General features: G+C 51.3%; 3 protein-coding genes across 8 annotated transcripts in view; 2 read left to right on the forward strand and 1 right to left on the reverse strand.

Moving 5' to 3' along the window:
- The first annotated feature begins 2,234 nt into the window (after positions 1–2,234).
- On the forward strand, positions 2,235–31,753 carry Amacr (Alpha-methylacyl-CoA racemase). 6 transcript variants are annotated; one of them, XM_037224180.1, is made up of 7 exons: positions 2,235–2,255; positions 20,123–20,248; positions 21,426–21,561; positions 23,122–23,265; positions 26,577–26,703; positions 27,144–27,263; positions 30,355–31,753. In XM_037224180.1, the coding sequence occupies exons 2-7, from the start codon at positions 20,141–20,143 to the stop codon at positions 30,851–30,853; spliced, it is 1,134 nt and encodes a 377-aa protein (XP_037080075.1). In that variant the 5' UTR covers positions 2,235–2,255; positions 20,123–20,140; the 3' UTR covers positions 30,854–31,753. The 6 variants fall into 6 exon arrangements, with proteins under 6 accessions (XP_037080075.1, XP_037080073.1, XP_037080071.1 ...); XM_037224178.1 differs by lacking the exon at positions 2,235–2,255 and adding an exon at positions 11,399–11,407; XM_037224176.1 differs by lacking the exon at positions 2,235–2,255 and adding an exon at positions 11,429–11,584.
- Positions 31,754–43,491: 11,738 nt separating this feature from the next.
- On the reverse strand, positions 43,492–51,699 carry LOC119100303 (acetylcholine receptor subunit alpha-like 1). The gene is made up of 6 exons (XM_037223409.1): positions 51,568–51,699; positions 48,488–48,532; positions 48,084–48,193; positions 47,597–47,777; positions 45,807–46,679; positions 43,492–43,689 (listed from the first exon to the last, which is right to left on the reverse strand). Exons 1-6 carry the CDS (start codon positions 51,598–51,600, stop codon positions 43,492–43,494), a joined length of 1,440 nt encoding a protein of 479 aa, XP_037079304.1. The 5' UTR covers positions 51,601–51,699.
- Positions 51,700–68,326: 16,627 nt separating this feature from the next.
- LOC119100304 (uncharacterized) overlaps positions 68,327–70,997 on the forward strand; it is a gene marked incomplete at its 5' end in the record, with an annotated part of 121,517 nt that continues 118,846 nt past the window's right edge. The window contains 1 exon segment of the mRNA XM_037223410.1: positions 68,327–68,509. Coding sequence (XP_037079305.1) covers positions 68,327–68,509 — 183 coding nt within the window.

Consider the following 70,997-nt stretch of genomic DNA (forward strand, 5'->3'; position numbering starts at 1 on the left):
TATACACGCCAGATACCGGAGCGGAGGCTACGGTGGTGAGCGCTGAGATGCAGGCGTCCGTGGGCATCATGGAGTGCTGGATGAACTCTGACAGCGACGGGACTGGGTTTTCGTCCGCTCGACGCGCACCCTGAACTGTACCGGTCAGTTCAACGCCACGGTCACTGAGTGATCGCGAGGCTGTCAGGACTGTCTGCATGCCACGACAGGTCACTGGGTTTCCGCTAAGCCGGTGTGACGCCGTGCGTCTACGGATTCCACCTGCCGACTCTCCGGCCCAGATTTCTGCCAGGATGGCGCAGTGCCATTCCGGTACAGACCGTGCACGCGCGGACCGGAGCAGTGACCGCCAGATCTGCTCACAGTCCGCCCGCGGCTCACTAGCGACACCTGTTGACTGACAACCAGCGCCGTCTGCAGGCTGTACCCTGGAGCACGGACAGTCGTCGCCGCCTACCTACAGCGCGGCCCGGGTGGCCGGGCAGCTGGGTGCCGCTCGGGAGCCGCGGAGCGCGGTGCACCGCGTGGCCCGGAGGCCTCTGAATCGCCGTCCCCGGTGGGACGGCGACAGAGCTCCACACATCACCCAGCTCCCTGCCTGCATGCGAACAAGACCACGGCCCCCAGGCGCCGTCATCGGAGAACATTAACCGCCCTCAGACGCTGCCGGGAGAGAGGAATTATGATGAACTCGTGAAATTTCCAGTTCGCTCGGCAGTCTGTAGACTGCTGCGGCTGTTGGATCTCCGACCAGGGCTACACAATCGACGACGGCAAGTTGCAGGCGATCTCGAGCTACTGCAGGCGATCTCGGAGTTCCCACGCCCAGAGAACTTAACTGACTTGAGGTCGTTCTTGGGACTCTCCAGTCAACTGGCGGGCTTCTCGGCAGACATCACCAGCGCGGCCCAGCCTCTCCGAAACTTTGGGCTGTCCACCATGCTCCAGACGGACTCTGCAGCAAGCCGCGGCCTGGGTTTCGTCCTGTAACAGCGCCGCGGAGATACGTGGAAGTTTTCCCAGTGTGGCTCCCGCTTTCTTGCAGACAACGAATCACGTCATGCAGTGGTGCAGCTGGAAGGTCTGGCCCGTTGGTGGGCCTTCCGCAAGTGCGACATCTTTTTGGCCGGCCCGCGACACTTCAACCCGTCGTGGATCATCGGCCACCCGTCCCGATCCTGAAGTCGGGAAGGTTGTCTGCGATCGACAGCCCTCTATTCCAGCGGATGCGGGAGAAGACATTCCGGACGCCCTGCCGCGCTCTCCGTCTGTGATCCGGAGCCGGGAGATTACGATGACAGACGGATGACAGGTAGGAAATGAATGCGGGCATAGCTTGCAAAGCTGATCAAACATCTGCTACTGGCGATGCAAAAGGCAGACGCATTTCCAGTGGCGCCGCTTATGATGTTGATATCGCCGCCTGTGCCTCATGGCTTATGGTGGTGGCGCCGCCTACAACCCACCCCGAAAACTTGATGTCTCTCCAGATTTCGGCCACTTGAGTTGATCTCGGTTTTCAACTGAACACAAACATTTAAATCATTTTGTAGAGTTCAAATTGTTTTGTTGCGGAAGAATGACCTCCCATTTCAAGTGATTGGAAGCCGCTTTTTGTGGAAAGCCCACACTGGGGTGTAGGTCACAGACAATTATATCAGTTATTGATAACCAACGATTACTGCTGTCGCTGACCAAGTGGTATAACCACCAGAGCCATGATGATGCAACCAATGCACTTGCCACTGTTGGGAAAACATGCGTTAACCTTTATCGCCCCCCCCCCCTTCCCCCACTGTTTTTTTTAATGCAACCGGATATTGCAGCCAACTGTTCTATATGCCAGTCCAGGCGTTTTCATTTGAGAGGCTTGCCGAACATTTGCGGACTGGGTTAACATATGCAGGAGTTGTTTTGACAAGAATATAAGTTTTCTATAGGTTACCAGTTGGAACAAAAGTAACATGATATCAAAATCGATGTGTGACGACATTTACTGCTCATTATACGTTAACTTGTCTGGATTTATTTGGTGCAGTAATCTCTGTTTGTTAGTTAACATTGAAGGGCTCAGAAAAGCCACCGAGTATGAGACTGCTTCGGTTGTACGAGAGATATGCTCTATAAGCCAGGTGTGGCTTTCTGAAGATGTTTTTTTGCAGATATAATATTCAGCTGCCTGCTCGACTTTCGACCCAACTCACCATTAAGAATGTTGCTGGTGTTCGCACAAAAATAGGGATAAAGGAAATAGAGTAAGTATATCACGTTGACTGATGACCACGAGCCACAGTCTACAAGTGATCACAATATTCCATTCCACACAATATCATATGATCTGAAAATGAAATATATTTACCAAACTAATTGCAATTTGGATGCAAATCCCACCGTCAAAATCTGCATCTGTCTTACCGATCCCAGTTCAAAGACTTTGCACCATTGGCAGGAAACTTTAGGAAGCTGTTTCCACGCCCGCAGGAAACAGGGCATATCCACAAAATGTTATTCAATCATGTTGTCTTCTTCGACGTGGGACAGCATGCGAAGAGTTATGTGTGTACCAACTTCCAACATTCCGGTTTCCGAACACAGGCATGGAAATCAGATGTCTGAAACAAGCATGCATGTGATGTAATCAACAGGGGTGAAAAAAGCTTTTCATTTACGGGATATGGTAGGTGACTTGAACTAAGGCTTTGCGAGCAAACTGGTGACAATATTTCGTTAATGGAAACGAATTTCAGCAGACTAGAACATATAACAACAGACAACCTCAGCTCCATGAAACTCAAAGCTGCACATCACCCTATTCACCTGCCTTCTCCTCATAGCCTAGACATATGTGTGCTTTATATTCGCACCCACTGCCGTGCCACGCTGCCCGCCCTTATCCGATGTTCGGACTGCATGCCCTTCCCGGTTCCACCCCGTCCGCAGGGGGCCTCCTTTGTACTGACCGCGCGACTGAAAACGACCAACTCTGACAGCCAACACTTTGCATCTCGAGCGACTAGAACGACTAAATCGACAGCGAATTGGACGAGTATTGCTGGAACCAGACCGAGTCATGAAGGCATGGGTCACCCCTCCCGCCCCCCCCCCCCCTTTCCCTTATGTCCCGGACGGGGTCGGAACAGACGATTAGGGACCAGATTCGAGGACCGGCTGGGCTGAGATTCGATTCGAGGACCGGAGATTTGATCAAAGCCGTGAAGTGCTGGACAGTGTGCGTCAGGGTTTACGGCACCTAAAAGTGGATGCTTCGTCGGCAACGGCCCTCGCACTTGCCCGAGAGACATTTTCTGAACAGCTGGATATGGCAGGAATGACAGGGATGTACTCCGATTGCCAAAGTATCTCTTACATTGGTTGAGGGCCCTCTAATGATGAAGGTAGAGGGAGGAGGCGTTATGATGAGGCTTCAGAGTTAGCCAGTGAAAGGGGAACGACGTGAAGCAGACACAGGGGAACAGTGCGATGCCGAGCGGCTGACAATCCGACCCACTTGCACGGCCTGTATGGCAAAATGGTCTCGTCGCGTGGATGCGGTCGCTTGCGTGAGTTCGGGACCAACTGCCAGTAATGGACACACTTGGATCTGGTATTTACTTTTTTAGTCCCAACATAAGATTCAGCACCAACATGCGTCGCTGTAAATACTCACCTGCTGTTGTTATTGATAAAAACAGGTGAATTGCTAAAATAATTAGAAAAGCATATATTTGTTTATAGTATATAAAAGTATATAAAGTATATAAAGAAAAGAAAGACTAAAAAAGATACTTTCTGCATACATAAGGCTACAAGAAAATGAGAGCCCACATGCAACCTACATGGACGCGATGCCAGCTGGCCCATGCTCAGCCCATATGGACCCCAGTCTAACCAGCGGTCCCATGTTTTATAGCAATTATAGTCGATACAGTGAAACCAAAACAATAAAAGCATTGCTTTCAACATGAGTTTTGTGAGTGGCAACTTGATTGCGCATGCAACAAAAGGGTCAGGCCATCTGCGCCCCAGATTAAGCCTGAATACCTGCCAATCTGCAGCCATGTTGACATGAGGCCAACTGGCCCACATATGGCCCATATGGATCACACCGAAGCAAACATTGCCTCATCGTGAGTTATCTCTTCTCGACATGATTAATTGCGACGGGAGAGTACAAGACACAACTAGTTGTGGTACATGCAGAACAATGCAATGATGTGATCGCCCCATGTGAGACAAGGCTGGAGACCAGCTAAAAGCCCACTTCTAGCCAATGCTCACCTTACCCAGTTGACCGACTTTGAGCTAATGTGGGTGCCATTTGGAAACGCTCGCGGGGACAACAGATTTCAATGAAAGATGCTGTGTAGACGATCGTTTGTCGTTGCGAATTTCTGAACTGCTTCTTCTTTGCGGAAGATGTGGCCGTTTCCAATCAATAAAAGGCCACATATAGCAATGTTGGAAGATGTTGCCCGTTTTTCTTATAGTACCATCAAGATGGCAGAGCAAAACCCAGGAAGCTAGCCCACCCGACTACGACGCGGCCCGTGTGTCGGCGGCAAGCAGCGGTACTCGGATGACCGCCGGCACACCTAGCGGAAGCAAATCGATACACAGGTATAATGTTAAACAACAGATGGCAGGAAGAACAAACAACTATACCGTTAAGACAAACTTAATAGCGTGGAACATTCCGTCCAGTACGTCAAGACTGAAGCTCAGACATCCAAAGGGAAATAAATAATTGATGTGATGCGTACCAAAGCAAGGTTATTACCTACCAAATGTACTCGTATAGCAGTGGGAAGAGCCGCGTGTCGGTCCAATGTTGTTGGAAAGTTTTGATAAGAGGCGAAAGAACCGAGTGGGATGGGGCGCTTGTGGGTGGGCTACCGTCATTAAGTGGAGACGTTCGCCCTTGTTCACCCGCTTCACTGCTCGCGACGTGGCGAGTGCATCTTACGTGCCTTCTGCCAGCGGGAGCCCGAGTAGGGTTGGCCGCCCGCTGAGGCCGGCCTACGACCCAGACGGAGGAAGGGGAGATTCGCCCTCTTTTGCGCGGAGTTGCGGTTGCTGTGTGGTTAGGTCAGTGCGTCTACGGATCGGATAAATGCACGGTGTTAGCGAGGCCGGTCCCATTTTCGCACTTTTTACCGAGCGGTGCCCGACGGGAATTGTATTATGCATTTCCCATGGAATTCCTAGGGCTCAGAATGCGTCCTTGACCTAAAGCGACCCAGGTAGAAATTTTACCCTTAGGACGATATTACGTCATTTAGTCACCATGACCTGCTAAACGTTACACAAGGTCACTGAACTTAAATAAGCACCAGCGTCCTTTTGCTTCGAGCATGTATCTAGGTTCGCAGTGGTTGCGTGAGAAGGTCTAGGTGCACTTCGAGCACCAATCTGGTTTGAACATGCTTGACCTGCTTGGGCCCGAAGATCATCACCCAGGAACCTCAAACTCTTACACAAGTAAGATGACGTACAGGTCAACGCACCCAGTGAATTTGGTATTTTTAGCTCTCTTAGTCTCTGAGACCTCACGGGGTCGAATTGACCCCCACCTGGGCGAAAGGTATTCAACGCGTGTGACCCCCACCCCGTGGGCGTGTTAACACGCGCTCGGCGGTCAAATTGACTCCTTCCGGAAAACTTTGTCGGAATGGTTTCCGAACGGCGCGCTGTAGCGGCACCAAATTTTGCATAGCTGTAAGCAATCGAGTAGCGGATCGTATGGCATACAAATTTAAATGTACCTCGTAACGTCGCTGACCTATGGTAGGTCAAAGTCAGGCCATGGTTTTAGCCAAGGCGATTTCTAGGAAATAGTTCAATCTGATCCAACAACGGAGCGTTAGACGAAGCCATGCGTCTCTTAGATACTTTCTGAGGCAACTCAACAATTGAATGAACAAATTGCATTGACCTAAGATCAGGTATGAAGGTCAAACCAAGGTCAAAATAAACCTGTTTTATTACCCTAAGGTCTGTTGTATGGGGTAGTTTCTCGTGTACATTTCGAACTTATTGACAACAAGAACCGCAAAATACAGCCTCCATGGAGTTGTTTAAGGTCAGAATAGGCCACTGACCCAGAATGACCCAGGCCAACATTTTGTTTTTGGGAACATGCTGCCTGGCGTAATCTTTGTCGCTTATCCAAACACAAAACCCGAAGAGGTCTTGTGTGATTTTTGTCACCATGACATTCGAAAGGTCAAAAGAGGTCACTGACCTGAGGACAAGCATGCGACTTTTCGCTTAGAGCAGTTATCTAGGTTCCGGGGGTCCTTTGGAGACCAGCCTGGAATTTGACCGTGTTTGACCTATTTGATCCGAAGGTCATAGCCCAGGAACCTTAAACCTTGACCTACGTGAGTTCAAGTACAGGTCAACAGATTTTGTGAATTTGGTGTCTCTAGCTCTTTTAGTTCCTGAGACCTCGCGGGGGCGGTCAAATTGACCCCTCACCCGAGCGAAGGGTACCCAACCGGCCACCCGGGCGCGTGTTAAGTTAGAATTTTGTATCACATTTAAAGTATGCTCTCAATCATTTAACCTCTTTATCCTCACTTTCCTTTCGCGGGATGAATATTTCATAGTCTGTCCCCGGAGTACACACAATACCGCCTGCAGTAGCAAACCGAGTTATCCTGCCGAGTTTCTGCCGAGTTTTCCTGCATAATTTCAGCCATTTTTAGCCTTGCCGACCGCAAGTAAACATCGTTGAGCAACAGCAAAGTATTAGATTTCCAACATGATTTGCCCAGTTCAGTTCTGTTAATGCTCAGCTCAGCAATGACCATCCTATAGTCGGACCGGAGTCCGTTCACAATTTCTTCTTTGAGTGCTTTAAGCTGGTAAATAAGGGAATCACTAATCAGAAAAAGTAAATCCTAGATGTACCTAACTGCTTTCTTCGCTCACACGCGTATATGTGAGCGTCATAATTTAAATATCCCCAAATGTTGATCGGTAATTACGTAAGTTGCTCAGTTCATTTGCGAGGAACATCATTCGCATACCTAAAACAGTGGTCATAGCCTTATCTTTCGGAGAAAAAACAGGAGAATGCAGATATAGATGGGTTGATGTGTCGATAAAGGCAAGTCACCGAAAAATCAACCCATCTAGGTCTCCATTCTTTTGGTTTTTCTCCGAGGAAAAAGTCTATCACTAATGTCTCATGTATGTGTAATAGGAAGTTTGCTCGCATGAATTCTTGGACTGTCCGTTTTGATTCGTCATTGTTGCAACATCTGGCTGCAGATGTAAACCTACTGATCTTCACGTCTAAACAGAAGATGAAATCCCCGCCTCATATGTTATCACCAGCTCGCACTTCTTCGCACTTGTCAAGCGAGGTGCAAAAGGGGCTCGGGCTGTGTGTATTCGGACCGTATGTGTTTACTAACGTAACTGTGTTCCCGTTGATGTCGGCAACGGGAAGGACGAAACGACCTGATGACCACGATTGTTTGGTGGAAATGTCCGTGTCTGGATTGAATAGAATGGTAACCCCTCTGGTCCTGCTGTCGCCGTGAGCGAAGGCATCCCGTCCTCCTCATTCGTTCGGCCATATGTTATCAGCTGTGATATCTGAATTTGTCTCCTGTACAGACACGATATCCAATCTCCGTCTCTTAAATCAGAAAAAAATTGCATGCGTTTGCTCGCGTGCTCAGTGGATCGGAGTCCATCGACATTTTTAGACGCGATCTTAACAAGCCTCATGACTTAAGTAGAGACCTGTCATTGAGTGGACAAGAGAAACCTCCAATCAACCAGGCCTCCGCTCAGGGCGCGGGTGAATCAGAGACCCAGATAAATTCGCTCTCCCTCCTATTTCGGCCCCTACCCTGCTGACCAGCTAGGTCCTCTGGTTTCCTACCCACGCCCTCTCCCCACCTCAATCCCACCGCTGCGTTTGAGCCGGCCCTGGCCGTGACGCGATTGGAGCGGCCAGGAGCGCGCGGCAGCGTGCCAAGCCAGACGGCGGCCAGTTCCATTCACATCGGGAGTCCGTGGGTCAACAAGTCCCCATTGAGGCACGTGCCTGTCACTCGGGACCAGTGCCACCACTCAACCCTTTTCTATTTGGCCCCGACCACACAAGCACAGTGCTACAGCCTTCGTATCAAATGGTGAGTGTATGTAGCGCTGTGTCATATAATCCGGCATGCTACAGTGACCCACAAGACGCCCAAAATTTCGAACGTCCCGGAACAGGAAAGAAATAAAAACACGCATAGAAGGCACACACAAAAAGGCACGCGAGTGGCAAGACGTGTGCACGTCCAATTAACTGGATAACGGAACCGAATGTAATTGTGTGCTCTTTCACGACGTTTACCAAATCTGACGACCGGTCATTCGTGACGCAAGTATCTCCCCCCCCCCCCCTTCAGGCAGACCGCGACCAAAGCGCCTCCAGGCCAAGCGTCCTACCTCAGAGTCTGCCCCTCGGCGCAGCATGGACGCCGCTGACGTTTACCGTGGCCTAGTGCTCGCGTGGCCGCCCGGCACGCCAGCCAGGTTTAACGCGGAGGAGCGGCCACACCGACCGCCCGGCGCACGGTCTCGGTCACTGTAGCCTGGACGCACACCGTGCGGGATATCGGCGACGACGGATGCTTCGCAGCCCGCCGGCGGGAGCGGCGGCACACCCATAGGCACATTACTTGCGTAAGGTCTGTCTTTTTACAGCAAACTTCTGCAACGTTTTGGACCTAGTCTGAGACTTGTAAAAGGAAAGTATCAGACAACATATGTGCTGATACTAGTTCTATCGGCACAATGCAAGCTGGCTCTTGGTTCTTGCAGGACCCTCTACATACCTAAGGCCATATATTGGATTCATGTCGAGCTATATTCAAGCTTAATCCTATTTTTGGCTGAGCCCGAGCTCAATTCAGTGCTAGGTGCTGGTTCTTGCCGGATCTCCGAATTGATTCCAAACTGGTTCCTATGATTTCCTGGTTCATGTGCCAGGAACGAGGAACTGGCTAGAATGAAATCCCGGAAAGAAATCTCGGGAACCAGGTAAATGGCTGTTCGGTGATATGCGTATTTATCTTATGCTTATGCTTATGTTATCTCATGCTTATATGAAGATATATGCTTACATATCTTCGGTGTAATAATGTTGGCCAGCATCGCCGCACGTCAATGCGTGTCCATACATCACGGTGGCTCGGTGGTGTAATAATGCCGGCCAGCAACCCCGCACGTCAATGCGTCTCCGTACACCAGGGTGGCTCGGTGGTGTAATAATGTCGGTCAACATCGCCGCACGGCAATGCGTCTCCGCACATCACGGTGGCTCGGTGGTGTAATAATGCCGGCCAGCATCGCCGCACGTCAATGCGTCTCCACACACCAGGGTGCATCGGTCCGTTAGGATTGCCAGTTTGCCACCCCATTATTAAAGAAACAAGCATCAAGCTGGCAATATTGAGTGCCTGGTAACTCGGAAGTGAACTCGCTGGAGTGGCTTTCGGTGGGCTGATAGGCTCAACTGCTCGCTCCCTCGACCGAACGCAGCATCCTTGCTATGAAAGAATGTGGCGGCTGCGCTCTACTCACTGAGACGTGTGAATTCTTCGTTGTCGCTACCGTCTGTTGCTGGTGCGGATCCCCTCTATTGCACTGGGTGCGGCTGGTGCTGACGGACCAGCATCGCGCGACTATGACCGTGCGATGCCACCAGCGCAATTTGCAAGATGACGCGGCGCAACTGGCATCACACCACGCACGGCGCCGGTGGCGTGGTCGCGCTGACGTTTGGTAAACTGCTGAAGCTGCCTCTGCGCCCACCTTATGTTTGCGATGTGATGCATTTGAAAGTCCAGAGTCTACGCATAGTGTTCTTGTGACAGGAGTGAGGAGACGTGGTAGTGCGTAGTGGGGCGTGAGCTATCTTGCATTTCGTTCATAGCTGTGCTGAACACGGCACCAGTGCCCTCCCCCCCCCCCCCCTTGGGTGTCGACTTGAGGACTGGCCGCTGTTTAGCCAGGTGCACTTGGGTGCCCCAGCGTCGGCATGAAGCTGTTTGAGAATTACGTCGGGAGTCTGGGACTGAAGAGGAATGAGAGTCAGTGACCTCTGTTCACTCTGTTTTAGACACATGACAGAGGGGCTGGCCTCCGGTCGCTTTATGGTACAGGAACAGACCCACCTATGTTGGACCCGCCGTGATGGCAACGGCCTTTTTAAAACGCGTGGACCGGACTGTGTGTTTAACCTATAGTCCTTCATCATTTTGGAGCGCGTGAGATGAACTGTGTAAGGAGTCTGCTGAGGGCACAGCGGTCGCCTTTGGACACGTGGCCTGGAATCTTTGTGGGGCCCGCTGAAGTCACAGCGGGTCACTTCGACTGTGTGTTTGCATGCTGAAGCTCGCCGAGGCTTTAGCGGCCACCTGGGGGCGCACGACCTAACTGTGTGTTGATCTTGCTGAAGCCACAGGGGTCATCTTGGAATGTGCTGAGGCCACAGGGGTCATCTTGGAATGTGTGGTCCGGGCACCGTATGGAGGCTGCTGAGGTAACAGCGGGAGTCGTCTCGCAACTGTGCTCTTGAGGACTGCTCTGAAAACATCGCGCCAACCACCGCGGTTCATAACTGGTATATCACAGGCTATCCGTTCAAGCACAGCCGGGACAACCAGATCAGAGAGATGGTACGGTTCGACCTTCAGGCTGACCCGACTCGGCACCCGTAAGCACCCGCTGGTAAGGACAGAGAAACCGACGACGGTAAAGGCGCGAGAACGGTGAGCGTGCCATGACATGACCTGAGGAAGGTAACATTTGTCGACAAAATCCGCATCGCCCGCAGGGGCACCGGTTTCGACCAGTTTAGGGGACTAGCGTCCCCTAGGGTCCCAGCTCCTGTAACGGGTGGACAGCACAAGCTGTTCCTCTCAGGGCGTAGCGAACTTGCCGGTACATGAGCTCCCGCTCCTTGTCCCGCCCGCTCCCTTCCCACTACCCGCTTTCCCGCACCCGGCCCACTCATCACTCCTAATCCTCGTTTTATCGGGGTCGCTGTGCCCCCTCGCCCGCGTCCCCGGGTTGATCGGATCCTGGTGGCCAAGGGGCGCGTCGTGCGGGTCGGTAGTCGGCGCACACTAAATCTCCAATCAACAACAACAAAATCCGCATCAATACAAAAAGCGAATAGAAATTAACTTTAAGTTTGCATGCAATAGCCGACGTGACTGGAACCGACAGGTGAACAACGATACCGTTCGGAAGTTCGGAAGGATACGCAGCGCGCGTGACCACGCCCAGCGCCTGCTGAGTGGAATGAGCCAGTGACGTCACACTAACGTTGAGCGCGTGGGGCGCTAAAATTGCCGGATGATACCCCCCCCCCCCCCCCCATAGACGTCCTTGGGTAATGTGTTGTCATGGGAATGTGTACGGATGTAGAATGTGCTGTTGCAATGATTATTTACCTTGCGACGTAAATTTACCTGGCGTACTTTATTCTGACGACAGACTAGGGTTTTACCATTTTTTGCCCTCGCTCTTCAAGAGCCAAAACTACCTTTTAGATACTGGATGTGTACAGGTTTGCTCTGCTCCTTGGCCTGGGTTGTTTTCAAGTTCCATGCCATTGCCATAAGCGATGTAATTTTTGTTGCCAAAATTCTCAAGCCTTTATTGTTATCCATGCTGGCTTATGTGGAAAGACTGACATAAATGACAACAGTATTATGGTATAAAAGGTATTTTCAGCTTAAAAAAGCAGGTCTGTTATGGGCTAGATGGAATGAAAGTGTGACCTCTAAACTGTCAGTTTCACAAATGCTGTCATTTCTTTTGCTTCATTTTCTTTGAATATAGCACCTTAACTTAATGTTTGAGTCTTATGCATCTGTGAAGTTTGAAAGCCAGCCAGGTCTGAGCTGAGTCAAATCATTTGTATTACATTATTGTTTTTTTCATTTTTTGTTGCATACATGGCTGCTTGCAGGGTGTTAATAAGAGGGTGTACATGTAAATGGGATATTATGCTAATGAGGATTTGTATGGTATGCATTGTTGGTATTGAGAATGCTGTTTATAATATTTTGCATTGCAATGCAGGCAATGGACTGTGCTTCAATTTGCTTAAGTTCACTTAAGTTCACTTAAGTTCACATTTGCTTAAGTTCACTTAAGTTCCATAATGAACCTGATCAAGTGCTCAAGTTCCCTGTCAGGAACAGCTGTAAGCACTGAAGGACTCAAACAATATAATGGCACCTTGAGAGTTGAAACTCTGAACAAAATTTATCTCATGCATGGTCTGACAAGTTTACTGGTATGTTTGCCATGGCTATGGTGCACTAAAATCTAAGAGCTCAGGTTTACAAACTGCCTGCTCTGAAATAATTATGATGGTGCTGCTGCTATAACCTGTGCCTTTAGTGTAATGTGTATCTTTTGCTGTCTGGGGTTTTGGCAGCCTCTGGGATCACCAGCCCACCTGATCACATTGATGGACTTTCATTGAACAGTTCACAAACTAATTAACAGAATATATATATATATATATTTATATTCAATATAGGACTAATTATGTCACAAGCCTTTCTTGAAATATGAGATGCTTTTAAAGTTGGGACCCCCACCTAGCCTGTCATGGTCATCATGCTTTTAAGATTTGAGGAGCAGCCTGCAGGACAGCTGATACCATCATTATGCAGCTTCGAGGGATGGCTGTGCCTTGTGCATCCTCCAAAACAGAAGGTGGTCATGCACCTTCAAAATACACTTAACATAATAATATCCACCATAATACACCCTAAAAAATTTGACAGATGATTGTATGCACCAGCCTTACACAAAGTACCACTCCTAGAGGGCAACAAATGCAAGCATGCAAAATTCTGTGTGAAAACCTGGCTCAGTGCAGGTTACATCATGTAACTTACATGGACTATAAGCATGAGGCAATCATGAAATCTGTCAGTACACTGCCAGTTCCTCTGTGTCTCGAGTCGTAGAACCAGTCTGTGCTCACAGTGGCTGGATGGTTAGCTTATTGGTCTCCCTCAGGGCAGACCCAGGTTCGAGTGGTGATGATGGCTGGTCCATGGTGATAATATGCATTTGTGATGTAATATGCATTGGTGATCATAAGTTTGTTGTGGATAGTGCTCTGCACCGCAATTCGGACCGTGAGGTGAGCTTCAATTTGACTTGGACTCCTAACCTAACCAATCACCGAAATTGGGCTAAAATTTCAAGGTGGACACTTACTAAGAAATTTAATGATTTAAAGGGAGTGTCCCACATTTCTTTGAAGCTTTGAATTGAAATGGCCAGCTTGAAATCATTCGGTGCAGTGCATAGCCATCCTTCTTAAAACCTCAACCTTCAAGTTTCTGAGGACCACACTCGCGAAGATGGGAAAACTATTTTGGGGAGAGTATTTCAAGGTCACCTTGGCATTGATAGGACGCCATAAGAACGTCATCTAGGTCCTGCCGCTCCTTAAGCCATGCGGTGATCAAGGCCAAGAATACAATGGTCAAGTCTTTCATATCTGACATTCGTGAACATGATTTCCAGATGTAACGGCCGTCCATCGGCTCTCATTCAGTATTGTGGAGGGTACGGTAACGTTATCAAACAATGACGTATCGAGGAGCATATGTACCAAATTGAGCAGTTGTGTTGCCTTGAGCAGTATTTCCACTTGGAGGTAATCCAGTAGTTATGAGTGAGCTTATTTCATCATATCTGATGCTTTCTTAAATATCCTCAAATGTGAAACGTTCGCTTTGATGAAGTTGTTCACCGTAATGCGTGCCTTATTTCCCAAGTACACTAAGAAAATATCTATAAAAAAAACGCTATCGAGTAGATTGGCTGAGTTTTTAACAGAGAAGTGAAGCAAATCACCAATATGTAGTAGGAAATCGATAATTTGTACCAGAATATAGGATATTCAGCCCACTAGTGAAAACGAACATTCATTAATCCAAACTGGCTTAAACTGCGAATGTTTTGGGGCGCAGACGCCACTTTTTAGAATGGAGTTGCGTTCTGAGAGCGAATCGCCGACTTGCATTGCGTTTCGTACGTGTCTACACATCCAGGGGCGCAGGTCAGGGATATATTTCCCGCTAGGCCCCAAGTGGCTCTCGGGACCCTGGGAACAGACCATCAAGAGTCCGATTAGAAGGCCCGTAGTGCTGGCTGGGGGCGGCCCTGGGTCGAAGGCCCGGGCCTTGAAAGTCGTCAGCCGAAAGGACTTGTTGCACCTATGGGGGTCTTACGGACGACGAATGCGTCAATGTATGTCCGAGGCTACCAATGCTGAGCAGTTGGTAGTCGTTATACTTACAGTCTGGGGGTCTTATGGGCGACGAATGCGTCAATGTATGTCCGAGATTACCAATGCCGAGCAGTTGGCTCTGAGTCTGCTTGGGTCCTGGGAGCCGATTTACGGAGCGGGGACGAGGCCGGCGTCCGCGACTGTTACTGAAGGCCTCCAGTGTTGGCTAGGGCCCCTGAAGCAAGATGGCTCCCTGCATCGACGCACAGAGTGCTTAACAACGGGGCCTGTGTCGGGAAGAGGATCCTAGTCTATAGAGGCACATTTTGCTGAAGAATAGGATTGGACCCGGAATGTTAAAGAACCACTTGCGTTGGTCCAGGGTCCTCTTGCCTGATATCGAGTGGAAATGCGAAAAATGAAAATGAAGTGGTCCACAATGCAACAATACAAGGGTCCCACCTGTCATGCGCCCATAACTGAACAGTTCGGGGGCGGGGGGGGGGGGGGGGATTTAGGGTTCCTGGGCCCGGGCCCTAAAGCCGATCCGGGACCCGCCGTCGTATAACCCTAACTGTGGCCGACACGGTGGTTCATGTACGTAGTTGGGTGTTGTGTTGCCATAATTGTCTTAAAACCATTCTGACTCGATGATTTTGAGATCAGACCTCACGCAAAGCAGGATTGCTCTGTGTGCTCTATGGCTGCACCTTCCTATTGTGGAATTGCAGTTGTACGGCAGAACGTTATGGAAAATGTTGGATGTGCCATAATGCGTGGCATGGTTCCCACCATTGACCTCGCTGATACTGAGCAACCGATGCCACCGGCCGCGGACCATCTAAGTCAGATGCCAAATAGCGAGCGCATAGAGACGCAGCCAAATGGAGGATGCAGAGGCCCTGCCCCACCCGATGAGTTCTCACTGGGCCCCCCCCCCCCCCCCCGCCCCATGTGCTATCATCATGGCTGTGACCCTGCGGGCGCGTAAATGACTACTTGAACCCACATACCGCAGCGGATGGGACAGGATCGCAAGGAGCTGATATCGATTGAGCTACGGAGGGCGAAAAGCTGTGCTCTGGGTTATGATTTAATTCATTTTGATGATCGTTTCTGCCCTTCCACCGGGGCAATTGGATGCCTCAGTCGTGATGTTTGGTTGGTTTGGTATACCAGATTTTAACTGGCACCATTGGTGATACATCAGCCTTTCTGGTAATAAACGGCCTAGTGAGTGCACGTTTCGGCCTAATGATTCAGTTGGTAATCAGGGTGTGTATTTTGATGATGTGTGTGCCCATTTTCGCTGTACAATTAACTTTGACCCGATTGATAATATAGAAACGGATAAGCAGTTGCACCATCGCGGACCGTTGCGGGAATTGGGTTGTGGAGCTGAAAGCATAACGATACGATCTCTATTAGGCAGAGATCGTATCGTTGTTAGGTTACTGTAGCTTTTAATCTGCATCAGGGACAACCTCAAAATTTTAAACGTGAAGCATGCGCCCGAATCTAATCTTTGAATAGTGCGAATTTATTTTGGAAGACTTTCGGAAGCGTTATTTCATGACAGTCGTTTCCGCGCGCCTGGCCCCGCCGTTTGGTGTTACTGCAGCGACCAACGCCTTTGATTCAACGGAAACTGCAATCCGGTCATAGCGTTTCCTGCGTCTAAGATTGCTAGCGCTTATGCACACAATTTTGTATTTAATTTGTTTCGCAAATCGGTGCTGCAAGAGGATGGGCATTCTCGGGTAAAAATGGGATGGGGCCATACCATGAAGACGGTATGTTACCCTCCCATGCCACCCCCCTTCCATAAACCGCATAAACCATATAACCCTTCTTTCCAAGGGGCATCAAATTCCAGGGACACCGCGAAGGGTCCCGAATTTGCATTTTCGAGAGGCTTCAAATTACAGGGTCATACTATGTGTGTACCTTGTCCGTTTCACGAAATCCTGGATCGGCCCGTTCGGCAAGAAGAGCACTAAAACCATTATTTCCCACACCATAATTTCTCAAGAAGCGCCCAATTCCAGAGGGTACCACGAGGAGCCGCAAACCTCCATCCTCAGAAGACAGCATTGCTTTGCGTCCTACCCCGAACGAAATCCCGAAACAATTCCTCAGGCAAGGTGCGCCAAATCCTTTATTTCTTGGCACAATGACCTTTATTCTCAAGAAATACTGCCCTGCGCTTCACCGTAACGTAATTCCTGATCGGTCTGTCATTCTTCGTTCGAAAAGTTGTGGTACCTACATTTTTCCTTTTGGGGAGTCAACCTGTATTTTTCAGATACGCCCAATTGCACGAGGCACCTCGAAGGGTGCCCAAACATTTATTTTCAGTAGATGGCAAGAGTGTGGGAAATTGCGATACCTGTGACGTTCCATTGACGAAATCATGAATCGGTGCATTCGGCAAAGGTACACCAAAATCTTCATTTCGCAGTGCCAGGACATTTATTTACTGTAGGCAACAAGTCCAAGTGGGCCATTAAAAATATCCCGAGCTTTTCATTTTAAGGGACGCCACGATTTCTTTGTTTTTCGTCCTGACCGAACTCGGGGTCGATTCCTTCCTCAAAGGAACCGCGCACAACATTCATTGCGGAGTATCGTAAACATTATTTAAGCAGACCCCCAATTCCAATGATGTCACTATGGGTTGCAAAACGTTAAATTTCCAGAGGCAATACGACTCGGGGCATCACACTGCTAGTGCCTCCAATTGGTGAAATCCGGGATCAACCCATCCGCCACTGGGTCACCAAAAATTTGATTTTGGGGCAGCTTGACGTAAATATTTGGCAGACACCAAACCTAAACGGGTCATTTTAGGGATCCAAACATCTTCATTCTCAAAGGGCACCAAAATCGGGGGCTACACAACTTCTGTGCTTTCCACCCCGACCGAGTAGAAGTCGTAAGTCGGGCCTCTCGTCGAAGAGATACCCGGCGCCTTCATCTCCGGTCATCACTACCTGTATTTCGAAAGGCACCCACTTCTGAGGAGGCGCCGCGAAGGCTTCCAAGCTCTTAAATTTAAGTAGCATCAAATTCCAGAGGGCACAAAAATTGACCCATTTTTATTTTCACGAGGAACCGAGGGCGCCACTATTGTTGTGGAAAGGACGAGTGACCTACCTTAGGTCTTAAGGTTCTCAGGTCCCAAAGGGCCTTTTGGGCCCCTAGGGAACGACGATCAAGGGTCCGATCGAAGGGCCGGAAGGGCAAGCCGGGGGATAAAGGAACCTCAGCCAGTAGGCAATACCGAACACCCCGTCCCGCGCCGGTCTTGGCCCTGGTGCGCTTCCTCAAGTCGGGGCAGGGCCAAACCTGCAAATGTTAACCCGAAAGATCGTGCATTGGTCTGGTCCCTGTACTGATCAAGGCCTCACAGTGCCCAACCAGGGGTCATTGTCGGCAATGAGCGCAGTCGGCCATGGGCACGTTTGCTGAACAGGGACAGGAGTGGGAACTCGAATATCAAAAGGCCTATTGCGTTGGTTAGGACCCTCTTGACAGTGATAAGAGACATAACAATGATAATGCAGCGATATGCGCTCACAATGAAGCAGTGGCGTGTGCCTGTCAAAGGTCACGGCACCGAACGGGGGGCCGAGGCTGGGATCGTTAGGCCGAGTTGGCGTTTTGGCGCTAATCACGCATTGGACTACCTGTGCCGGCAAGGGATCCTTTTGCGTCAGTGACGTTTGTCTGCGTCGATCCTGTGCCAGGTGTCCGAGTCAGAGGGCCGCTGCATCAGGAATGCGACCGGGCATGATGTATCCCTCTTGATTTCCGGATCGACCAGGGCACCCCGGTCCCCGTATTGCCAGAATAGCAGTTCCTAGTTACCCCGGGCTGGGACAAAAGGGCTGTTCAGCTCCTGACCAGGGTCTGTCATCTGTCAATCTATCTGTCATTTGGAGGCAGATCCTTAGAACGGAATTCGTTGTTGCAGCATCACGAGCAACCGAGATTGCGCCATCGCGTCATGAGTCAGTGTTGCTGTACATGCTAAAACAATATGAAAATGTGTGGGCAGTGTTCTGCGAAATGCGGATGTATTATATATTGCGCATTGCCTATACTGCGGATTACAAGATGCGCTTTTTAGGCAGGCAACTGCTATGTCATGCTACAACATTATTGTTTGAACGCAGAACGATTTTACGTGCCCGGGGGCGCAGCACGTAATATCCTAATATACTTGTTTTTAATACCCAGAACGTATATTGTTCATGCATGGCTCGTGCCACATTCCTCAGTAACAATTTCAGAAATGTTCTTACTCGTTGAACACACTCAAAGCATGCAGCACAAGATTGGACATTTCCATATTAACGATACAAAACATGTTCCTCATTCTAGGGAGCTGACTGTAATTTTTACTTCAAGAAAGGATAACGCGTCAAATGTCTGAATTTTAATAGCCTGGTCACTTTCTGCTACCACCGCCAACATTGCAACATTCACGTCATGACATCACTCCAGTGGAGTTGGACAACATATATGTTATTGTTGTTGCGTTTAACCGCTGAGGGAGTTGTCTCCTCGCGGTGCCCGCCCTTTTTTGCCGTGATGAGAGGCAGGCATCGTCACTTAGTCCCAGAAGCGTTGTAAAGCCCCAGTGATGGACAGCCACCCAATATGAGATCAGCAACTTACAACATGTTGTTTTCTGCCGGTTTCAATTTGCGTAAGTTATTTGGCATTGTGTTATATGAGTGTCTCGGTGCAATATCAAACTATGAGTGAGTCTCCACAAAACCCTAGGTAATTTTCACTTCGAATAAATGATAGAGTATCGGGAGCCAGGTTTCACATGGTGAAGGCCGAGCAGAGCATAGCGATGGCGTAGCCAACTGTTGGGGAGTGGGGCGAGACAAACATGGGGGAAGGGCGGCCAAGATTGAGAGGGCGCAGCTCAACATATGGGGCGCGAGGGGAGGGACACAAAGTTCCACCCCTTACAGGTTTTGCATCATCACTCCCGGTCAAGACCTTAAAGTTCACTCCTTCCCAACGCGGGGTGCCCACCGGCTGCCGCTCCTCAGGCATGGAGGCGGGGTCGCCTGGTTGGCCCGAAGGCCCGTACAGAGATGCTTAATACATTGGTGCCCCGCCTGATACAGGAGGCCCTCTGACCCGGGCCTTTGGCCCCGGATCGGCGCAGGAGCCCTCATTGACGCAACAAGATCCTCTATCGCCGTGGATGGTCCAGTAACTGGTACAGAGGCTCCCGTTGGCCTAACGGGCCCTCGGTTGGAATTGGTATAATTTGTATCTCGTACAGCCCATTTCAGAGAATACATTCTGAACTTGCTAAGTTCAGTGCAATAGTAAATAGCGTAACACGCAAAATCAATCCGGTGGTTGTGTAAATTGTCGTTGGGTTTTGTTCCTATAGAAGCACAATTACTGCCACTATATGTTCAGTTTCCACCTCACGTCCTTATCTTTAGTAATACCTGGCAAATGTATTCCGCGCTGATAGCTGGGCGCCTCGCTGGCCACGTATCAACCGTGGCGCGGTGGGTTCGAGTCGCTTTAGGCGCCCGCTATTTACTCCTCACTGGGATGGCGTGTGACCAGTGGGAGAAATGCACTAAATGTCAGGTGACACAAAAGATCGATATTTACAAGGCGGGCGTTGCGGGTGTGGTGTCAATCGTTCGCCGCGAACTTCTGCCGCGGGCCCGAATTTTTACGATGATATGCTGATTGCTGTGGACGAAGGTCATGCAACAAATCAGGACTGCTAAAATCCATGGAGTGAGAGAGTTGGGTGTTGGAACTAAGTTAAAAAACTGCATTCTTTTGCAGGCAAACAGTGTTGCTAGCATGGCACTTAAGGGCGTCCGTGTGGTAGAGCTGGCTGGTCTGGCGCCTGCCCCGTTCTGCGGCATGGTACTCCGCGACTTCGGTGCATCTATCATCCGGGTCGACAAGGTAGGGAAATAACCCCAGCAGACTTCGGCTAGTGCTGGTGTTTTCACTGGCGTATGTTGTACTGAGTAGAAATACATTTGGCATAGCGCCCATGGATTATCACACCAAATGGGGCTCTTTAAATAGCACGTATATTGGTATCAGCATTTAATGTCCTGAGTACCCCTGAAAGGCGTGCTGGTACACACAATGCTCGTGCACGTCGGTGTACACCGAGAGCGTACGGTGACTGTTGATTTAGGAGTGGGTCTGTTAAATGAAATCTTGCGGGTGTAGTGGTTAAGCTGCACGCCAGGGAGATCAGAGGTGCGGGGTTCGATTCCCGGCGGTGCTCGCCCATCCTGCCAGAGCGAGAGCCAGGCGACGCCATGTAGTCCTCGGCAGCTGAGTGTATCGCAAGGCCCCAATGACGGAAATGACATGTTTTTCACATGCCCACGCCGTCTTGGTCTCTCGCATCAACACAGATTTCCCATGGTTTTGGCATGTCAATGCGGTCTGTTGCGTGGTCGTCGGTTCCTCTGCGTGCCACCGGCCATGGGCGCGCCTGGCTGTGGCCCGCCGTGGGCGCTCACCCACCGCCAGATGGGTCAGCCCGTGAGCGCGCCTGGCTGTGGCCCGCCGTGGTTGCTCACCCACCGCCAGATGGGTCAGCCCGTGAGCGCGCCGGGCCGTGACCCACTGCGGGCGCTCACCCACCGACCCACCGCCAGATGGGTCAGCCCGTGAGCGCGCCTGGCTGTGGCCCGCCGTGGGCGCTCACCCACCGCCAGATGGGTCAGCCCGTGAGCGCGCCGGGCCGTGACCCACTGCGGGCGCTCACCCACCGACCCGCCGCCAGATGGGCCAGCCCGTAAGCGCGCCGGGCCGTGACCCACTGCGGGCGCTCACCCACCGACCCGCCACCAGATGGGCCAGCCCGTGAGCTCGCCGGGCTGTGGTCCGCTGTGGGCTCCCAACCACCAACCCGCCGCTAGATAGGTCAGCCGTGAGCTCGCCTGGCCTTTATCCACTGCGGGCGCTCACCTGCCGACCCCCGCCAGATGGGCCAGCCCGTGAGCTCGCCGGGCCTTTATCCACTGCGGGTGCTCACCTGCCGACCTGCGCCAGATGGGCCAGCCCGTGGGATCGCCGGGCCTTTATCCACTGCGGGCGCTCACCTGCCGACCCCCGCCAGATGGGTCAGCCAGAGATGGACCGACTGGCGCGCGGAAAGCGGTCCGTGTCGGTGAACCTGAAGCACAAGGAGGGCGCCCAGGTGGTGCGCCGGCTTTGCCGCGGCGCTGACGTCCTGCTGGAGCCTTTCAGACCAGGTCAGCGTCACGCGTGTGGGGCGTCGGTAACCCAGCTGGTGATGGGACATAGCGGCGTCGGTAGCTTAGCTGGTGATGGGACATGGGGCGTCGGTAGCTCAGCTGGTGATGGGACATGCGGCGTCGGTAGCTCAGCTGGTGATGGGACATGCGGCGTCGGTAGCCCAGCTGGTGATGGGACATGGGGCGTCGGTAACCCAGCTGGTGATGGGACATGCGGCGTCGGTAGCTTAGCTGGTGATGGGACATGGGGCGCCGGTAGCTTAGCTGGTGATGGGACATGGGGCGTCGGTAGCTCAGCTGGTGATGGGACATGGGGCGTCGGTAGCTCAGCTGGTGATGGGACATGGGGCGTCGGTAGCTCAGCTGGTGATGGACATGGGGCGTCGGTAGCCCAGCTGGTGATGGGACATGGGACATCGGTAGCCCAGCTTAATGGTCGCAGCACGTGCTGCATTACCAGCAGGAGAGGTGCTGTTTTCGTTCGCACGTTGTGTAACGCTGCTCTGGGTCTCCATTTCGTGTGTTAAATGGTCGCGGCGGATCCTCCCACGGGCTGAGTATCAAACGCATATAGGTAAAGCATGTTGACAACCAGCGTTACCTGCGCGCCCACATGTCCGTCGATGGGTGACAAATTGTCAGTGAATACGTGGTGGCCCTTCGTGCCCTGATCAGCCGTCAGTCTCCGACAGCAAGAGTAACGCGACCGTCGCGCCCGGACGCCGACCGACGGTCGACGCCGCCTCACCCGCGCCCCCGCCTGCAGGTGTGATGGAGCGGCTAGGTCTGGGGCCGGCGCCTCAGCCGCCAGTCCTCGATAGTGGGGGCCCGGACGCCGACCGACGGTCGACGCCGCCTCACTCGCACCCCCGCCCGCAGGTGTGATGGAGCGGCTAGGTCTGGGGCCGGCGCCTCAGCCGCCAGTCCTCGATAGTGGGGGCCCGGACGCCGACCGACGGTCGACGCCGCCTCACTCGCACCCCCGCCCGCAGGTGTGATGGAGCGGCTGGGTCTGGGGCCGGCGCCTCAGCCGCCAGTCCTCGGTAGTGGGGGCCTGGACGCCGGTCGACGGTCGACGCCGCCTCACCCGCGCCCCCGCCCGCAGGTGTGATGGAGCGGCTGGGTCTGGGGCCGGCGCCTCAGCCGCCAGTCCTCGGTAGTGGGGGCCCGGACGCCGGTCGACGGTCGACGCCGCCTCACCCGCGCCCCCGCCCGCAGGTGTGATGGAGCGGCTGGGTCTGGGGCCGGCGCCTCAGCCGCCAGTCCTCGATAGTGGGGGCCCGGACGCCGACCGACGGTCGACGCCGCCTCACCCGCGCCCCGCCCGCAGGTGTGATGGAGCGGCTGGGTCTGGGGCCGGCGCCTCAGCCGCCAGTCCTCGGTAGTGGGGGCCCGGACGCCGGTCGACGGTCGACGCCGCCTCACCCGCGCCCCCGCCCGCAGGTGTGATGGAGCGGCTGGGTCTGGGGCCGGCGCCTCAGCCGCCAGTCCTCGATAGTGGGGGCCCGGACGCCGACCGACGGTCGACGCCGTCCTCACCCGCGCCCCCGCCCGCAGGTGTGATGGAGCGGCTAGGTCTGGGGCCGACGCCGCTGACGGCCGACAACCCCGGCCTGGTGTACGCCCGACTGAGCGGCTACGGCCAGACGGGGCCGGCGGCCGGCTGGGCCGGGCATGACATCAACTACCTGGCCATGTCCGGTGCGTCTGCCGCGCTCGCCGCCGCGTTCCGGCACCGGCTCCCCTGCCGCCACTGGTAGCATGTGGACTGTGTTGTGGACATGGGATGGGTTCGTGTTTGACTTTTACCTCGGGAATACAGCAGGGCTAGAATATTGTGAGACGGCATTTGCTGGTGGAACGAGATTCTCGAAATATCATATCTCACATCTGATTTGGTCGCGAGATAAGAGTTGAGAATAATGTTTAGGTGTGATGAATTCTCTACGTCCTGATTACAACGCTCCAGAAGCCGCGGAAAGAATTATGGGGATATGAATTTCGTTTACTGCAAGAAATACCGGCATCATTGCAAGGTTCCAGAACCTGGTAAAGTAATTCAGGGGAGATTAATTTGGTTTACTGCCTCACATACTTATTAGTGATATGATGCGAGAGTGTGGTTCTGAATCCTACCCAACCGCTTTAATTGGGATATACCTTGCGTGCTCATTCGGTAACATGAGGCAAAACATCAAAATCGAGCATCTGGGTGGCTTCTTCACATGCACGCCACCTGCTTCCATTTTATTGTTATACTGCAGCCGCTATGAGATGATGCCATGTCAGTCATGTGAGCTTAATCTTTCAGCTCGACCGCTGCATCGCCATAACAAACGGCGTCTTTTGTGCTCTGGTGCCGTGTCCACGCACAGATCGTTTTGAGACATCGCCCACTGAGCGCGGTAGCAGAAGCGGCAATCTGTCGACGAGCGGTCGACTTAGGTAGAACTGAATGCTGATGTCAGCTGGCGCCAGCGTTCAGAGCTGGCTGCTCCCTGGTCCAGCTCCCCCAGCTGGCGGCTTCCTGCTCCAGCTCCCCCAGCTGGCTGCTCCCTGCTCCAGCTCCCCCAGCTGGTTGCTCCCTGGTCCAGCTCCCCCAGCTGGTTGCTCCCTGGTCCAGCTCCCCCAGCCGGCGGCTTCCTGGTCCAGCTGCCTCAGCTGGCTGCTCCCTGGTCCAGCTCCCCCAGCTGGCTGCTCCCTGGTCCAGCTCCCCCAGCTGGCTGCTCCCTGGTCCAGCTCCCCCAGCTGGCTGCTCCCTGGTCCAGCTCCCCCAGCTGGCTGCCCCCTGGTCCAGCTCCCCCAGCTGGCTGCCCCCTGGTCCAGCTCCCCCAGCTGGCTGCCCCCTGGTCCAGCTCCCCCAGCTGGCTGCCCCCTGGTCCAGCTCCCCCAGCCGGCGGCTTCCTGCTCCAGCTCCCCTAGCTGGCTGCTCCCTGGTCCAGCTCCCCCAGCTGGCTGCCCCCTGGTCCAGCTCCCCCAGCTGGCTGCCCCCTGGTCCAGCTCCCCCAGCCGGCGGCTTCCTGCTCCAGCTCCCCCAGCTGGCTGCTCCCTGGTCCAGCTCCCCCAGCTGGCTGCCCCCTGGTCCAGCTCCCCCAGCTGGCGGCTTCCTGGTCCAGCTCCCCCAGCTGGCGGCTTCCTGGTCCAGCTGCCTCCAGCTGGCTGCCCCCTGGTCCAGCTCCCCCAGCTGGCTGCCCCCTGGTCCAGCTCCCCCAGCTGGCTGCCCCCTGGTCCAGCTCCCCCAGCTGGCTGCCCCCTGGTCCAGCTCCCCCAGCTGGCTGCTCCCTGGTCCAGCTCCCCCAGCTGGCTGCCCCCTGGTCCAGCTCCCCCAGCTGGCGGCTTCCTGGTCCAGCTCCCCCAGCTGGCGGCTTCCTGCTCCAGCTCCCCTAGCTGGCTGCTCCCTGGTCCAGCTCCCCCAGCTGGCTGCCCCCTGGTCCAGCTCCCCCAGCTGGCTGCCCCCTGGTCCAGCTCCCCCAGCCGGCGGCTTCCTGCTCCAGCTCCCCCAGCTGGCTGCTCCCTGGTCCAGCTCCCCCAGCTGGCTGCCCCCTGGTCCAGCTCCCCCAGCTGGCGGCTTCCTGGTCCAGCTCCCCCAGCTGGCGGCTTCCTGGTCCAGCTCCCCCAGCTGGCGGCTTCCTGGTCCAGCTCCCCCAGCTGGCGGCTTCCTGGTCCAGCTGCCTCCAGCTAGGTGCTCCCCACTTTAGCTGCCCCCAGATGGCTGCTATTTGGTCCAGCTACCTCCAGCTGGCTGCTCTCTGCTCCAGCTGCCTCCAGAAGAGACGAAAGGGACGGGGGGAGGTCGGCTTAAAACAGCTGGAGAAGCATTCGCCCGCGACCGTTTGTGGAAGTCGTGTGTTCGAGCCTGAGCACCGGCGTTTTGTTCTGTTGCAGTCGTGCTACCTTCCTCTGTCACTCCGACATCCAACTCCAGTCAGTCTCTTGGCGATTGCATTCCAACGGCCTCAGCGTTTACACGCGCCCTACGTATGCTCTCCCACACCAGCTCCACGATAACTCGACCTCCTCTTAGTCTCCGTCCCTGCGCGCCCCGTCGGCCGTGACCTCGACCAAGACTCGCGGGCGACAAGGGCGCATCCCATGCCCGGCGCAACGGGGCGGTCAAACCTACCGCACTGTCACCCTTGCATCGGTTTCAGTGGGATCATATGACGGTAAATGGCATGAGATGTTGAATGTGACGTAAAACCTCAAAAATTGAATAAACAGACCGCAGATGGACCAGCAACACCCCGGCATGTATGGAATGCATGACGAGCCGAATGATGTTTGTTTTTAATACCGTTCGGTTAGTCCTCGACAGAAGCTGCCGTCCTCCGTGCATTCGGCCAATATCTGCTGTGTTGTGTCGTTCCAAACAGCAACATCAAAGTTGACCCTCCCATGGGTATCATATGCCTTCGGGCTTACCCGCCTGGGCTGACACTCACCTCACTGACCTTGTATGACTGACCCGTGACCCCGCAGACGTGCTGTCGTCGCTGGTGGGGCCCGACCGTGCGCCCCAGCCTCCGGTCGACATCATGACCTTGTCTGACTGGTCCGTGACCCCGCAGGCGTGCTGTCGTCGCTGGTGGGGCCCGACCGTGCGCACCAGCCTCCGGTCGACAGTCATGACCTTCTCTGACTGGTCCGTGACCCCGCAGGCGTGCTGTCGTCTCTGGTGGGGCCCGACCGTGCGCCCCAGCCTCCGTTCGACATCAGTGACCTTGTCTGACTGACCCGTGACCCCGCAGGCGTGCTGTCGTCGCTGGTGGGGCCCGACCGTGCGCCCCAGCCTCCGGTCGACATCATGACCTTATCTGACTGACCCATGACCCCGCAGGCGTGCTGTCGTCGCTGGCGGGGTCCGACCGTGCGCCCCAGCCTCCGTTCAATAAACTGACCTTCTCTGACTGATCGATGACCCCGTAGGCATACTGTCATCGTTAGCAGGGCCTGACTGTCCGCCCCAGCCTCCGGTCAACATCCTGACCTCTGACTGACCCATGACCCCGCAGGCGTGCTGTCGTCGCTGGCGGGGCCTGACCGTGCACCCCAGCCTCCGGTCAACATCCTGGCCGACTTCGCCGGCGGCGGCCTCACCTGCGCCATGGGTATCATGGCTGCCTTGCTCGAGAGGACCAGGTCGGTACGGCGCGGGGCTGGCGCCACCGCCGGGTCGCCGTGCCTGTCGCTTCATAAGGCTATGGTGTTTTGGCTGCGTGGCAATGGACCGTAGGTTTTGTGGTGGACTTCTGTTTTCCCTTGTGATGGCATTGTCCAATGCGATTCCATGACTTGAGCCTGAGATTCTTGGTCGGATCCGGTGGTAATATGTACTGCGCCGTAACTAAATAGGCTCTAGTGCTTGTGTTTGCCGTCCGTGTACAACCCAGGACGGTTTATCCACGGCCAAGGTATTGCCAACGGCTACTTTCGCGAACGCCACGCGCTCCGCTTGTCCAACACGGCGTCGGGTCTTCGCCAGCTGAGACGGAACCCGTGACTCTATGTTCATCGGCGGTAGTGATTGGACGGGGTTCAGACAGGCGTTGCATGACGCCACCGTGACTGGTGACCGGCAGGTCGGGTCGGGGACAGGTCATCGACTGCAGCATGACGGAGGGTGCCGCTTACGTCAGCAGCTGGCTGTTCAAGTCCCGGGACCTGTTGCCGATCTGGGGCGAGGAGCCCGGATGTAACTGGTGAGTGCCCCACCCCCACTCCACCCCATCGGCACTATCACCAGTTCAGCAGTGTTGATCTCGTGTCCTGAAGACAGTTTGTGTTGTTTGTAGTAGTGCCAGCCACAGGGGGTCTGTGTAACTTGGGCGTATAGATTGCACGCTACGCCTCCATTATATTGTTGTTGCGCTAATGGCGTGCCGCCTACAGGAGCTCATGTCGCGTGAGGAGCGCAGCCCCCAGTCTGCACTGCTGCGCCCTCGGGCCGTGTTGTCAAAGTGCCGCCGCTCAAGCGAATGACCTCGGCGCGCTGAACCGGCGCTCGCGGGATGTTGCGGTGTATGTGTGATTAAGGGACTTGAGAGAAACCGTCACTGGTGGGACTTAATTAAACGTCTGCGACGGGGTCGAGTCTCATATTTTCAGGGGAGAGAGAGGCCCCAGAAACATCTTTTCAAGTGCTTTTGACGTTGGCGTTGTGTTTTAATGGGGGGGGGGGGAGAGAGGGGGGGGGGGGGCTCGAAATTGGGCGGGGGATGGGGCGGAGCAGGGCTCCCCCAAAGACGTATACAGTGTCCCTGGAACCGTTCCTAGTCATTGCTGAAAGATGGACTTGGACGTCACTGATCGCACCGCCACGTTATTGCCAGCAACAAGCAGGACACATCGTCAACAGTGGTGTTGTATTATTTTTGAAACATTACCATGTACCGTGTGATCAGGTCGAGTTTCCCGCAGTGCTGCAATCGTTCCGAATTTGCACATGCTACGCGTGAAAAGCCGAGACACGCTGGCTGAAACCAAGTCCGGACGTCGACGACACCCGTGCGCCAGCTGCGGGTCCGCCCGTTCTAGCCTTTCGATGTGTCGATGTTGGGTTTCGACAACCAAAGTACGTGAAGACGAGACACCAGACTGCTCGATGTCGGTGAATGTGCCGCCCTCAAACTGATAAGCGGTTACCACCTGTTCTGCGGGTTCTGTCGCGTGGACTTAATGGCCTTGATCGTGACACTGTTCGGCGCTTAGACGCGACAATAGTAGACCGAGAAGAGATCGATGTGGTCTTATCCAAAACTGGCATCGGATGTAAATACATTGGTTTAAACTAAGAGATATTGACTCGTGGAAAGTGCGTAAGTGCCTGGTTTGTTGTAGCTGTTATCCACCCAAACTATTGACTTTTCGACATTTATTGACAATTTTCGCAGTACTTCAATCACATGCACTAATAACGCAAACCATTCCAAATTCGTCAATTTTTCGGCTGAATGGCCAGCCTCAGAGCCATCCAACTTCAAAGCAATGCCGTTTTTTAAAGCGTGCGCGAACGCGAGACGTGGGTGTATGTCTGCCTGCTCGACTCATGCAAGGGAAATATCTCAGCGCATCGGTGGGAGCTTGATGCAAAGTTTCCCAGATGCGATGGACTCCATTTGCGTACGTTTTGGCGTCATTTACATAATGATATGCCGCTTCTGCTCTGACGTTCCTCCCCTGCTGTAACAGGCGTCTTATTGGAACGATTTAATCCACGATTCTCAGCCCAGAGCTGATCACAGGCCCGGCATAGCGAACCAGTGGTGGACCGCTGGCACTGGCGCCTCTGCTCGGTTGTGGTCCGCCAGCGCTGGCGCCTCTGCTCGGTCGCGGTCCGCCAGCACTGGCGCCTCTGCTCGGTTGTGGTCCGCCAGCACTGGCGCCTCTGCTCGGTCGCGGTCCGCCAGTACTGGCGCCTCTGCTCGGTTGCGGTCCGCCAGCGCTGGCGCCTCCACGCGGTCGCGGTCCGCCAGCGCTGGTGCCTCCTCTCGGTCCCGGCCCGCCAGCGTTGGCGGCTTCTTTCAGTCCCGGTCCGCCAGCGCTGGTGCCTCCTCTCGGTCCCGGCCCGCCGGCGTTGGCGGCTTCTCTCAGTCCCGGTCCGCCAGCGCTGGTGCCTCCTCTGGGTCCCGGCCCGCCAGCGTTGGCGGCTTCTCTCAGTCCCGGTCCGCCAGCGCTGGTGCCTCCTCTCGGTCCCGGCCCGCCAGCGTTGGCGGCTTCTTTCAGTCCTGGTCCGCCAGCGCTGGCGCCTTCGCTCGGTCCCGACCCGCCAGCGTTGGCGGCTTCTTTCAGTCCCGGTCCGCCAGCGCTGGCGCCTCCGCTCGGTCCCGGTCCGCCGCCGCCGGAGCGCCGCTGGTGGCGGTGACCGGCGCCGGCCGCGGGGCCAATTATGGCGGGCCGGCCACTGCCCCTGGACGCAGCGGCTCGTTTGTATTCGTGGAGCTGGCCGCGGTCTGCCCTGTCGGAGCTGTCCCGCTTCCATCGGGGCCCGGCTCAGGTATGTGGTCCCACCTGCCGGGGCCCGGCTCGAGTATGTTGCCCCCACCCGTGGGGGGAGGGGGGGGGGGGGGGCGCTCAGTGCTCCGGTTCGCGTACCGGCTGTCTGGGGCTGACTGGGCTGCACTGACGGCTGACTAACGACGTCTTGGGGACTGTGTGTTTGTCCTAGCACAGAACACATGTGAAGCCTTGCTACAACGCAGTCTCGGTCCTGGAATGACACCATAACTTGTATATGGGTGCGTAGTGCTATACGTTTTCAAATAAGGACTTCAATATGGACTTGCCAGCTTCTGCGCATGGCTGAAACGGGGTCGAAATATGCACTGAAGTTATCTATTTGTACGTGTGTTACAGTCCTGGACAGTTAATAGCGTTTGCGCTCGAGACCGAACTACGCAGGTTTCATTTAAGCTTTGACACTCCGACGTAGCGTGGCGATCTGGGGAGCATTCTGACTGCTCGCAATAATGTGAAATTTGCTCTTTTGAGTGTAATCCATTTTCACGGGACCTTAATTATGGCGCAATGATAAAAATGTCAATTTTCAGTTGTATATGGCTTCAGGTGGTCATTTTCAGATGCGGACCCTTTTCAAAATAGCTGCCTGCTTGGGAAAGTGATTTGCTGAACATGTTTTATGTATGCACTTGTTAACAGATGTATGCATATTTCAAAGCGCTCGGTAAGTATCCCGTTATGTGGATGCTGCCGTGACCGACCTTGCTCCGCCGTGTACTGTGCGCCGCCGGCCGGGCGTGCAGCAGCGGCGTGTGATGGGCGGCCCGCCGGCAGGCTCGACGGCGGCGCATTCTGGTACGGCTGCCACCGCACGGCCGACGATCGCCACATGGCCGTCGGTGCGCTCGAGCCGCAGTTCTTCGCCCGCTTCGCCGACCTGCTCGGCCTGCCCGACCTGGAGCAGTTCCCGATCGACAGCGCCGAGTCGCGCCGGCTCGTGGCCGCCGCCTTCGCCAGCCGCAGCCAGGCCGAGTGGACGGCCGTGTTTGCCGGACAGGATGCGTGCGTGACGCCCGTGCTGACGGCCGACGAGGCGGCGGCGTCGGCGCAGGCGGCGGCGCGCGCCAGCTTCGTGCCCGGGCCGCGCGGGGGCGCCGAGCCGGCGCCGGCACCGCGCATGTCGCGCACGCCGGCCGTGGGCGGCGGCGACGAGCCACGCCGGGGTCAGCACACGACCGAGCTGCTGCTGGAGGCCGGCTACGCCGCTGAAGAGGTGCGGCGCCTCATCGAGGACGGCGCTGTGGAGCAGTGCGAGAGTCGGAGTCGGCTGTAGGCACGACGGGTCGCCGTCGTTGGTAGACTGTCTGGAGTTAGAGGGACCCAGGGTGGATGGGTGGTTTGAGAGAGCGTGTCACGGCTCGGCTGGTGCTACGCTTGTGGGGAGCTTCCGCACTTCTAGGCAAAAACGTCGTTAAGCATTAGCTGCGTTGTTTTAAGGGACAGTTGTCATGGATGTGACGACAGGCCTGGTCATAGCTTGACCGTACCTTCTGCGTGGATGAATCGGGCATCGGGCCAACAATGTTGCCTGCATTGTTCTCGTTATCGACGCTCACAATCTGTCGTATCCCTGTGTTGGCATGTTCACGTCGCTGACCTTTGGCGGCCAATTGAAGACGCGTTTTGAATCCGGATATTTCTCATGACGCGCTGTGTGTGGATGTGGTACCGCACGGTTTATTGTACAACTCCATACACCGCATTAGGGGTACCTCCCGGTGAGGGACTCGTGGTAAGCTGACAATACGTTTTTCTACGCGACAAATTACGTTGGGCATGTGAAAGTTGGACGTCGCCGTGATGATCGTCAGCATGGGGAGCCGTCTACCGTGCGTCAACTGTCCAGCTGTCAGTGTCACTGGCGACGTCATCAGCTGCTCATGCCGCGATGGCCCGTGCTGGGGCGGTGCAAGACATGTGGGCAGTCATTAAGTCAGCGATATTTTTACTTGATGCTGGCAAGACTAGGCGTGCTCGAGAGTTCTGCAGTTACAATGCAACATTTGTATCACTTCTCCGTTTAGTTCCCTCCTGTTCCTGCTTACTTGCTTTCGACGGACTTACACGCCTGTGTCGTATATACGCCTGTATCTGGTGCCAAGTGAATGCCATACCTATCAGTAAATGCGGATGTTGGACTTAATTTGCAGGGTTGTTTATAAATATATAATCAATGGTGATATGCTGTGTTTGGGATCCGGGCACACGTTATGGATATGTATTGTGATCGAAACACTTGACTTATGCATTCTTGCATTCGCCGCGGTGTTCATAGTGGGAGTGGTATTCATGTCACTAGTGCTACGGCGAACACTCCGTCCTACAGGAGTGTTAATAACTAACTAGCAAATAGCTGCAAAAAGTTATGCAGACTACTCGTACGCGCAATTGCCCAATGCAGGTGATAATCCACGGATTATAGCTGTCAGTACCCCAACACATAGCTGAAGCCTCGCCAAACTCCCGGAGGCGACGGACTGGTGGGAGCACGTGGGTGGGCGAAATAAGACTGGAGGTACCCACTCCACGGTATCGATACCAGTCTGTATTACATTACTGCTGTTGCAAGTATTGGGATAGAAAAGCGCACGACAATAGTTTGTCAGTTATAAATAATATAAATAGTTGATAGAACCTCTCCTAAAATAAATAAATGCAAATAGTGCACAGCATTTCTTCAACTAAGAACGCATAGTGCGCTGCCGTAGTGTTGCAAAACAAGCATGGGGCAACGCAAGGTAAAACGGCCAAGACTACTCCGAAATACATGGAACGCAGCGTTTGCCCCGAACGTGACACACCTTCATATCACAGATGAGGGGTGGATAGGATATCCGCCGTCATCATTTTATCCCCGACTGAATACGAAACTACACAATGGCTTCGTGTTCCGATTTCCCCAGAGTGAGGCAAGTTATCTCATTTGGAAGGAAGTCATTCACAAGCAATTTACCCCAAAACGAAGACGTGCTTTCCAAAGCTGTACTGTGACATATAAGCTTGGCTGTATGTCACCGTTATAAGAATATTTGTGCTATCCTCACTGGTTAAAGCAGGAGGGAGCTCAGAGTAAAAATTGATGCTGCTCTCCCCACCCTCTCCCAGTGTTTAAAACTAGGTGTTGTAGTAAAGGAAACGATAGGTATAAGTTTTTGAAGCGTAAGAGTGTCGCGTAGCATTCATGCTGCGTATAAATCTTTGCGGCATAAGTAATGTCTGAAGAAGTAATGAACATGTAAGCTTTTGTCTCAGAAGTAATGACAGATAAACGCTTTTGCAGAGCAAGTTTTGCCATGCAGTACTAATATTGCGTGCGAGTATTTCCAACAGAAGTAATGCCGCTTATAAGTAAAGAATATACGCCTTTGCAGTATAACAAGTAGATGATACAAATTGCTGCAGCATAATTTTTGTCGCGTAGGGCTTGTATCGTTTCTACGTATCGACAGTTAAATAGATGTCGTAGCTCTACTGTCGGTATGAGCTTTTGTTGAAGCACTTATGTGGAACCGTTCATAGTTCGAAGTAATGGAATAGTGGAACCGTTCACAGTGACTGCCAACAACCACTGGCTGCCTAATGAGCAGCGTGTGACGTGTCCGTGGCACCACCCATTGGGTTGCCGCTCGATGGCTGTGCGACTTGGCTTTACCGAGAGAGTCTTTGATACGAATGCCGTGATGCCTAAAAATAGTGATACGCACCGGCGAAGAAACAATATTTGTCATAAAGTATTTTTTATACCAACGCGATCTTGTGCTACCGTTGCCACGCTCTAGTGTGGCGAGTAATGGTTCCGTTAATGTTGCAGTGTTTCGCCTCGGGCCGCTGTCCCACCCACGAACGTTCGGTACTTCAGAGTCCGAATGACAGGTTTTCTCCAAACAAAGTCTCAGGATCTCAAGGCCGACGGGCACACGGGAAACTATTTCGGCATGCCCTGATTCCGCCGGGCGCAGCCGAAAGGCAGAAGTTTTCCTATCGGTTTTAGCTGCACGGAGCTAATCCCAATGGGGTTCGCCAGTGTAAGATACTACAGCAAAAAAAGAAATGGAACAATGCAGCATATTGAAGCAGGATCCGCCCACGGGTGCCCAATCTAGTCCACGGTTACGTAATGAAACGGGGTCTTCATTGGACATTAGATGACCGCATTAAGCTTCGTCGAAGCAAAGTAATTACGCCGGCTTGGCCCTCTGTATTTCGGAAGCGGCTTCCTTGCTAGATGACGTGTCACGAGTAAGCGCGGAAGATCCAGGCTCCTGGTTTTTGGCATCAGGCGTTTCCGTGCCAAGAAACAATGAGCTTTCAATATACTTGATGTGCTGGTGAGATGAGGCATCGTAAGTAATGGGATACGCGATGAGAATATTTGGCATTTCCAGTTGTCTTTATGGTCACGACTAAACGAGTGGTTCTATTATTTTTATTACTTGACATCAGCTTACACTCAATACACAAATCTATGGTTATTACATGTCATTTGTCGGAGATAGCTGAATGAGTCAAAAACAACGAAAAGTGATATGGAACGAATGCATCCAAACACATGCCTACACATCAACACATCAATACTACACAACCCGCTTGCTCTAAGTATGGCTTGGTAGCGCGCTTAAGGCTTGTCGGATTCAGTCGTCCTGCCCCCACCACCAACCGGCCTAGAAACGGTGATTAAAAAACAGAAATCGAGTAAACTATGCAAAAAGTTTCGAGTCAGTGAAAATTCAAGAAAAAATCGCTGAGCTCCGGCATCCTAACGTAAGACACACGCTGCTACCCGAACGGCAGCTCGAAGTGCCGACAACCAACCTGCACTATTGCGATGCCCCGTACCGACCACAGGGTTAAAATGTTCAACGCGTTCTGCGCGGTTGGAGAAGGAGGGGGGGGGGGGGAGGAAATTGCCCCTAAGATCTCAGAAACTAAGTTGGCTAGAGGCACAGTTCACAGCGTAAGTAGGCCTGTAAATGGACTATTTCTTCTTCAAATTTGGAGGTCCCTTGGTCGTGACTTTCGAGTAAACTAAGGTCGAATAAGATCAAAATACAGATCGGCATCCGAAGTGCCCTCAGGCCTCACGCAACTACCTTTACCATATACGACTCCTGTAAGCAAAACGGAAAATGCCCTTTGACATCCGGGGCCCCGCCGCTACCTCTGGTCAGGAAATGGGCTTATGACCCACTGGAAGATCCTTGCTGACATAGACTCCCCTGTTAGACACTCTTGGCCCCCTGGCCGACGCAGGGCGCCCATTGTCTCAGGGATCCGACCAATGTTAGAGCTCTTATAACTGACATTTGTGGGCCACTGACTGTCGCTGCTGGAAAATGGGCCCCTGACCGACACAGGCCAGACTGGTTGACGTTTGCTGACTCTTGCCGACATAGGCACCCTCGAATTGTCTCAGGGGGAAGCGGATCGGCGAAATATTTCTGAATGGTATTCAAGGGCTACGACCTGTAGGGCCGGGGCTCGTTAGCACGCTCTCGGATCAATCGGATCACGCGGGGAATAAATTTGACCCCCAAATGTTTTACCACAATTATTTCCGAACGGTACTGCGTAGCTACGCTAAACTTTACATAGCTATAGATAATTAAACAACGGATCTTTCTTTTTAAAAATGTGATGCACCTTGCAAGGTTACTGACATATAGCAGGTCCAGCTCAGGCCTTGGCAGTCGGCGAAGACCATTTCTAGGGAATTGTGCAGTCTTGCGACAACAGTGCTAGCCGAAGCTATACATCTCTGGGACAGTTTTTTAGGCAGTACACCAACTGAATTAATAAATAAAACCAATTTCACTGATCTGGGTCAGGTATGAAGATCAGACCGAGGTCAAAACTAATCTGCTTCTTTAGTTTGAGAAGCAGGCTGGCTTGCTTGCTTGCTTGCGTGGAGAGCTTGCTTATAGCGGGTAGTTTTTGGTGCTCATTTCGAATTTATAAATGGCAGAGACCGTAACAGCCATGTTCCATAAACTTTTCAACGTCAGATTAGGTCACCGACCTAAAATGACCAAGGCCAACCTTCTGTTTTTAGGAACACACCGCCTGGCGTAATCCTGGAAGCTCATTTCAATGAAAAATGATCCAAATTTCGTAGTTTTTAGTCGCCTTGACCTTTTTAACACGCGCCCGGGCGGCCGGCTAGATACCCTTCGCTTGGGTGTGCGGGTCAATTTGACCCCCTGAGATCTCGGGAACTAAGAAAGCTAGATACACCAGATTTACAGGGTGTGTTGACCTGTACGTAAACACACTTAGGTAAACGTTTCAGGTTCCTAGGTCATGACCTTGGGGTCAAAAAGTTCAAACAAGATCAAGTTCCAAGATGGTCTTCAAAGTGCCCCAGAACATAGGTAACCGTTTCTAAGCCAAAGGTCACATTCTCATTCAATGTCAGTGATCTTGTTTGGCCTTTCGAAGGTCAAGGTGACCAAAATCACACAAGATTTCTTTGAGTTTTCCATTTGACTAAGCGACAAAGATTACGCTAGGCAATATGTTCCTAAAACAAAGTGTTGACCTTGGTCATTTTAGGTCAATGACCTATTCTGACCTCTAAGAGGTCCATGCAATATGTATAATGCGGTTCCTGCTATCAATAAACTCGAAATGAGCACCAAAAACTATCGCATACAGAAAGCCCTAGAGTAGCAAAACAGGTTGGTTTTGACCTTGCTGTGAACTTCATACCTGACCTTGCGTCGATGTAATTTGCTCATTCAACTGTTGCGTTGCCTAACAAAGCATCTCAGAGATGTATGGCTTCGTCTAACACTCCGTTGTTTGATTATATTGAAGAATTCCCTAGAAATTGCCTTCGTTGAAGCCATGGCCTGACTGGCCTGCCATAGGTCAGCGACCTTACAAAGTACACCTCAATTCTTGATTTCAAACGATCCGCTAATCAAGTGTTAAAGCTATGCAAAATTTGGCGCGGCTACACCGCGCCGTTCGGAACCATTCTGGAAAACCTTTTGGGGGGAGGGTGGTCAACTTGACCCCCGCTCGGGCGCGTGTTAAGGCAAAAAGGCCTCTAACCATGAATAAACACAATTGACCTTTTGCTTAGAGCAGACATCTAGGTTCACAGCGGTTGCGTGAGAAGATCTGGGGGACCTTTGGAACCCAACCTGGAATTTTACCTTTTTCGACCTTATTTGACGCCAAGGTTTTGACCTAGGATCCTCAAATTTGGCCATAAGTGAATTCACATATAGGCAAATCTACCCTGTGAATTTGGTGTCTGTATTTAACTTTTTCCGATATTTTAGGGGGATCAGGATGACACTCACCCGAGCGCGTCTTAAATTGAACTGGCCACCTGGGCGCGTGTCAATATGACCTACGATCAGCCCTTGGGCCCTTGGAGACGCTCAATCAGGCCCGTTATCTGTGGTTCCTTGGAGCTCTTTGACTCCTCGAATTTTACTGGAGAGGCGCATTCCTCCTGCCTGTGCCTGCGCCCCTGGGGCCACGAGCAGCTTAGATAGCCCTTGAGCGATAAGGGGTTCTTTGAGCTGCTAAGAGGCCCCTGTGCATTTAATGAAAACATGAGTACCCTAATAGCCGTGAGGATACAGCTTAATGACTCTGGCAAACGGACGGGCCGCTGGCTGGCAAGTGAGTCCTTAAAATTCAGACGAGCACTTAAAGGGAATGCTACACATTTGTAGGGGTTTTAAACTGAAATAGCCATCTTGAAGATCATTCGGTGCAGTTCATAGCCCTGCCGTTCTTAAGACCTGAACCCGTTAGCATCTGAGCTAGGCGCCCGCGAATTTTCATAGGCATTTCGTGCAGACTTTCACGTTTACTCCGGCATTTACGACGCCATAATGACGCCATTTAAGACCTGCCACTACATTGGTCATACGGTGATCAAGGACAGGACAAATATAATTGCCGAGTTGTTCATGCCTGGTGTTTGTGAGCACGCTTTCCAGATATAACTGCCGTCAACTGGCTCCCAATCAACGTTTGGCAAAGTACAATGACAGTGAAGTATTGAGGAGTATAGTTACTAAATGCACAAACTGTGTTATCTAGAGCAGTCCTTGCCACTTAAAAGTACGCCAATAGTTGCTTGTTTACGTTAATAGCTTTTAACCATCATCATATCTGATGTTTGCTTCAATATCTTCAAGTATGGAACGTACCCTTTAAAGTAATTGCTTACATTTATGTACTCGGTTATAGCGCCATTCTTAGGTTGTTTGATTGCAAACCTAATTCCGTACTAACTAGCACCCATTTACAACTTGGTGTATTACGTAGCACAAAACGGGCTTGAAGCTTGCGCAGCCTGCACAACATTGGCCGAAAGCCAATGGTCGCCCGTTATAAATAAGAATCGTGCTCACGAGCACCAGATATGAACGACTATGTAACTAAGATATGGGATATGAGAGCTATGTAACTAAGATATACGACATATATAACTAAGATATGAGCGATTATGTTCGTTTTGGCCTTCAACGCCGCATGACCAATGAAATGGCAGGACTCGAATGACATTTCTATGGGACCATGCACGCCTGAATGGCCTTGAAATAGTCTGCACGAAATGCTTTGCACATCTCCGCGGGCTGGAGCTCAGAAAACAGGGGATTTTACATATTGAGGGCAGTGCTGTGAACTGCACCGAGTGACCTTCAAGATGGTCATTTCGACTCAAGACCCCACACATATGTTAGACACTGTCTTTAGGTGGCTAGGGGGACCCCTGAACAATCAGAGGTGCCAATTAGTAACCGGAGGGGCCCTGAGCGGCCAGTGAAATCCCGAAACATTCAGAGGAGAACGCCAATAGCTAGGGGTTCCTCACTAACCAGAGGAGCCCCTCAATGCCCCGTGAGGCCCTGAGCGACTGAAACGGCCCATAAGCGGCCAGAGGGTCCTTGTGCACATAGGGCCGTGGGCGGATAATGCGGCCACTGGGCGCGCAACGCATAGTTCCAGGGTCGCCTTGTTGTTCTGAACGGACTGTGAAACGCCAGAGGGCACTAAATAGCTAGAAGGGCCTTTAAGCTCCCTGGTGGTCAGAAAAGGTTCACTGAACGGTCAAATGGGCCAGGAATGGCAGGTTTGGCCTACTGTGCATCGGAATGGAGAGAGAGAGAGAGAGAGAGAGAGAGAGAGAGAGAGAGAGAGAGAGAGAGAGAGAGAGAGAGAGAGAGAGAGAGAGAGAGAGAGAGAGAGAGAAGAGGAGAGAGAGAGAGAGAGAGAGAGAGAGAGAGAGAGAGAGAGAGAGAGAGAGAGAGAGAGAGAGAGAGAGAGAGAGAGAGAGAGAGAGAGAGAGAGAGAGAGAGAGAGAGAGAGAGAGAGAGAGAGAGAGAGAGAGAGAGAGAGAGAGAGAGAGAGAGAGAGAGAGAGAGGAGAGAGAGAGAGAGAGAGAGAGAGAGAGGAGAGAAGAGAGAGAGAGAGCAGCTTTTCACTGTCTGAACTTTAATTATGGCAAAGAAGCTTTTTCAGAGTTGTTTTCATTCAGTACGGTCATTTTCCTTTGCCCTGCGTGCGTCCAAACGGGGGCCCTCAAAGGGCCATTGGACTACCGAATTGCCACATTTGTTTTTTTGTCCGGGCGGGGAGGGGAGGGGGGGGGGGGTCCGAGTCCCCTCCTGCCCCGCGACCCTCAGGATCTCCAAACATGAGTCCTGTGAGAACGGAAGCGGATATGAGAGATCGCAATGAAAGGGTCCAAAATAAGACCATGAACGATCCCTGTGCCAGTCAGAGGTTCCAGTCCTCCGCCTGTCTCATACAGGAGTTTGATAAGTCGAGCTGGGGTCCGTGTATTATCTATTGATTCTCTACCCCGGGAAAGGATTCTTTTACGTTAATGAGGGGCCTGTTTCCATCCAGGGCCAACTGCCCTGTTCAGCGGGCCTCCCACATCATAGCGATGGCGATGCCACACTCCTGGTGTTTCCAAAGTAATGGAGATAGATCTGAGCAGAAAACGCCAGTGGATTGATATCAACGAAATCCCGTGGTTGGTACCAGATTGTATGCTGCTACATCAATAATTGACCGTACTATACCAGGTCAAATGCAAAATTTTCCAGAAATCGTACTTTTTCATCTTTATGTCATATATACTAGACCATAACTCATGGTGACACAAAACAAAATCTAAACAGGCGTGTTTCTTGGTCAATTCTGGGTACAGCCCTGTATATTTGTGTGCGTTTTGAGCATATATTAATCACAAATGGCACTGTTGGCGTAACAATGTGGGCCTGCCGAGCGCGCTCTGAGACATCGTCTGTTGCCGCCCGCCGCCCGCGTCAGCCGTAGATCGTAGCGCAGTGTTTCTGAAAAGCCGCCGTTGCTCCGAAACGAGAAAAGCTCTGAATACGTTTTTGGTGTCAAAACACGCGCATTAGAATAATCCACAAGCTATTACAAATTTAAGCTCCATCGCGCAGCATTTCGTAAAGCTTTCCTCAAAAAACCTCACAGACGATGTTGCAACGACCCCTTCACTGTCAGGGTGAAGGTTTATGATTCCGAAAGTATTTCAAAATCAGTTTGTACCGATCGAAGGTTAGGCTGAGACATAAATTTCACTTACGCAATTTTAACACGCGCTTGGGTGGCCAGTAAAATACCCTTTTCTCGGGTGGTGGTGGTGGTGGCGGTGGGGAGGGGGGGGGGGGGGTAATTTGACGACCTGTCAGATCTGATCTGTGTTCATTGATTACATGGTTGCGATTGGTTGCCATTACCTATCCGACTGAGCTGCCGTTTAACAGCTCAGTGATGGTCCAGCTCATTAGACGCTGTTGCGACTTGTGAGTTGTGTTTTTTCAGGAAAGTCTATGATACACAATACCTACCCACGATCATTTTTTCGTTTCATTTCATTCGAGTGAAGGAGTGCAACGGCGCAGGAAGAAGATGTAGATGTAGACGTAGAGAAGCAGACGCAAGCAAATTATATGTAGCAGTTATTTGATTTTGAAAAAAAACTATTGAAAATTTTGGACAATCTGATTTTTGGACGCTTTCCACGGAAAGCTCCTTGAAAGTTTGATTGGATTTTGGACAACACCTTCCAGAAAACGGCATCTCTGGTGGGTGAGCATGTGTTGTTAGTCTACGCACCAACAGATTTTGGGCGATTAAATATCATCCAGCACTCGTACCAGCGCGTTTTCAGCGCTCATATTTTATCTGAAGTATAAACAGAAGCGAGAATAAATTAACCGTAGCGGAGCATATATTTCACACCGATGACATTTCAGACATCTACATGACAATTGAAACAGCTGATTAACAGTGAAATTGCTGAGTGAAAATTATGCCATCACACATATGTAACATAGCACGCATTGGTTTAGGAACGGTTCTCATAGTTTATCAGAGTTGACAACTTTCAAAACGCAGATTGTAGTGACAAAGCCACAGTGACAGTTGTAGGCGCATTTGTGACGCCTACGGAAAACGTATGTTTTGCGTTCGTCGTGGGGAAAAGAGACATGTTCCCTAGGTCCCCAGGCGGAGCCAAGACCTTGGAAAACGCGCTGACTGGAAGGACCTACAGCGACGATAAATGCCCCTCAAGTGCAAAAATATTGGCACCCTTCCCATCATGGGTCAGAAAACTCAAACCGACATCATAAGGTCCTTATTCTGAATTTTTAAGTTTCGACATTTCTTCACATGCCTATTGATACATGTAGCAATTTGATTGGGAAGCACGTGACCCTATCACCCCTCCCTTTGAATGCAACGTTGGCTTGTGAGGATGCCCTGTAAGGATGTGAGGAGAATGTGAAATTACATCGGGATCATGCTTTATAGCGCATCCTGTTCTTACCACCGTGTATCGCTCAAGTGTGCGTTATGTACGTCGTCCCGTGTAAGGAAGACAACTGGTGTGTCTTCTTTTTGCGTCATGGTACCTGCAGTCTGACAGAAGTGTAGTCTGGTAATAAGTCAGTAATCGCCAAGCAAATTTGAAAGTAAAGCAATCCGGCATGATCCTCCAGCGCGATTATCACACAGGACACTGTTTTTGTTTTTGTTTTTGCACGGGCTAATTACAGTGACGTTAATGGTAGCATTTTCATACTCGTCTGTGCTTCTTCATCTAATATCACAGGTCTTATCAGGGATCCCGTCAAGAGGGAAGGAGTAACTAGCAAAAATGGGCCAAGTAGGATGAGAAATTAGTTAAAGTGGTGTTTCTTTCGTTATTGGTTGACTACACCATGCAATGACATTGGTGCATCCTTTTTGGAACGCACACGCGAAGCAGAAATTGGTATTCCATACATGTCAAATACGTAGCCAATTCGCAACTCGTATGAACATAGTATAGCCTAGCACAGCATAGCATGCCAAAACGTAGTGAACATAACCTGTCCGAAATGTCCCCCCCCCCCCCCGCCTCCTTCCGGCATTGCACCAGGTGTCGGTGGGGCTACGCTAGTTGCATTATATCACGATCAAATGTAGAACTGGTCAGCCATTTTCCATTTGTCTGTCTGGACAGCATCGGACCTGGCGTACCTGGCGACAAGGATGCCGCCAGCTGACGACGACATGCGATCCCATCCATCGCACGTGTGCACCACCCTTGGACTTAGTCATGCTATGAAGGGGCTGCTAGGTTCCCCCGAGGAGTGTGAGCAATCGCATGTACACAGCCTTGCATGAGAACGCACTCTCTGGGTGTGGTCAGTGTTTTCTCAGGTAGGGGCTGCCGCACCTGAGCCGTATTCCATTAGGGCTGATGCGTTTCAATTCCAGGAGCCAGATGCCGCTGTCAGTGGGCGGGCTCTGCATGTGAATAGTTGTGTTCGGCAACGGGATCTTAAGTGCGGCATAGCTCAAGGAGTTACGTTTACCCGCATTTGAAATTCGCTTGTTTCTCATCTAGAATTATTGCTTGGTCTGGTTGATCCAGAATTTCGAATCACGACAGCGCCAGGAATCCCGGATATATGTAGGTCATGGGACTTTCTGGAACACTGATGCATAGCGTCTCATCTATGAAAGAAAAACTTTTGATGTGGTGTATAGGTATTTTCTGTTTCTGTGAGCACAGGACACTCATTTCACAGTCTTTTCATGACTGTGCTGCGCAGTACTTAAAGAGGCTCCCGTTGATATTTTGTCATTTTTCTCCACTGACCAGCAATACGTGGAGTTTTCCGTCGCTCAGTTTTTACATTTCATGGTCGTTAAAGGTAACTCCTTTATGCTGATGTCACTGCAGGCTGTTGGCCCCCGAGCTGGTAGTGGCAATACTGATATGACCGTTCTGACAATTGGTTGCTGTCATCTCGCGTTCATCTCTGTCTTCTTGCTCTACACACCTCCCATGATTCTGATACTACTTGACCTTAAGGCTCTCACGCCGCCGCCAGAGCTGGTGAGAGCCCGACCCCTTACGACCATGCTGCCGGGTCCGTGTGAACCCACGTCTTCCCACGCCCCTGAGGTCGTGTGAGCTCCGACCTTCTCCGTGCGCGTGTCCCCTCGTCCACGCTTCCTCAGAGCTCCCTTGCGCCCGTGTCTCAGAGCACCAGGAGGCGTCAGACGTCAGACGTCAGACGTCAGACGTCTCGCCCACGCTTCCTCAGAGCTCCCTTGCGCCCGTGTCTCAGAGCCCAGACGTCTCGTCCACGCTTCCTCAGAGCTCCCTTGCGCCCGTGTCTCAGAGCACAGGAGGCGTCAGACGTCAGACGTCTCGCCCACGCTTCCCCAGAGCTCCCTTGCGCCCGTGTCTCAGAGCCCAGGAGGCATCAGACGTCAGACGTCTCGTCCACGCTTCCTCAGAGCTCCCTTGCGCCCGTGTCTCAGAGCGCAGGAGGCGTCAGACGTCAGACGTCTCGCCCACGCTTCCCCAGAGCTCCCTTGCGCCCGTGTCTCGGAGGCCAGGAGGCGTCAGACGTCCTCGGCCCCCATGGTGCTGAGGTCCGGGCTGGCCACCTTCGACATGAGTCGGTCGATGGGCATGGTGTTGTCGTGTAGCGACGGTGCCTGCAGCAGCAGGGCGCACGTGCCCATCACCGAGACCAGCGCGAAGAGCCAGAGGAACAGCCGGTCCAGCACCATGGCCACGTACTGCCAGTCAGCCTTCACCTGCGGGAGAGTGGTCGGCGATCAGCTGCTGCCGTCCAGCACGACACTTGAATGACCGATACCATACGAAAATTAAGGATATGAACGAAGCAATCGGGCGATAACAGCTATTTCTGCGGAATAGTGAAGTATGCACCGAACCAGTCACAACAGCAGGTGGATCCTCTCGCGTTCTCATAAGATGCATTAGGCAGTTTGATGGATGTACCGTGTGATCACAAAACGCAGAACACCTTAACACACGCTCGAGTGGCGGTCAGTTTGGCTACCCAATGAATCCCAGCATGATTTCTGGACGGCGTTGCGCGTCCGCGTCAAACTTCGCACAGCTGTAGAGGATCGAAAAGCGTATCTTTTAATGCTAGCATTAGATGCACCTTGCAGTGTTACTGACATTACAAGGTACATGTTGAGTACGTCAGGGTACCTCGGCAGGTCAAAAGCATGTCATGGCTGTCAGCGGAGGGCATTTCTAGGGAATCCAATGTGATGCGACAAGAAAGTGTAAGACAAAGCCATACGTGTCTGAGATAGTTTCGTAGGCAATACACCAACTGGACTTATAAGCACGACGTGTTTCATTGACCTAGGGTCAGATATGAAGGTCAGACCGAGATAAAAACCAACCTGTCATTTTACTCAAGAGCTTGGTTTATGGCCTAGTTTCTGGTACTCACGTCAAATTTTTTAATGATAGAGAGCACATCAGACATGTCCCATGGACTTGTAAAGGTCGGAGTAGGTCCCTGACCTAAAATGATCCAGGTCAGCATATCGATTTTAGGAATATAATGCATAGCGTAATTCTGGGTGTTTATTTGTGTGGTAAAATAGGAGCAATCTCTTAGGTATTTGGTCACCTTGACTCTGACTGTTAAAAGGCAACAAGGTCACTGACCATAGACCGTTGCTCAGGACAGGTATCTAGCTTCAAGACGGTTTCATGAGAAGGTCTGGAGGCGTTTAAGACACTAATCTGGAATGCGACTTTATCTGACCTTATCAGACCCGAAGGTCATAATCTAGGGATCTCAAATTTTGACACAAGTGAATTGACATACAGGTCAACTAACCATGTAAATTTGGTGTATCTAGCTATCTTACTTTCTGAGACCCTAGGGAGTTAAATTGACTCCCAACCCGAGCAAAGGGCAGCCGGCACCCGGGCACACGTTAACACATGCTCGCGTATAACTCACTCTACCCGCCCCCGGAAGATTTTTCCAGAATTGATTTTAAACGGCATGGCTTAAGAGCAACAAAACCGGTAGAGCTGTAGGCAACTGAGCAGCCGATCTGTTGGCTGAAAACACGTATACCTGTTACACAAGACCAAACCTCTTCAAGATGGGTTTAAGACAATAAGACAGTTCACTTCATGAGTATGACTAGTTTCATTGGCCTTGGGTCAGGTATAAAGTTCAGACCGAGGTCAAAACCAAATCACTCTTTTTCTAGAGAATTAGGAACTAGTCACTAACCTAAAGTGATCCCCATCAACCTTTGCTTTAAGGAACGTGCTACCTAGCGTAGCCCTTGACGCTTATTTAAAGCTAGCTATGAAAACAATCTCGTAGGTTTGTTGTGAACTTGACCAAATAAAATTAAAAAGTGACAAGGACCGCAGCAGACATATTCCATGGATTAACTCACCATCCGAGCGCGTCGCATTCAACCGGCCACCCAGACGCGTGTTCATCGACCGAGCAGATTGTGAAACACGTCCACCAAGATATCGTGCGTGGCGTGTCATCGGCCGAGCAGATTGTGACACCCGTCCACCAAGATATCATGCGTAGCGTGTCATCGGCCGAGCAGATTGTGAAACCCGTCCACCAAGACATCGTGCGTGGCGTGTCATCGGCCGAGCAGATTGTGAAACCCGTCCACCAAGATATCGTGCGTAGCGTGTCATCGGCCGAGCAGATTGTGACACCCGTCCACCAAGATATCGTGCGTAGCGTGTCATCGGCCGAGCAGATTGTGAAACCCGTCCACCAAGATAGCGTGCGTAGCGTGTCATCGGCCGAGCAGATTGTGAAACCCGTCCACCAAGATAGCGTGCGTAGCGGAAGTGGGCGGGAGAGACAGGGCACAGGAGCACCCGCGCTACTCACGTCGTCATAGGCGTCCTTGTTCCGCATGTGGCGGGCGATGCTGTGGACACCCGCCATGGCGTTCTGCACCTGGCAGTCGAGCAGGAGAGGACTCTTCACCGGCAGCCGTCTCCCCAGCCTCTCGGACGAGGACGAGGAGGATGAGGACGAGCAGAGAGAGCGTCGGCCGCTGCCGCTGGCGCCGTACCGCACCCAGTCGTAACGGCTCGGCGGGGCTGTCAGCTCCGGCTCCGGGTCAGAGCGCAGCGCCTCGTCCCGGGAGAGGAGCGCCGGCTCGTCCACGCCGACGAACGCGCACTCGTCCAGCTCGTCCGGGTCGGGGCGCGCCGGACGCGACATGAAGAGCAGACGAGGCAGACACTGCAGGAAGATCTGCCGCACCCCGGCGGACATGCGGTGCGTACTCGGCGAGCGGAAGCTGATGTTGAGCACGCAGATGGTGGACATGACGGAGAAGGTCACCAGGGTCATGGTGAACAGCAGGTACTTGCCGAGCAGCGGCACTGTCAGCGACGTGGGTGGGATGATCTCGGCCAGCAGTAGGAAAAACACAGTCAGCGAGAGCAGAATCGAGATACAGAGCGAAACCTTCTCGCCCGACTCGGACGGCAAAAAGAACACCAGCACCGTCAGGCAGCTGATGCTCACGCACGGAATGATAAGGTTGACCGTGTAAAAGAGCGTCTTGCGGCGCAGCGTGATGTTGAAGACGATGTCCGTGTAGGGGTCGTCACAGCAGCTGTAGAAGACGTCGTGACGCAGCGCCGGCACTTGCATGATGTCCCACTCGACGCTGAGGTAATAGTTGTCCAGCTCGATCCCGTAGCTGACCAGGTCGGAGTCAGGCAGCTGCTTGATGTGCTGCAGGACCAGCTGGAAGTTTGGCTCCAGTCATGACCGGGGCTGGCTCTCGGTGCCTACCGAGACAGGTCGAAGGGACAGGCTTGCGCAGTCAACCTATGGCCACGACAGGTTTACCCCAGCGCAGCAGTGATGGAGACGTTGGGTCCCCGGTGGCGATGTGGAACGGAGTATTTTATATTTTCTTTTCATGTAGCAGCATGTGGTTAATGATAAATTTTCCCAAAGATGGGGAAGGGTCGGCTGCTCAACTGCTACTCGCTTCCGTCATTTCTGGCCAAAGGACACACCAATGTCTCCGACGATGTAAAACGGGAAACAGAACAAAATGGCAGGGAATGTTGCTGCGTTTCGCACCCCTGAAACATGCATATCAGTTGTGATGAAGATGAGCAGTGATTTCTCACAGGCTCCGAACAATCAATTAATCAATGGATCAAATTAAAACTTCCCATTATTTCCACTTTCGGAACTGCTTGGTTGCAACTGAGTGATGCGAATGCCTTTATGGATAGCAATGCAGGAGTTGGCATTCAGGGGTACGGTGGACATATTTCATATGTGCACTCTTGTCTGTGGGCACTCAAGCGTCGTATTATCCGTGGGATACAGATCAGCCTTATCGTGGAACGTAACAGCAATGGGCAGCAGGACTCATCGGTATAGCTTAAATTGCTTGGCTCACGCAAGACGTACATTTCAGTGGATTCCTCTGAGAAACCTTTCGGTGGATTCACAATGCTCCAAGGATCACGGAAAACTTCCGCGAAGTTAGCGATGGCACGCAAGCCCAACGAAAATGGATGGTTCCAAATCAACAGCTGCTTCTCTTATTGGCTTAGCTTGATTTGCAGTGTCCTGCTTTGTAAATGGTGGTCGTGCACGTGGCAAATGTGACGGAGTCCGTGAGCCATACCTTCGTAGCCTACCTTGGACTTATCGTACGTCCAGCTACCAAACTTCATGAAGCAGTTTTGTACGTCAAAGGGAAAGTATTCGACATCGATCTGACAATACGACTTGTAGAGGGCCGGTGGCTTCCAGCGCACGCGTCCGTCGAAGTGTAGGACCGCCTTGGTCTTGATGGTGATCTCATAATTACCGTCGGCACTGCGAACAGAGCGGATCTTGAACTATGGGACGGCTCAAGCACCCAAGGAAGTCATCTGAAGGCGGGCGCGCTTTAAGCCGGCTTGGAGACGCTTGGCCCATTTACATGCACAATTCCGTAGTTATATACATATATTTATTCATATATATATATATATATATATATATATATAAATTCGACGCTAAACTGCTACAGTACGACCACCGTGACTGGTCTGCCCAGAAAGCCTGCAGCTGACTGTTGTCAGTGTCATTAGCCGGATGCGCTCAGTTACCGGTCACGCCGGCAGGGCCCACGGAACTCACTTGTTGTAGAGCACTATATCCGGCAGCCATATTTGCTCAGCGGGCACGCGCAATGTACGCACTTCTCCGTAGTCGCTTGGGTTCCAGGACAGTTTGTAGTCGGTCCACTCCTGCGACACAGCGGGCAGCGCTGGGAGTGGTTGGCTACAGAGAGGCAGCCCCTATCTGCCTATCCGGGCCACGACGGACCAGTGTGCCAACAGTCAGGGTATCGGCTGGTCAACCAGATCCGATGCTGTACAACTGGAGCGTTTGCAGTTGTGGTCTGCGGGTATGATGCAACGCCATTTGCTGGCTAGTTGATTCATTTCGACGACCGGCCCGTGTAGACTATTCATTGTGCATACCACCTGCCACTGTACCAGCCCTGGTACTGGCGTTAATGGAAATGTGGAGGGCCTTACCTGCACCACCCATACGTTGGTCGTCATGATCTGGTGCTTCATATTCTGAGAACAGAGGTTCTCTGTTATGACGCCGCACGTGCTGTGGACGTGGAGTCGTTTATCTAAATTTATGTGAGTTTCACGGAGCTCCTTGAAATGCAGACAGTGCCCAATATTCATCACCACGGTGCAACAATTCCACAGGACACCTATTCATCACCATAGAGCGGCTGAATGTGAAATTCCCCAGGTGGATTGGCATGGTTGGCTCATCAGGTCAGGTCAGACAGAGAGAAATGTAGGGTTAATCAACACCCATGCGCCCACGCTGGAAATGCGATGCGCCATTGCTGTGGTCTGTGTAATCCCGCACAACTTCCTGGTGTACGTCGCTCGACGAATAGCTGATATGTGTCGTGTACGGGCACTGCAGGCCCTTGCCACCACTGATTAGCTCCTGTGGACACTGACGGGCCGTTCCGTGACGAGCCTTGACAAGGAGACTGGCCTTGCTGGTAAGTACATCGGGAATGAAAACGAATAATTAACATTGTAGCAGAAGAAAGATAAACATATTTAGCGTAACGAAATTGATGTTTAACAGCGACCGGGCGAGTGAAGATGGGGATAAATTGCGGGCAATTTCAAAGGATGCAGGAAAATAACGGGCAAGTGGCCCGGACTGCAACAAATACCACCAGGCGTAATGAGGCTGGTTGATAGCAATAGCATGCCATCTAAAACTAAAACGCTTAAGGTGTCCATTAGTTACCACAAATAAATGGTTACGTGGATCTTGAAACGTCCATTGGTTTGGACCTAGTGACAGAGTATCAGTGGCCTCACATGTGATTAAGCAATATTAAAAATGCATTTTCCCAAATAGTAATATATTCAAGGGCGGGTCCAAGAAGGCCTAACCAAGCAAAAAGTCGCCTCCCCCATGATGAACAATGTCGGACGAAACTAATACATTTCTGGACGTAGATGAACATCCAAGCAACCTTTACGGAGCCAAGTTTATTTTTGAACACGTCGTGATGTAACAGGAAACGAAATCCGACGTTTTTTTATAGTTAAAACACCTTTTTGAATTTTCCCCAACAGCCGACGTTACCTTCCAAAGGGGTGCTCCGGATTAGTCCTTGGGTATACTGAAAAATTGTCAGCACTTCAAATTATATTTTGAGGAAAACATTGTGAACAACAGTTGGGTAACTGTCAGTTTGCATTTGGACGACAAAAGCAGCAAGACTTTGTGGGAAAGTGTGCCGCTGTATCACTTCATTATTTTTTATCAATGAAACTGACCGATAGAGCATGCACAGTATGCTCAATGAAACAGATTGTGTATTAAATGTCTCGATTTAACACGACCTGGGATCAGAGGTCGAACTGCCGAAACAATTTTAGGTTGTCCCTTACACCATTTCTTATCTTCGCGCACTTCGTCAACTGAATAATTAAAATAACCATTTATCAATAGCAATAATAACCATTTATAGCATATCCATGAGATCATATCTACATGTGTTGCAATTCATAAAAAATCAAGATCCAGACTCAGATGCATGTATTAGATACATGCGCCAAAAGCCGAACGATCTTGTCAAACCTTGGACGGCTTTGTTTGCTACATACGAGTAGTGTCCGGCCCCGAGCGGAGTTTCGTAATGGTGCCAAACCTTTGGCGCACCGGAGGTAGTGAAACCTTTGCCACGACGAAACGTTTGTTGCTTGGTTCGCTTATGGCACGAAAATTTTTAATTCGACAATAAATTTGACAGCATTTTGAGATCAAACTTTATGCCACGAAATGCAATTTATGATTTGTATACTGTTAAGGATTATAACGCCCAAAAACGTCGGGAACTATTTTCTATCCAATCTTATGGCGTGGACTATGAAATTCGTTTGGCGCACCAAAAGCTTGCCAAGCGTTTTGTCCTGTCTGTCAAAGCTAAAACAAAAACATCTGCCTATTTTATGTCATGCAGCAGAGCCAGTGCATGCTGCGTTAGAGGCCCACACAGAGTGGTCCTGATCCAAAAAATTTGGAAGTCTCTTGATTCATAGCTATGGCATAACTTACCAGAACCTATATCTCTGGCTTGCCGCATCGAAGTCGTGGAAAATCTCGAGGCACAAGACTTGCAGCCTTTTTGGGTAAACTCTGCGGCACGGATTAGACATCGTGCTAGATGTTTGATAGAGTGCACATTGTTTTTTCATGACGACCTTACGAGGTGTAGGGGTTTTATGCCGATGTTTCCCATGGAGCAATTTTGTTTGGCGTCCTAAAGGTGTGTGATACACGTTGTCGCAGCAGCAACATCGATCAGCTTGTTTGCCTGTTGTGACAGCATACAGCCAACCTTGTATCAGTAAAACCAAGTTGTCAATGGCGAATGCAAGTTCGCGTTTGGCGCGTTTTTACGCAATATCTATATTGCGTGCTATTTTACCCATGCACCGGAACGACCACCCTCTTTCTCGCTCAACTCGCTACGGATGGAAATACAACTGGCAGCCCCTCAAGAGCAGGTTGACATAACTAAATACTGCCGGACAAGGAGCCACACGGCACGGAAACTTTGTATTTGGGTACATGTCGAAACGAACTCATTTATACGATCGGATCTGTTCTACCCGGTTTTCGGGATCTGTGCTTTGGCAACGGACTTTGCTAACACAAGCCGTCATGGCCTTGAATTATGCCTGTATAATGCATATATACATGTATATATCTAGCTATGTATATATATATATATATATATATGCATGTATATGTATATATACATATGTGTGTGTGAGTGTTATACCTATCTACATGCAAAAGATTTTCAAGGAGTAGCCTGAGCACGCTCACACCACAGAGTGTTTCCATCCTATCACCGCTCCCACTGCTCTCCTCCCCAAAGTACCAAGACTCCCACCACCCACCCGTCTTGTGTCATGCCTCCCGTCGGTCAGGTGTTCTTCTTCCTCAGTCCATCACTTACCACGCCTCTCATCCGTCTCGTAAAACGGCGTCCCTCACCATCACGTACCACGTGCCCGTCCGTCTCCACGTGCCGCACCTCCGATCCGTCACGTACCACGTCGATCAGCTGCGATAGGTTGAGGCCCATGCGGACGGTGACGGTGTCCGATTCGTTCCTGACGGGCCGGATCAGCCGGTTGTAGTCGCTCAACAGGTGCTGGTAGAGGCGGCCGGCGTCGTCGTCGGCCGTGACCTCGGCCGGTGGCGAGCTCAGCAGCAGGAGCAGGCAGGGCCGCAGCAGGCGACGGGCCGGCGCCATGACCGCCGGCGGGCCCGCGCGCCGGCCGTCTGACCAGGGTGCGGTCGCCCAGCTGGCGCGCCGGCCCCGCGGCCGCTCCCGGCAGCTCCGGACTATCTGCAGACCCTCCCCCCCCCCCCCCTGCTCACCTCAGCCGCGCACCGTCACGGCGCACCAAGCGGGCTCTGCATGATTCACGGCGAGCGCCGGCGGGCGCGCGGCCAGCCCGGCCACCGGGCGACGGTGGCAGGTGACTCGCGCCTCCACGGCGTGACCTGTATCGCAATGACCGCCCGTGGGGGCACTTAGACGGAGCCGCGTGCCTTGCTCTGGGGCTATGACCTCCCCCCCCCCCCCCTCTCCACCGAGCGGTGAGCGCACGACGGCCGGGTAGCTGCGGCGACTCGGGGACGCGATGCGCGCCCCCCCCCCCCTCCCCCTCCGGTCATTCTGCTCCCAACCCGCTCTCTTCGTCCGCACGCGATGCATTCTGCTCTGACACCGTTTCCTGACATGTTGAAAGGTGGACTACGGCAAGAACTCTTCTCAGTACATAGCTAACTGATCATTGTGGCAGATTTGTGTTCGACTCAAGTTGAAGCATGGTTCGTCTCATGAGTCAATTTTGGGGGGGGGGGGTGAGTCGTGAGCTGAGTCGGCTGAGCGTTCAAATGAACAGCATGCAGCAGTAGTTACAAAGTTTTTTTTCAAAATCAATGCAAAGTTTGTGATTGTAACGCTAAGCAGAAAACACAATGATGTTGATCCTGAACATAAGTCTGCCAAATCTCGGCCAAGAACTGGAGGATATTACATGATACAGACACTCTGCACTCCTATATCTACCCTAAAATCAGTGAAATATTGTCTGCTACCTATAAAATCAAAGGGTTAATCATATTTGTCATTGTCAAGCGTCACAACAATCAGCTGGTTCATATCTGATCCCTCATTCACTACTACTCGACCTGCTGTCAGCATGTTATTGCTAAGGCTATATGAAATAAACTGCAATAGTGGAGGGTCGTCTCGTCTCATACTCGGATTATATACCGTGAAACGTGACCTCTCAGGGATTTGACCAATAACTTTTTCGACGCAACACTCAACTTGCAAGTGAGACTTTGGCCACCGAAGTTATAAGTCGTGGAATATGGTTTACCCATATTCCACGACTTATATGGTGGTGCACCGCACTCAGCACAGATATCCTGGAGGAGACAGCATTTGTCGCCTACCTTAGCCTATGTCTAATTCAGTTGCTCAGTCAAGTTCATCTCAGGTCAGTACATTGCTGACCGGAAGACGGTGATCGAGTGAGAATAATTTTTGCTGAGCTTGGTAGTGAGATGAGATCAAAATCGTATTTCGTAATGCTTATTGCTTAAATTGGGTAAGTTCATCATACGTTTGTGACTTATGCTAGGTAATCGCTATTGCTAGAACTGCGATCTGACGTTGGGTTCTTGATATGCCATTGCCGAGACCATGGCCAATGCTGACTAGTGGAGATGTGGTTACGTACATGTGAGTGCACTTGGCTGGCGCTTGGCAGGTGCAGACTCCTAACTGGCAGCTTTAGTGAAGTCTGGTCCATTTTGCATGCTAAACCAATGGGTCCGAGTCAGAGGTGCTTGGTAGAACGCCTTAGCCTAGAGATGAGGCTCGAGAGAGATGGTTGGTAGCAGGTAACAAGAAAGCTTTTGTTTGCAACACTGCATTTGCTAGGCTCAAACTACAAAGTTACTGCCAGGGTATTTGCACCTATTTTCCATGCTATTGTAATATATATGTATATGTATATGTATGCATATATGCATATATATATATATATATATATATATATATATATATATATATATATATATGGCTTATGCATATATGAACGCATGATATCGCCACGAGTCATAAGGCAACGAGCCGGAACTTCGGATCTTTGATTTTGCAAGCTGCTTGAGAAGTGAGTCAAATGGATCAGTGCAAGCAACGGCACTTAACTGAGTTGAATACAAAATTTGGAACAGCTGTGACCATGAGCTGAATCGGATCCCAAAACCCGTGAGCCGGTCCTGAGCCGGCTAAAACGCCTGAGTCGAACACAAGTGAGCATTGTGAAATTAATTATTCAGTGCTCTTTTTTGCTAGCAATGCTACAATCGTAATGTGTCGTTTTCTTAACTACAGTAGTGTAACCAACTTGCAGCTTTTAGGGCCACTCCCCCCCCCCCCCCCCCCCACACACCCACCTGTAGACGGCGGGGCGGCCCCAGTACTTCTGGGCAGTTAAAACACCAGGCAGGATTTGAAGACATGAAACACGGAGAACCGAGGCAATAAAATAGTGGCCCGATATGACCTCTTCCTGGTGAAATCCGGGCTACGCCATTGTTGGACTGTATTGCAAAGGTATGACAAAGGTGTGACAAACATGCACAATCTATATGAGTAAACCACAGTGTGGATTGCTCATATGTGTGGATTCCACACATGTGAGCAACGTACTGTGCTTTGTGCTCCCTGTACGGATAAACGCGCACCCTGATTTCTATTGGGAGTAGGGGGTGTCTCACCAAATGCGATGATATTACAACAAATGACTAGAAGAACGGGATGTTCCCACGCACCGGAAGTGACGTGGCGGTGGTATTTCCTCGCCGCATCTCATGGCAAGGGCCAGCACATGCGACTTTATCAGCACACCTTTTGCCCAGGGGCGTTGGCTTCTCAAATTTATTGGAGCAGGACAAAGAGTTAAAGCCGCCAAGAACGGCTGTAAGGTGGAAACAAAGCATCGAATTTCTCCGCTTTTTGCTCCGACTATCCTCATATCTGTTTACCTCTGTTTTTTTTTGCGTGTGGTGCAGCCAGCCGGTGATTTCCTGCAGAGTTCCTTGGCCGCTGGTTGGCCCCTACTCGCAAGTGGTCGCAGTCGTCACTGGGACATTACAGCTGCTGGCGCCGCCTGCCTCTCACCTTGGCAGGAAGAGCCTGCACCACCAGGAATCGAGCCTCGTACTTATGGTTGCCCAGATGCGCAGTGTTTAACACAGATGCGTTAACAACTGCGCCATCGGCACCCGTTACTCGTGAGTGGGCCCGTGGGAAAAGGGTCCCGTGATCTACGGGCAATAGCATTTGTTCGGAAATGGTGAGCATGTGAGCAAAGCGAGGGACCAACCGGAATGGTAACTGGTGAGCCAAAATCTAAATGCATCTTGTTTACCTGGTTTACTGTTCGCATGAAACTTGTGAGATTATCACGATCGCCCAAACGGACTGCATCGAGCAATAGCTCAACGGAATTATGTTACATCATACGGTGTGAGAGTTCACAGCTCTGAACTATCTATTTACCACCTTAAAATACAAACTTATATTTTGCACGTTTTTTTATCTATTATTAGACGAACAACTAACTCGATACCAAATCTGAAACGCGGCAAACCCAAGATAAAGAAGAGTAAAACCGATGTATGTATGTATGTATTTATGTATAAATGTGTGAATGTATGCATATATATATATATATATATATATATATATATATATATATATATATGTGTGTGTGGTGTGTGTGTGTGTGTTTGTGTATGTGTGTGTGGGTGTGGATGTGGGTGTATGCATGCGTATATGCATGTATGTATGTATGTATGTACGTATTCAATCTAAATTCCGTCCATCAAATGGCTCCTCCGGATTTGCGTCCAGTACACGATGTCAGAACAATATAGAAAAGTTCATCGCCTGAGACCTATGCATCTAAGCACTAAGGCAAGTAAACGATCATTACCAGCACTACTTAACACAGAATGTACACGAATAAAAACACTGCAAACAGGCGAAGATAAAATGACATGCGAGTGTGAGCGTACATCGCCCATACGATCGTCGCATCTCAAATTTCTGCCCAGCTGCTCATGTTCCTCACGGGGCATGCTTGAACGCGGACAGTGAGCGGCACTCATTTACACCGGCTGGTGGCCTTTTCCACGGGGACGACGCTCGGTACCCAGGAAAACCGCTCTGCGAGAGCGTCAGCCAGTATGTTGGCAGCTCCAGCCGTCTAGCTCCGGCGGAGTGATTGGCGCCGTGGGACGCCGAGGACTGGACGGCGAACATGCTGCGCAATATGGGGGCCTGTTCTGACAATTTAAGGCCATATGGACTTTGGTGAGGCCCGCACCTCGACTAACCGCTCTATTTGGTTCCATCACAGAGCCTGGAGTCGTGGACCAATCTTGTCCCGACGCCGGGTCCCCTGTCACAACCCTGGCCGCAAACTTTACAACTTTCTGGACCCTGGGCAGTTGATTTTCGGAAGCGCCTCCCCATGCCGAAAAACAATACAAATATGAGAGAATACGTGGGTTTCGATCAGAAGTTTTGATATGTCCTAGGTGAAGTAATGCTACAGGCGAAAAAGAGGTATCAGAAACGTGTTGTACTTCTTGAGCACCTGATTGATGTGTCAATCCCAAGAAAGAATGGAGTCGATGACACCGAGCAGCCGGACCCAGCGAAAGGATGACACATAGTCATTGAGCACTTAGGGCATTGGCGATAGCCAATCGAAAATTGTGCACCTTTTCGTATTTCGCCTGCTTCTTATAGAAATGAAGTCATTTTGTGGATTCATTGTGAGAGAGTTGGAGCGGAATCAGCTCTTCATGGTCGCTAAGGTATGTTCAATTTGTGTCTGAAGAGCGCTGTGATTTTGGTCATATGTCTTCGCCCGATCCAGCAACTTGGGGTTCGTCAGCATACACAATGACTCGACAGTTGAACGGGTAGCACGGCAAGTAATTTGTCAAAAGATTAAGCACGATCATTTCATCTATCCGGGCAGGAGGAGAAAAGACAATAATGAATTGCCAAAGCAAATCCGGCTATTACTGATAAAAACGCGTCGTAGGTGCCTAACATTAAACTACATGGTCCCGTCCTAAGCGAGAATTCGGAGAACAGAATTTCTTTCCGAACCCAGTGGGTCATTCCGAGGTAAAAATCTGTAAGTTTGTGCATTTTTAAGACTTTTCCAGCGAGTTCAAAACATGATCTACATTGTCCGGCATGTTGAAGAAAAATTTGCCTTGGGCGCTATGCTTGCGTCGATTTCTCCTGGAACAGGTCGGTTGTTTGTGGGGCCACCTCTTTATTTACATGACACCTTCTTTTTACCAAAAGACGTCATGTTGATTTGCTGGTAAATGCTGGTATCATGCGTGTTAAATGGTGGAGAACAGTTCCTTGCAGCGTAAGGATGCTGCACCGTTTGGTTCTGATTAAAACGGACTCTATGAAAGGTGGGCACCAAGTGGTACTTAATCAGTGGAATGTTTTATTGTGGTGTTATGGTAGAAGGCAATATAGAGCAGCGCTGGTAAGCAAATTGCCTGGCATTTTGGGTTGCGACTTATTGTTTTTTGTTTTGAAAAGCTGTTCGGCTGACCAGAATTTCTGCTCACTTCATAAAAAGAGAATGTTTTGAAAGTTCCTGCCACAGCCCCCGGCCGGTCAGTCGCCTGCCGAGCGACGGCGACCACAGGTGCGACGGCACAGCATGCGCCAACCGCCAGGCGGCTGCTGACGGCGCGGCGTCTGTTCCAGGGCCTTGGGCGCGGCTCGCCCAGCCAGGCGTCGGGAGTGGGCCGTCAGTGTCAGACAGAGATGTACACAGGCCCGCAAGCCAGGGGCGTGGAAATTACGTTCAAGCTGGGAGGCAAGCCCCAGAATATCAAAATGGGCCCTTTAAGATTAGATAATGGACCGCCTACAAGCTGAAATGGGCCCTTTTAGTCAATAACGGGCCCTCAACGGGCCAGAATGGCCCCATAGTGGATAGACAAAGGAACGTTTCAAAAAGCGGGCGGGGGAGGGGGCTGGCTGAGGACATACTTATAGGACTTTTATTGCAAAGCGAGTCCAGTGACCGGAAGAGGGGTGGCAGAGATGGGGACGTGGTCCATCCTTAAATCACGTACACATTTAGGAAATAATGAAATACCATGATGTTTATGCTACATGTATATCAACGGCTGTTTCCTGGCGGTGCACAATTTTGCCTATTTTAATCATCTATGCAATTTGGCAAATTTAATCACCCAGCTTTCTGAGATGATTCGCCCATTTCAACATTGTCTCCCAGGTGAGGCGAAATTCCACGCGCGGATAGACATTTTGGTTCAATGGAGAAGCATCTGCCTCCACAGGGTAAACCCGGAATACGACCTGGGCACAGGCTGGTCATAATTTTGAATGCGAATGAATGATCCATACTGCAAGAGGGTCTTCATGCACCTAGACTCTGCCGGCTGCTTTTCAAGAGATTAGATTTTTCGCAACATTTTATTTAGACGGGAAGAAATTCGAAAGCTTCAAATATTCACTGCCAAAAACAGCGCTGCAAAACCGCAAAAACAAAGTTGCTCCTGTGAAAAACAAATCACAGAATGAAGGCCTTCTTTCGGATATTCCTTATTTGAGCCCTGCTTCCGTGCGCCGTCAGCGGCCATTGTCCTGACCCAGGCGCACCCCACATGACTAACCGCCAAGTGACCGCATTTACTGGCGTGTGAAACATATATTTGATGCCTGCTACAGTATCTACTTCCGAATTGTCTTCTTTTACACTACACCATAGCAGAAAAAGGCTTTCGGGAAGCTTCCTGCCTCAGGCATGAATAGGTCGACCGGGCATTCATTGGCCCCTCATTCAACGCAGCCGACTTGATCTGCTTTAGTTTTTAGCCGGAGAAAGGCCCCATGATGATGCCCCCCCCCCCCCCCGAAAGGAAAATTGCCTGGTACAGCTCACTTGTTACCGAGAGGGTGGTTTTCTTCGTTTTATTGTATTTTTTGTAGCAAGAACAGAAACAGAAACCAAAGGCTACCGCGAGATCGCTTCCGTTTGTATTTTGAAGTCACCAAACTGCAGAAATCGGGCATTGAACGTATGCATGGAATACATCACCGGCGCCTTTCACTTTATAATGGCTCAGTTGACCCTTTCTAAACTGATAAAACTTGCAAAATTTACAAAAAAAATTGTATTGGTTCTTCAGAGATATCGACGATCCATGAACATAAACTGTAGACCGAAATGGGGTCAGAAATCTGTATTTATATGGCTAACCCATGTTGGTATTGAAATACTCATCATTTAGCTAGAATCGATCATTCTGAAAATTATGTAACATGGTTTTGAACATGCATTCGTTCGTCCCGATGGCTTATTTAATTAGAACGCCTGCCTTCTGATTCACCCACCCGTGGCAGGTGAGCTCGAGTCGCTTTAGGCGCTCGCTAGTTGCCCCTGACAGGTATGGCCTGCGGCCGGTGACAGCGGCCGCGATCAAGGTCAGATGACGCCAGAGGGCAGGACGGATCATGCCAAGAACTGCGGTACGTTAAGCTTTCTCCATCAGATTCTGTCATTGACATGGATTTGCCCGATCGGGTGGTAGGGGCTGGGGCTCACACAACAAGCACTGCTTAGCGTAAGCTCTGGTCCCAGAAATCCAACTATTCAGAAGGTTCGGATTCAATCTCTAGAAGCACGCTCGCAAATCTTAGCATTATTTGGGTTTCAAATTTGGGCAAATTTTGGTTTCCCGTGAATGTCTCCGTCCGCCATGCATGAAAGGACAAGGTGCTGCCATTTGTCGCATTAGGCAGTTGTGTCCAGTGCGGTTTGCGCAAGATGGAAGGTGAACTAGCTAAATCAGCATGCAAGCTTAATGTGTCACAAAGGAACTAAATGAAACTTTAATTTGAAGAAGTGTGAGGATCAATAATGGGCACTGTACGGGTTAAAATGGGTCCGCTGTAGGTCAGAATGGGACCCCTACGGATCAGAATGGGTCTTCGTTAGGTCAGACTGGGCTCGTTATAGGCCAAAATGGGCACGCTACAGGCCTAAACAAGTCCCTTCCAGGCCAGAATGGGCCCTCCATAGTCGATGCATGTCCTCCAGAATGGACCCTCCTTGCATGTCGTCGGCATGTCAGAATGGGCTCCCGACAGGCCAGAATGGGCCCTCTGCAGACAGGAATTGACCCCCAACAGGCCAAAATGAGCATCCACGCTCAGTAATGAATCCCCTTCTGGTCAAAGTGAAGCCTCAACAGGGCAATTCCATTCCAGACCATGGGCTCTCTGTGAGCCTGAATGGACCCCTGTACATGTCATAATGGACCTTTCGCAGTCGGTGACAGGCCTTCCACAGGTCAGAATGGGCCCTGTGCAGGCCAGCACGGGCCCTCTACAGGCCAGAATGATAGGAAATACAGTCAATGATGGACTCTCTAAGAGCCTGAATGGGCCCATCTACAGTTCAGAATAAGTCATGTACAGGCCAGAAAGGGCCCGCAACAGTCAACAATTGGCCATCAAAAGCTTATAACGGGTCTATTACAGGTCATAACGGGCCATTATATGCTAGAATTACCATTTAAAGGCCAAATTAGGCCCGCTACAGACCAGAAAAAGCCTTCTGCAGGCCAAAATGGGCCCTCCAGTCAGCAATGGGCCGTCTACGGATTAGAACGTACTTCATAGGCCGGAATAGGTGCCCTTTTTGGTCACAATGGATTCTAAGTAAGCCAGAATGAGCCCGCAACAGGTCGGAGCGAGCTTTTACATGCTTGCATAAATTTTTTACGGTTCAGAATTGGCCCTTAACATCCCAGAATGGTTTTTCCACAGCCACTCCAAGTTGGGGGGGGGGGGGGGACGCCGCTCCCAGTTTTCAAGTTGGGGAAGAGGGACGGGCTGTCTCCACTGCCCTCTCCCCGGTCTCCGCGTCCTCTCCGAAGGCAACTGCCGCTACGTTGGTTTGAGGCCGCCGTCCCGGCTAACGTATTTAATTATACTTTTGGACTTGTTCAGGACGACATTTACATTCGAATCGCGCCTAATGTGCCTTGCCCAGCCGTTTATTGGCCCTTACCATGGTGTGTGCGTGTGGGGGGGGGGGGGGGTCGATGCGATCCCATTAAGGTTATTTGTGAACACCTTCCCCGCATGTCGTGCAGTTACGCCCGAACTTTCAGTGGCATGTGAGACATCCGTTGCGCGTTTTTACATAAAAACGTGTCCTTAGCATTCCTGACTGCGAAGCAAGGGACACTGCACGGCGATCTACGGCCTGTGCAGGCGGCAGGCGGCAGCCGACGATGCCGTGGAACACTTGCAGCAGTCTCTCATTGCTACCTTCAAGGTAGCGCTCCTCATTTGTACGGAGTTTTGAGCAACTATTCTAGCTTCTGAGCTGCATTCCCGCGAAAATGTACAGACTATTTCGGGATATGTTTCAAGGTGACTCAGTCTTTCATGACGCCATAATAAGGTCATTGATATCATGCAGTTCCATTAGCAATGCGGCGACCAAGGCTAAGCCAAATAGAATTGTGGAGTCGTTCATATCTGGCGTTTGTGAGCACCATTTTTAGATATATCGGTTGGCCTCGGCCTCTCAAACAATGTTATAGACGTGAGGCATAAAACGTCAGCCTAACGAAGAACAAGGACCCATCAAGGTTGGCCTACCCCAGGTTCGCCACACATCCTAGACGCTAATCTTACCACCTGATCTACCTGAATTTAGCTATAAATGAGATCCTTAAGTCGATATAACTTGTTGAAGTAATTTGTATATGTTGCTGTACAGGGAATTCCTACAACTTTATTTACTAGTTAATTCTAATGATTCTGCACTCTTGGACTGAATGACACCTGCGTCTGCATAGTTCTGCTCATACTTTCTGCTAATTGAAGTGGTTTCCTCTAAGGTTCGACCTAATTTCCAGTGCTCTTTATAAATCTACGTTTTCTATCCCTTTCATAATCTTGAACATCTCCACCAGATCCTCCTTAACTCTACGATAGGCTACGATAGGAGTAGGTGAATAGTCATAACTGAGCTGATTTAATCATAGCTGATGCTTGCTTCTGTACATTCCAATGTAGAACATTTCCCTTAAGGAAGCCACATCATAAATGTTTGGGGAAAACACAGAAAACATTAAACTTTTATTCACAGAACTGAACAAGGAAAACGTCTGTTTAGGTGATGTCTCACTTAAGGTATGGTCTCGTGTGTATGGAGCGATTAATATGAAAAGTGCGATTTTTGGGAAAATTAGATCTTTAATTCGGCATGACTGAGTCAAGTATTGACGGAAGCAACATGTAAGTTATCACCAATCGTAAAATTGCTGTGAGAAAGTTGACCAGTAGTTTCTACTAAGTTCAGTCTTCCTTAGTGGAGAAACGACAGGTAGTCGCACCAACCCCGCTATAGGTCCGCGTTATGAAAAACATGGCCGTGAAGTTCGCAATTTATTCAGCGATTTATTCAGCAACGAGTTCCGATTTCTCTAAAAAAGGATCTCAAGGTCAATTCTGGCATAAGAACACCAAAAATGACCCTTATTTTGCAATATCATGTGACCTTCAAGGTCAAAAGCTGCGTCAAAGGACGGGGAACTCGACATCACCTAAGAACTACCGGCCGTTTTGAAAACCGTGGGCAGCAAAATATTCACAAGCGCAAGAGCTAGCGTGCGTAAAAAAGTATTGACCTATCAATGTCGCCCTTCAAGGTCAAACGCCGGCTCAAAGGACGGGGAACTCCATACCACCCAAAAATTACCGGCCTATTTTAAACTTCTAAATTACTTAAACTTTACGGACATATGGAAAACGGCGAAGCAGGGCAAGGGTTAAGTGCACGATGCATGCATTGCAGGCATATGTACAGATCGAGAGGCACAGTGCATATTTAACTATGCAAAGTTGGTGAAATATTGCCCAGTCAGGCCTCACTCAGCACCTAGATGGAATTATTATATGCACCTCTTGATCAATGAACGTCTCTGTTTGCAACTGTCGCCACAGACTAAGCGACTTGATTGCCAGATACACAGACAGTGATGAAAAGCTCTAACACGTCATAAGAGCCAATTACTTTAGATGAAAGTATGTGCGGCATGCAAGCGACCTGCCCTGACAGCCGCGTGTTCTGCAATCCCCACGGCTCCCTACCCACTAGCGGCACCTATACTTCTCGATTTTACTGCGCAGTACCGGAGCGGCACACCGCGGGGGAGGGCACTGCTGTCGCCGTCAGAGTTCAGGTCATGCGGTGCCTTTCTCGGCGGACTTACGGCACTTTCTTCCTACACTGCTGGCGATGGTGCAGATTGCCGCGATGATCGCGCTGATGGCATGTGTTTGTCAGGGGCAGGGTGGTAGAGTGGCAGAACTTTGTTGTCTCAGCCTTGTTCGATGTCCAGCCCAGCCACGTCAGCCTCTGGACAGGTGACACTGGGCGGACGCCGAGTGGGCGGACAGTTAGGAGCAGCTCGCTGGTTGACCTGGTGATCATGGGTGCATTAAGCGAGTGTGATACAAACATGAGTGCTTATTGATGTCAACATATGAAACGCATGCCATGATGCCTGCGTAAACCTGCATTAAGCGTTTGACTTTTTTCGCTTTTTTTCTTTTAAGGAAGTGATTGCAGGTAGGACGTAACAGACAGCAAAAGTATTCATTTTGATTAGTTCTTATTGTCACAAACCTTTGTGTTGCATTCTTTATCCTGAGTTATAAAGTCGTTAGTATGGTGGTTTCTGATTCCCTCCCCCTTATCATGAGCTTCGTCGTTGGGCGTCACAGCATGAAGACGCGGCGTCAGATCGGTATCTGGAGTTTAAGAGTGTCTGTCATCTAGAATAAAGGAATTGATAGGCTTAAGATCTGATGTGCCAGTCTCTCACTACGTGGCGCACCCACTCAAAGCATCACACTCAGCAACTCGATGTCTTCATCCAAAGTCCGGTTTTATTCAAGCCAATGACCTTGGAGATTCCATCAATCAATAGTGAAATGAAAATTGTTCCCAGCTGGCAATCGTCTGTACATCAGTTGTCAACCACTGCAAACGTAGCACTTACTTTCACATTGAATGCCCGTTGACTTATATTAGAAAATGTCACATGGCTCGATGTTCTTGATTTCAATCCAACATTTGTATTACAAAATTTTGGCCTGGGACTTGGTGACTGAGTGTGTCCAAGCAGAGGGCTGATTTTGTCATACCTTACAATGAGGAGGGTTTTCATGTCAATGCTTTTGCAGCATGTGTTGGTTAACTTAGCTATGTTTTTCATTCGTTTCGTTGAGAGTTTGTGCGAGACAGTGATATGTAGGAACAAAATAACAAAGGTGAAGTGCTTTCTAAGACACTGTGAAGCAAAGCGCAGTGGATACACAGACTGTTAGAGCATATAGAAAACTTGTCAGCCAGTAGTTGAAAGCTGGAATACTTTTGAAACAGAACTAAAAATTGGAAGTGCTACTTGTCACCTGCAGAATTCAGGAGCTCTGAGTTGGAAGATGGGGCAAGGTTTTGGAGCACCAGTAGTGATTGCAAGACAACGGTTCTTGATATTCATTTTTACATATAATGTACTTATGGGAACTTAGAATACCTTTAAGAGCCCAAGGTTCAATTCACTTTCCACTGCATTCACTGCACCCCAAAACCCGTTCCCTCACCTCCTTGCGGCCTCGACACTGCTTTTTTCAAGTCAGAACACGGACCGACTCCGTTTTATCCTGGCAAACCCAAGCCATTGCCGAACAACCTAACTGCTCTCGTTTTTTAGCTCTCGCAGTGCATAAAAAATGCAACATAGAAAATCTGATTTCAAAATTTATCAGTCGCATCCATACTTAGCTTGCGGAAGGCTTCCGTGTGATCATGTGATATTGGTGAGTCCAGCTTCATGGAGTCCATATGAAGCAACACAGGTTAGTGTTTGGTGGTCGACACTGCTTTGGTGAGCCTTTAATTGTACTAACAATGATAAAAAACCGTTAAATTCATCTCAAAGGTATCATGGTGTATCCTTAAAATGAAAATGTTCTCTTCAATTTTTCTTACTTTTCCCGGAAGTTCTAGCGACTCTGAAACTTACCGTGAGGGTACTTGCCGAATGGGATGGCTACGTTTTTGTTGAGTGCACCATTTCGAAACGATGAACATAATCAAAATCACACAAATGACAGGTTTGGGCTGTTTTGCACAGTCATAACCGCTCTAAAGTCATGGAAGAGCAAAACATGACACCTTAACCAGGGATGAACCTCTGCATACAAGGTAAACACAATTCCCCCACCTTCACCATACAGTGCTGACGTGTTACGGACACAGGCGCATCAAATAATCATGCCGGTATGAGCACATTTCCACCAATGGTTAAATGCCCATGAAAAAAGCTTTTAAACCATAACAGGCTTTAAGAAAGGTTTCGAGGTTCCCTTTGAGGGCAGCCACCCGCATGTATCACCTGTAACACGGTAATATAGTGATCTACTGTCTTTTACTATGGACAGCAACATTTTACTTTCGTTTTGGAATAAACCATAGATATTGATTTGATAATAATACCCAATGAAATTATTTCTTTCGGGTTTGAAGTTCAACTGCAACGTGAATAGACCGGGTTAACTGTTATATTTCCCGAGGGACCTGACAGTACGTTTAGCTGTCGTCACAAGATTTTGCCGTTGACATGGGTTTTCATTATCACGTGATGAGAACAGGACTACGCGACGCGTACTACCGAGCATGGGTGCTGACTTCTGATCCCAGTGTGTCATCTAGTCAAAAGCTTCGCACCTTATAGTCGGAAAAACTCGCAACGAAGAGTAATGGCTACAGCGAGCTGGGGAGATGACAGTTCTTCTATTGTTGACATGCTTGCGAAATTTGTCGTTTATTTCGCAGTTATCCTGCTTATTACAACACTTTAAACCATTCCCTAATAATCAACGTTTTGCCGAAATGGTTCTGCATACTTAGGCCAACAGTGAAATTGCCATCCTCTCGTAAGTCCCTGTTATGTTAAGTTATGACGCAACATAACAGGGATAAGTTATGACGCAACATAACAGGGATCTTCTGCTAAATGGTGTTCTTAGGCATGTTTTCCTTGATGCCGCTTACTTTGGTTTGAGCCTCGCTTTGGTCACACCATGACCAATGTCACGCACGGAGTCGTGTCTGCAGCACTCAAGCCCTGCTTCACAACGTAGTTTAATCTCACGAACCTCAAAAACTATTTCTTGAAATGCCACAAGTTGTGTGATTCCTGCACGCGTTGATGTGCTAACAGCTGGCAAAGCAAGGTTGCCCAAAATCAAGGGGAATATTGATGGATGCCCAACCAAAGTCTTACAAAAAGTGCCTCGCTTCATCCCTGACGCAAGATACCCGGTCGCAAGACATCCGTTGGGAATAATAACACAGCCCGGTCTGTTCACGTTGCAGTTGAACTCCAAACCCACAAAATTTAATCTCATAGGACCGTATCCTCGAATAATTGCCTATAGCTTCTGTCAAAGCGAAACAAAAATTTGGTTGTCCGTAGTTATAGACGGTGAATCCCTGTATTAGCATGTGGCAGGTGACGCATGCTGGTGGATGCACTCAAAGACAGAACCCAGCTGTCGATGCTGCAGCGGCGCCGGAGCCCGGCTATCGGCGCTCCAGCAGCGCCGGAGCCGAGCTGTCGGCGCTGCTGCAGCGCCGGAGCCCAGCTGTCGGCGCTGCTGCGGCGCCGAAGCCCAGCCATCTGTGCTGTGGCGGCGCCGGAGCCGAGCTGTCGGCGCTGCTGCGGCACCGGGGCCCAGCTGTCAGCGCTGCTGCGGCGCCGGAGCCCAGCTGTCGGTGCTGCAGCGGCGCCGAGGCCGAGCTATCGGCGCTGCAGCGGCGCCGGAGCCGAGCTGTCGACGCTGCTGCTGCGCCGGAGCCGACCTATCGACGCTGCAGCGGCGCCGAAACCCAGCCATCTGAGCTGTAGCGGCGCCGGAGCCCGGCCATCCGTGCTGCAGCGGCGCCGGAGCCCGGCCATCTGTACTGTAGCGGCGCCGGAGCCGAGCTGTCAGCGCTGCTGCGGCGCCGGAGCCCAGCTGTCGGTGCTGCAGCGGTGCCGGAGCCGAGCTATCGGCGCTGCAGCGGCGCCGGAGCCGAGGTGTCGGCGCTGCTGCTGCGCCGGAGCCGACCTATCGACGCTGCAGCGGCGCCGGAGCCCGGCTATCGGCGCTGCAGCGGCGCCGAATCCCAGCCATCTATGTTGCAGCGGCGCCGGAGTCCGGCCATCTGTGCTGCAGCAGCGCCGGAGCCCGGCCATCTGTGCTGCAGCGGCGCCGGAGCCCAGCTATCGGCGCTCCAGCGGCGCCGAAGTCCGGCTATCGGCGCTGCAGCGACGTCGGAGCTGGCGGTGATGACCCGGCGTCCCGGGCGCGGCGTCGGCCGGCGGTGCGGAGGGAGGGGGCGTGGCAGCCGTCGCGGCCGGCACCAGCGCTGAGAGGCACGGGGGCGGTGTCTCGACGGCCAATTATCGTCGGCTGAGGCGGCGGCGGCTCGTGCCTCTCGAGAGCACCTTATAAGGCGGGAGGCGGTCGCGAACCGGCCGAATGGAGTGGTGCAAACTGCTGTGTCGTTATGCACGCGTCGGAAGCATGTAATGGGGAACGGAACACTTATATGCCGGTTTTGTATTCACATATATCCGCATTGATTTTCATAACATGTTGTGATAGAATCGTTCTACCATGTACTTTATGACATAGCAGTCGTATTGGCATAGCTTTGGGAATAATTCACTTGATCGTGTGGTTCTTATTTGTCAGATCTCTTCTTATCAAATTCACAAACAGCTATCTATTCGCCATTTATACACTGCCGAGCGTCAATACAGCACGTCGGCAAATTGATAGTCATTTTTGATATCGAAAGCTTTGGTTATCAATGACTTTGTTAATTCCCAGGTTCTGAAAAACAGTTTTCTAATTTGTAATGAAACTGATGCAATTTGCAGTAATGGACCAAATTAACTATCTACATGCATCATCAAAGGCTTTACAAAGAAAACCTAATGGCATCAACGTATTCGATTTGTTACTCAATTTGAACAGCTACTCTGATTTGTTACAACTGCATAAATGCAGTCGTCCGTGCAGTTGCCGGCCACTGCAGCCCTTCCGCCCGGCGTGTAATCTATCCGACGAGCAAAGCGTGGTAATCGATGCTAATTTTACCGGCCCGATAGAGCGGTGGATTTGAATTACATTCCACCGCGGCACAGCGGCAAGAGCCCGTCAAAAAAACAGCGGGTGATCGCCGCACGCTCCCATTCCTGCCGCCATCGATTGCTGATCTAGCGCGCCCTATCGCCCCCGCGTCGGCAGGGGCTCTTTGGCTCCGCCGCCAGCCGTCTGGCGTGCGGCGCAACATGCAATGGCACTTCTGGAAGCAGGTGCACCGGCGAAACTGTGCTTCTGACCACAAGAAACGTTGCGTGTCCCCACTATTATGAAATTGGCTAGGCGGCCGTTTGCGCGGCCGCTCACCAGATGTCGGCCGCTCGACAGCGGCAGTCGCTCGCCGCCGGTCCGCGGCGGAGGAGGCGCCGCCGGCCGCTGCCATGCCGCCGGCCCCCTGCCGGTCTCGGCCAGTGTGATGCCGCCTGCGCGGACGCGGCCGGGCGCCGCCGCCGCCGCCGCCCGGCTGGCCGTGACGCTCCTCGTGACGCTGGGCGTGACGCCCGTGACGCGTGCCAACCCGGACGCCCGACGACTCTACGATGACCTGCTTTCCAACTACAACCGGCTAATACGTCCCGTGTCCAACGCCAGCGACCGGGTCACGGTCAAGCTGGGTCTGCGGCTTTCTCAGCTCATGGACCTGGTGAGTGGGGGGCACTGAACCTGAGCAACGCTAGCGTAACTTCATACTCTTCCGCCAGTTATCTACCTCGATCTACAGGTGCAGGCATGCGCTTCTTACGCTAAAGATGTGCGATGTCGGTGGGGTTTTGCAATGGTGCGTCAAAAGTATCACGCAGGCTAGGAACATCGATCGTCGAAACTCAATACAGCGTGTACGAGCTCTCCGAAGTACTAATCTTCATGTTTTAGAAGACTGTCGGTTTTCTCAATTTTTACCGCCATTTAGCTCAGTTTGTCGCCCCCCATATTGGTGGAGCGCTGGATATCCGATTACTTCGTGAGATACACGTGAGCTCGTATTCAGAATCCACGATTCTGTGACATGCCAAGGACCGTCAGTTGACATCTGGTCAATGGGGTGAGGCTGGCAACGTGATACTCGCGCACATGGGACCTTAAAATATCCTAAAAATACCAATTGTGCTGGTTCAATGTACCGAAGCGTTGGAACTGAGGTCATTGCAACCAGCCAGCGAGGACTGATCGTAAGGCCACAACTGATCGAAAACAAAACGATCAAGTTTTTTCGATCTGACGTACACAGCACCTGGCGTAACTGCTTTCTCACGCTCCTTATTTCAGTTTCCGTCCTGGCCTTATCATAACCCCGTGGTATTTTCCTGTATAAAGCGACAGTCGAGCCCACTACCCTGTGAACGTCTTGACCAGCTTGAAGCTGTTCACAAGGCTTTGCTGTGCAGCGCATGGAAACGCCGCCGTGCGTTGACGCCTTCACGGGTTGATGAGCGCATAGACATCCATATTAAAAAGGTCACGACCTGGGCTAGGCACATATTTTGGGAAATTGCGGCTTTGGGTATGGGTAAGATGTTCGAGAAACGTCGGATAAATGCTGTCAAAAATGCTACGCAATGCCACTGTGTGTGCATATTTCAGTCATTATCTCCAGTCGCAGGCCTTCTGTAATGAGCAATGCGACAGACAAGTCTGGGTAGACTTGCCTTAGGATTTTTGTAATTCAGAACTAAAACCACATACAAATACAAATAGGAAGGTAACGCGTGGGCACAGCATCTTAGGAACGGATGGCTGGTGGGTACGAACAAAGCACCTCGCGTAGCGGATGGACTAGTTAACAATGCTATCCATGGAAGCCTCTACCGCCCACGCGTGATGGGGCGCAGGCCGCCTCGCCGCAGGCGTTTGCTCCTCATGACCTCAGCCGGCAGACGCCGAGCGCTGGGCGAAGCTGGCTGGCTCCTTCTCCAAGCACGCCCAGCCGTCCCCCAGCCAGCCGCTCCTCCGCTCGGCATGGCAGCCGACTCCTGCCAGGAGGCGGCTGTCGCAGCCACATGGGCGCCGGCAGAGCCAGCAACTAGAGCGGAAGCGAATGGAAGAATCGGGCGCCCGCCATGAATAATGCAGCTCGCGAGTGGACGGGTGGGGACCTGACGCGACGAGCGATGGCCGAGCCACGCGGACCAAGCGTGTCCGGCGCCCGTCTGCGCCGCGGCCCGCCTCACTCTCAGCCCACTGCACCAGGCATAGTCGATTAGCGTCGCTGACAAAGGGCCCGGTCACTTGCTGTGATTGGACGGAGGGAAAATGGGGTGCGGAGAATGTGGGTGTTAAAGATGGCTATTAAGTTTGGTTTGCGATCGCTGTTTGAGCCATCTCATTTTCTCGTGCAACCCAAGGGTGGGACTTTGTTGAGAGGCTTCATCCGCCCCCTCTGCCCGTGGAGTCAAGTTCGAAAAGCGTATAAAATCCGAAAATGTCCCCAGTATTTGACAGTAGTGTTCCATTTGCGCGGAAATGTGCGCTCCAGCTGTGAGGAGAGGCGTGCTCAGCCTACTTTTAATGAGACGGGGTTATTCATACACCTTGCAGACTGTGTTTAATGAACACTCTCCTACGTTCGTGCTCAAATTACTGCATAAAGTATAATCTACGCGTAATACAGACCTCTCGCAATCTAATTGCATGCTCTCGGTTGTCAAGGGTGAGTTTTTTCTGTAATCCGGTTGCATTGGCGTAACTACACGCGTGAAGTCATTGGGTTTTTATCTGATGTAGTGCCGTACTTCATCTGTGAGCGAGGACCGCATGCGCTTTACGCATAAGTATGCTCAAGTGCTTTATTCGTGCATGATCTTCACCACTAGAGGAGGGGGGAGTGGGACGCCCCCCTCCCCCCCCCCCAAAGGCTAGCTCTTTTGCTAGCGAATATATTTGGTGCAAGCGCTTGGAAAGGTAATACATATCAAAGACAGGCTGTAGTTTTCTGGCGATTTTATACCACAGCAATCTTCATCGAACAAGGCACTCCGCGGTGGATTCAGACAGTTATCATTTTCCTTTTCCGAGTGACCTTGGTTTGCAAGTGCTTGTGATAAACACAGCATTAATACGCCAATCATGTTCTTCAGAGAGAAACATTAGGGACCACTTCCCCTAAGCTTTTTTATGTGACCTTTACGTGTAGG

The sequence above is a fragment of the Pollicipes pollicipes genome, unplaced genomic scaffold, assembly GCF_011947565.3.
Source record: "Pollicipes pollicipes isolate AB1234 unplaced genomic scaffold, Ppol_2.1 Scaffold_4881;HRSCAF=5763_pilon_pilon_pilon, whole genome shotgun sequence".
In the NCBI taxonomy this organism is placed as follows: domain Eukaryota; kingdom Metazoa; phylum Arthropoda; class Thecostraca; order Pollicipedomorpha; family Pollicipedidae; genus Pollicipes; species Pollicipes pollicipes.

What these genes read in the sequence shown, in the direction of transcription:
- Amacr (XM_037224176.1), top strand. Translation starts at nt 11,444, where the DNA reads ATGTGCTGTTGCAATGATTATTTACCTTGCGACGTAAATTTACCTGGC. An exon ending in GCCTTGCTCGAGAGGACCAG is followed by an intron (nt 26,704 to 27,143) that starts GTCGGTACGGCG and finishes GGTGACCGGCAG; the next exon opens with GTCGGGTCGGGGACAGGTCA. An exon ending in GAGGAGCCCGGATGTAACTG is followed by an intron (nt 27,264 to 30,354) that starts GTGAGTGCCCCA and finishes GCCCGCCGGCAG; the next exon opens with GCTCGACGGCGGCGCATTCT.
- LOC119100303 (XM_037223409.1), bottom strand. Translation starts at nt 51,600, where the DNA reads ATGGGCCTCAACCTATCGCAGCTGATCGACGTG. An exon ending in CCAACGTATGGGTGGTGCAG is followed by an intron (nt 48,194 to 48,487) that starts GTAAGGCCCTCC and finishes GCTGTGTCGCAG; the next exon opens with GAGTGGACCGACTACAAACT. An exon ending in ACAAGGACGCCTATGACGAC is followed by an intron (nt 43,690 to 45,806) that starts GTGAGTAGCGCG and finishes ACTCTCCCGCAG; the next exon opens with GTGAAGGCTGACTGGCAGTA.